At 59.2% G+C, this 70,227-nt stretch overlaps 2 protein-coding genes across 2 annotated transcripts; both read left to right on the top strand.

The window, feature by feature from the left end:
- Positions 1–4,414: 4,414 nt before the first annotated feature.
- Positions 4,415–54,948, top strand: LOC311166163 (uncharacterized protein; the record flags this gene model as incomplete). Its single annotated transcript, XM_084227632.1, is given in 9 exon segments — positions 4,415–4,549; positions 52,041–52,118; positions 52,122–52,209; positions 52,450–52,655; positions 52,921–53,107; positions 54,111–54,194; positions 54,562–54,583; positions 54,674–54,753; positions 54,839–54,948. Coding segments are annotated over 9 exon segments (990 nt in total).
- A 4,643-nt stretch (positions 54,949–59,591) lies between these two features.
- On the top strand, positions 59,592–61,966 carry LOC311166164 (Fc receptor-like protein 2; the record flags this gene model as incomplete). Its single annotated transcript, XM_084227633.1, has 5 exons — positions 59,592–59,796; positions 59,897–60,175; positions 60,733–61,002; positions 61,091–61,365; positions 61,937–61,966. The coding sequence occupies 5 exons, from the start codon at positions 59,592–59,594 to the stop codon at positions 61,964–61,966; spliced, it is 1,059 nt and encodes a 352-aa protein (XP_084083759.1).
- Between the last annotated feature and the right edge of the window lie 8,261 nt (positions 61,967–70,227).

Here is a 70,227-nt window from a genome sequence, read left to right on the forward strand (position 1 = left end):
TACACCTGGACAAAGATTTCCTGTCCTGAGTGCACTGTCTGCACCTCTGGAACAACAAAGATCTCCTTTGGGCTATGGACAGTGTCACCTATAATTAAGATGTTAGAAGGACCGCCTTTTGGCCCACGTTTGCCTGTGGGAACACGATAAACATCTTTATTTTTAAAGTCAATGGACAGAGTGGTTACCAGCTGGCGCCTTGTTCCCATCGGTGTCGCTCCGTGTGTTGGACCCTCTTCAGGTGTTCTGGAATCTCCCGGGGCGGTGCGTGGATGGGTCTGGGTGGCCTTTGATTTGTTGTCGTAGCCCGGGGCTCCACCGGGCTCCGAGACCCGTTTCCCGAATATGGCTGGTAGCGTGGCTGGTGCTGGGGCCTTCGGTAGGTGTGGCCAGGGTATCGGGCAGGCAGCCTGTCTGGACAGTCTCTCATAAAATGTGTCAAATCACCACAGTACAGGCAGCGAGTCTGGTCTTTAGAAGTCATAACTGCATATGCACCAGAAACTCCTTCAGCAATACCCTTAGAAACTGCTTCTGCCACTGTATTTTCACTGGACAAATGGCGTGTGCAGCTTTCCAGCATTTGCTCTATGGTAGGTTCTGTGTCCAGGGGTAGAGCCCTCAGAATTGTTTTGCATTTTTCATTAGCATTACTCATGACAAGTTTACACAACAGTTCTTTTCTTGCCTCTGTGCTCTCTATCTGTTTTTCTAGGGCATCTTTAACTCTATCTACAAATTTGATAAAGCTTTCATCTACTCCTTGTTTGATATTAGAAAAATGTTGGGAAGGAATGGAATCATCTGGGGTAAGAAGTAAGGAGGTTTTTGCTGCCATAGCCAGGTCCTGCAATGCTTCCTTAGGTAAGGTGTCAGCCTGATCATTGGGTTTCTGTAAATCCCCTTCACCAGCCAGCTGTTCGACTGTAAGATCTGGCCTTTCTGCATTTTTAGCATATGAATCTGATAATGTTTTCAATTGTTTTTTCCAATGCCTTTCCCATAACATATATTCTGCTGGGGAAAGGAGGCAGTGGGCCATATTCTTAATATCGTGGGGTACCAAGATATGTGCTGAGAACATGGCTTCTAGGAAATTTCTAAAAATATGAGAGCTTCTGCCATGTTCTTTAGCTGTGTTCCTTAGCTGTATGAGTTCCTTATTTGTTAGAGGTTCCCACGTTTTTCGGGTAGTGGCCCCCCCTCTTTTTCCCTTTTTATAATCTACTGGGAAGGCAGAAATTTTCTGTGCCATTTCCCAATCCCCTGCCTTTGCAGCTTCGAGCTTAATTTGGGCCCATGCATCAATATACTGTGTATCAGAATCAGAGTCACTGTCACTGCTGTCCGAGGAGGAGGAGGAGTAACAGCGAGAGCGACCCTTATGCTTTTTATGTTGTGTTGGAGTTGGCTTTGGCAGAGCTTTTTGGGACTGGGATGGATTTGAGGAAGCACACGGCAAGGTTTGGCTACAGGGGGTTTGCTGTGGCGCTGGGATGGCAACAACTCGGGTAGCACCGCACGCACAGGATTGAGGCACATGGGGGGGTGGGGTGGTACCGTGGGGGGTTTCCGAGGTTCCGTGCGAGGGACACTGAGGGTGGGTGGGCGGCTGGGAAGCCGGGGGATGGGGGCAAGGGGGATGCGGGGGGGCATTGGGGTTGGGGGGGGCTGCTGCGGGTACAGCGTGGTTCACAGAGGCTGCGGCAGCCGGGCAGGCAGGGAAACCTCCCACTGCGGCACAGCTGGGGACAGCGATAGACGCAGGGGCGGGGGGGGCAGCAGCAGGGGTGGGGGCTGTGTTTGAGGGTCCGGCAGGGACGGCAGGGGAGATAAGAGCACCCGTGGCAGGGGGGGAGGGAGCACTCTCAGAGGTAGGCAGGGGGGTGCGGTGCACACAGGACGGCGCAGCTTGCACAATACACGGAAAGGGATTCGTGCTTCCCGCGTCCGGAGGGGAAGGTGGGGGGAGGGCGGGCCGCGCGGACCCCGCAGGCGCGGCGGAGGGGGTAGGGAACAGCGCGAGGTTTGTATTGGTATTTGCTGACCGAGGGGTTGGTTGTGCGGTGGAATCAGACGCCGCACTAGGACCCAGGGAAGGAGAGGATGTGACAGCGACCTTATCAGCACAATTTGCATTTGGAGGGTCTGTTGGGACAGATAAGATCGTATCTCTGTTTTTCCCTGAGGTGTTAGTACGAGAAGAACTTTTGTTAACTACTTCTACGGCTTTTGTTATAATATGAAATATAGGTATAAAGCGAGCTACAGATAGATTCTGTTTGGACTGTAAAAGATAGAGTCTAATTCCAACCTGATCCCAAAAAGAATCTAGCGTTATAGAGTTTGTAGTAACATCAGGAAACTGGAGGATTATCCATGTTATAAACTTTTTCAGATTAGATTTTGAAAGATTGCCTTTAGAAAAAGAGAAGTTGTTAGTAGATAGGATTTCTAGGATTAGTAAATAAATTTCTCTCTTTTTATCCTGGGATCTTGTACTAAGTTTAGATCCCATTAATCCCATTCCCTACCAGCAGAAAAAAGAGAAAAAAAAAGGAAAAAAAAAACTAAAAATGGACCCAAGTGAATTTTTTGCGCGCAAGAAAGGCTGATTTTTTAAAACTTACACTTTTTCAGCCAGATGTGGGTCAAAAGGTCTGCTGGTAGGTGGTCTCGCCGTCTCAAGTCTCCTCGGACAGTCGTCCAGCTGTGAAGGTGAGGGTCGACTGAGTCCCTTTGAAGTAGACCTTCTAAAACGGAGGCCTTACTTCTTCTGGGGTTTGACGATCCGAAGGCAGTTACTATTTCAAGAAGAAATGCTGCTCTCCAGGGTTTAGATCCCCTTGTTCGGGCGCCAGTTAATGCCGCTGGCTGGGCTACGGGGTGTACCCAGGAGCTGCATTAAAGCCGGATAGCTCAGCTCTGAGGGGGGCTAACCAGCCCAAGCTCTGGCAGTGCACCCAGCCTATGCCTTAGCTAGCCTTTAGTGATATACAGCTCAGTGATTATCAGCTCATGAGTGATTTCAGCTCTTTAGGCTAGCTAGGCTTGGCTGGGGCACCCAGCAGGCACTCGGGAGACCGGGAAAGAGAGGAGAGCGCTGTATGAGGTTCCAAGACGATGTCTTTATTGGTCTTCTTCGTAGCTCTTCCACGGAGTGTCTCGAAGGGTCTCAGGGACAGCGGCTCCGACGAGCCGGGCAGAAACAGGGGTTTATATAGGGTTAGGGAGGATTGAGAATTGTCCAATGGTAAGGGTTAAAGGAAAGTGACCTATAGCTTTACAGAGAGATAAGCCAGGGTCCGAGAGCGGGAGAGAGGGGCTCCTTTTGTTCAGTCATCCTGACTCAGCATCCTGTTTCTGAACGCCAAGGCAGGTCCACAGGGCCTGTGCCTGCTACACCCCCAGACCTGGGACGCCCCATTCCCATGGCCCCATCGCTGGTGACTCCCCCTCCTCAGCACCCCCATTCCCAGGGACCCCATCCCTGGGATCCCCCAAACCCCTGGACACCCATCCCTGGCTCCCCAAACCCCTGAGCCCCCACTCCTGGGAACCCGTATCACACCGTGTCCCACCCAGCCTTGTCCCCATCCTGTCCCCACCCAGCCCACAGCTTGTGGCCACCCTGCCCCCACCAGGTGCCAGCTACGCACGACGGGAGAGACCTGACCTCGCTTCCTTCCCCTTTGGCCAAAGAGCCACCAACGACGAGACAGTCACCCCCTGCAGCCAGTGACAGCCAGTCCACATGGCTGGGGACACCGGGATGGCCGGGAAGGTGGCACAGCTCCTGTGGGGTGAGTGCCCAGGGCACGGGCCTGACAGCCCGGGAATGGGGAGGGGGCACAGGGGGGCTGCGGGGTCCCCTGAGGTCCCCAAGGCCAGCAGGGCATGGAGCCCAGTGTGACCAGAGTTGTGTGGTGGCCATGGGGACAGGAACAGGGGGACAGGAATGTGGGAACTGGGATGTGGGGACAGGGACAGGGAGATGGAAGTGTGGGGACAAGGATGTGGCAGAAGGAACCTTGGGGCAGGGACAGCTGTGTGGACAGGGACAGGGACACAGGCATGAAAGGACAGGGACAAGGGGACAGGCCCTATGTTGATGGGCCATGAGGACAGGTGCCAACAGAATGGGATCATGGGCACAGGGCCACGGGGATGTGGCTGTGGGGCTGGAAGGGGTGACCTGTGCCAGCACAGTGTCCCCATGCCTGAAGAGGTGTTGGCTGCTATGTCCCTGTCCTCGAGACATCTGTACCACAGCAGTGCCCCCACAGAGACAGTTAGGGACAATCCTGACACCCGGTGTCCCCGTGCTGCTGTCCCTCCAGTGCCGCCCCCACCCAGCCCTGTCCCTTCTCCCTTCCAGCCCAGACCCTCGGCCTTGCTGGTGAGTCCTCAGGGGATGCCGTGGCCCCACCCCGCTGTCCCCAGCCCCACGCTGGCCCTGGCAGGCTGGTGTCCCCTGTCACCCACAGGTGCCCAGACCACCCAGCTCCTCGTGGAGCCCCCCTGGACGCCGCCGGTCCTGTGGGACCGGGTGACACTGACCTGCCAGGGCTCGGGGACCACCGGTGCCACCATCTGGTACAAGGACAGGCAGATCTGGGGGCAGAAGGGACCTGACCACTTCACTGTCACCGAGAGTGGCACCTACACATGTTACAGACCTGGAACTGGGCGCAGCCCCTCCGTGAGAGCCTTAAATGGTGAGGGGATTTTGGGGGTCCCCAGCCTGGCACCCACAGGGATCTCGAGAGCTCTGGGTGGGCTCTTCTCCATGGGTCACCTCCTGTGTGACCAGAGCCTGTCCCCTGGTCTGGGGACATCCCAGAGCATCCCTGTGCATGGAGATTTCTCTCTTACATTGGGTGGCCCCTGGTGCCTCCTGGTGTCACCATGACACTCCTGACGCCCCTGGTGTGACAGGACCCCTCTGTCCCCCAGACCCACTGGTGCTGCAGGTGCCAGCACGGGCACTGCTGGAGGGGGACACGGTGACACTGCACTGCCGGGGCAGAGATAACAAACAGCTCACAGGCGTGTACTTCTACCGTGAAGAGAAGCAGCTGAGTGGGCCCCATGGTGGGACCGAGCTCTCCCTGTCCCCCCTGCAGCTGAGCCACAGTGGCAACTACAGCTGCAAGGGCTGGATGGCGTCACATTGGAGTGAGTCGAAGCCGGTGACAGGGACAGTGCGCAGTGAGTGCAGGGATGGGGACAGGGAAGCCCAGCATCCTCCAAGGCTTTCCCCACCACTGCCTGAATCCTTCCTCCCTCCCTTTACTCCTCCCTGGCTCACCCAGAATTGCCCAAGTCCCTCTTGGTTTCCCCCATGACTGCCCAGTTCCCCCTGCACATCCCTCATCCCTCTCTTTGTCCTCCCCAGCCCTCCCTGGATTCCCCACCCCTTCCAAGGTCCCTGCTCCACCCTCTGGCCTCCCTTCGCTCCCTGGGTCCTCCCTGGGCCCATCTCTAAACCCCAAATCATTCCCTGAGTCTCCTCAGCCTCTTGTCTGGCTCTCCATCCCTGCCTGGGTCTCTCCCCCTTTCCACGGGGTCTCACCAATGTCCCCAGGTCCCACCATGCCTCCCAGGGTCCCCTCCTGCTCACTGGGATCCTCTCTGCTCCCCTCCAGTCCCTCCCTTTCCACTCCCATGTCCCTATGCCCCTTCCTGTGTCCCCAACCCCACCTGGGTCCACAATCTCTCCTGTTTCCCCCTCCAGGGGTCCCACTCTTGGGGGTGTCCCTGTCAGTGCAGCCCCCTGGGGGACAGGTGGCACTCGGGGACAGCCTGGTGCTGAGCTGCGCGGTGGCCACGGGGACAGGTCCTCTGTCCTTCTCCTGGCACTGGGAGGGCTCAGGGGCACTGCTGGGCACCGGCCCCCGCCTGGAGCTGCACCACGTTGGGGACAATGACAGCGGCCAGTACTGGTGCCGGGTCAGCGACGGGGAGAGCGTGGCCGAGAGTGACCCCCTGAAAGTCACCGTGCTGGGTGAGCGGGACCCTCAGGCTGGGGGTGACCCCACCCATGGCACCCCCATCCCACTTCGCCCTGTGTCATCCCCTTCTGTGTCCCCGCAGTGCTCGTGGCCAATGCCACCATCACCCCCGGTCCCCTGTCACACCCGGTGCGTTCAGGTGACAACATGACCCTGCGCTGTTCGGTGCAGGTGGGCTCAGCCCCTGTCACCTTCACCTGGCTGCACAATGGGACAGAGCTGGCCCAGGGTCCCCTCCTGGAGCTTGGGGATATCGATGTGGGACATTCGGGCACCTACCAGTGCGTGGCCACCAACCAGCTGGGACAGGACGGGCTCCGCGTGTTCCGGGCACTCAGCCCTGAGCTGGCTCTGGAGGTGATGCTGCAGGGGCACTGTACCAAAGGTGGGGTGACACAGGGTCACCAGGGAGTGTAGGACCCCTGGGGTGATGGCTAGCCCTTATGTGTCCCCCTCTGTGTCTTGCAGTGGCTGCAGGGGTCGGTGGGGCCCTTTTGTTCCTACTTGCGCTCCTGGCTGTCTTTGTGGTTTGGCACTGGTGGCACCGCCTGGGTGGGTGACAATGGGGGGATGGGCATCCTGGAGAGGGGTGGGAAGGTCCCCAGAGAAGGGGGGCCATAGGGCAGCAACCACAGCCCCTGATTTGGGAGGGGCTGAGCCCCCAGTGACCATGGCTCAGAGCCCTGGCTAGGGTTGGGGGGTTGTGCAGGGATGTTGGGGGTTCTATCACGGGCCCCCCTCCCTGCCAGGCTCGGAGTTCTGGGATCTCAGGGTGTTGGTGTCAGTGGGATTGGTCAGGGATACTGGGAGGGCATCAGGGATACAGGGGGGGCATGAGTGATAAAGGGGGGGGGGGGGGCCTGGGGACAATTGTCTGTCTGTTGGTGGTTCAGCATTCCCAAGGGTAGATGGGGGCCCCTGGATCTCCGAAGTCACCCCTCCAGTTTTCCTTTGCAGATGCCAGGAAGCACCAGAAAAGGTGAGTGCAGGTTCCAGCCATGATCCACCTTGTACCCAAAGCCCCAGGACCTCCCATCCTCTTCTACGCACCCCCTCATTCCCACAGGGCCCCCCCAGATGCCCTGGAACCCCCGGTGGAGGATCCTCAGGCTACGTACATGGAGCTGCAAAGGCAACCGTGGGAACACAGTGACATCTATGACAGCCTACACCAAAAGTTGTGATGCTCTGGGAAGCGGGAGGCGCTGGGTGACACTGGGGGTGCTCCCTCCATGGCTCCTTTGGTAGCCCAATCCTTCCAAGGGAGGTAGGCATGGGTCAGGGGGTGGCTACACAGGGCACCCTGTGCTCCTCATTTCGTCTCCCAGTACCCCCAAGGGCTCCCCCTTCCCTTCCCTCGCACCTGCAGGGGCTCCCCAGCCCCATCCAAGTGCCCAAGAACCCTCAGTGACTGCCCCATTCTCTCCCCACACTGCTGGCAGGACACCCAGGGCTTTTCCATTCCCCCTCCCACTACCCCTGTCCCATCCCGCTGTAAAAGGGGGAGTCGGGGAGGATTCTTTCTGAAAGGTTTCTGGGATTAAAACGAAGGACAAATGGGGCAATATTATATCTGACAACAGTTTATTGACAAGGTAGGGTAAGTGTTTGTATCAAAGCGGGAGAGAAGGGAGTTGAAAGGGAACAGGATAGAGAGAGAAACAGAACACAGGGACAGTGTTACCACAAGAAGCCCGTGTGCTCTGTGGGCATCAGCTCGGCAGATGGAGTGTGTGTGCTGCAAGCCAGGGCGAGCCCACATGGCTTTTGTGATTTGCTGGGTGTGATCTGCAAGGACAGCACCTGTGTGTCTCTGGCACCGGCGAGCGATGGCTGCGGGCTGGCTGCTGCGGGCTGGTGCTGTGGCACGGGTGGCTCTGGGCTGCCTGCTGCAGGCTGGTGCTGTGGCACTGGTGGCTCTGGGCGGGCTGCCGTGGGCTGGTGCTGTGGCACTGGTGGCTCTGGGCTGGCTGCCATGGGCTGGTGCTGTGGCACTGGTGGCTCTGGGCTGGCTGCTGCGGGCTGGTGCTGTGGCACTGGTGGCTCTGGGCTGGTGCTGTGGCACTGGTGGCTCTGGGCTGGCTGCTGCTGTGGGCTGGTGCTGTGGCACTGGTGGCTCTGGGCTGGCTGCCATGGGCTGGTGCTGTGGTGGGCAGGTGCAGCAGGCTCGGTGCTGTGGGCAGCACGGGAAACGCAGTAGAGGAAGGGGGTGGGTGCAGGCAGGATCCGCTCTGTCGGTGAAGCAATGGAGGAGTCCAGGATGAGCAGGAATGAGCTGCATCGGGGAAGCACCAAAGCAGGGAAGAACGGGTGTGGACAGGGAAGAACCACCAGGAGGAAAAGGCGAGGGCGGGGAGTATTGGTGATATTTTTGTCCGACTTCCAAGAATAATGATGCATCTGACTCCATCTTTTCGGAAGGCTAATTAATTATTTCATTGTACTATATTATTCTATATTATATTACATTGCACCTAAACTGAATCTACCAAGCACTCAGCTGCACTCCACTGCACAGAATCTCATGACTGTCACCAACAGTCCCGACACAAACACAACTGGATTCAATTGGTCAGTAAATCAAAACACCCTCACCAGAATCCAATCATTAATTCCCTTCAGGTAAACAATCTTCCACAATGCATTGCACTTGAGAACAACACAGCAGCAGTAAATGAAATAAGAATTGTTTGGATCATTTTTTGCTTCTCTCACTGCTTCTCCCAGGTCCAGAGAATGTGAATCCCACAGGGAAGGAGGGCCAAGCTGACCCTCCGAGCGAGCCCCTGATCCCTCCAAGGAACCCAAAGTCAAATGCTCCTCTTGGGTCACAGTGAGCTGCTTTTATTTGCAAATGCTCCTCCCACAGCCCGATTTCCTGGGCGTTTTTTCCCAGACATTTTTCTCAGGCATCTGTCCCACCAGCCAGTGGGGCTCACTCACAGCCCCATCACAGAAGCTTTCTCTCTCCTGACCATCTGTTTCATGAAGCCTCACTGGGGACAGGGTTCCCAGCACATGTACAACCAAAAGAGCCATTTTTCACCTCATGTGTAGCATATGTTGAGACATAAATCCAAATCAGATTTGTTCCTCTGAACCCCCATGTGCTTAGTGCCTCTGCAATCCCCCTCCCAGTGCTCCCAGTAAGGTGGCTTATTGCTCCTCATCCCAGTTCCAAGGGGGCACAGGACCCGGTTCCCTGCTCCTGGGACAAAAATGCAGCTCTTTGGTTAAACTGGCAGAAATGGTGTTTCTTTGTTCAGCTCTGTCAAGGAAGCTGAACAAGGTGGGAGCCTCCCTTGGAATGGAAAATACAACCCTAACCCTTCTCTCTGAACTATTTTAACTTTGAAATTACGGGGCTTTAAGGCAAAGATGTGGGAACAAGAATAACAATTCTTTTCTGGTATGCATTGTGAAAAACAAGTTAATGGAAGTTGACTTTTGCTGCATATTATATGAATTGATATTACATTAATGACTCTATTGTTGATTAAATATCATGATGTTAGTGTTGGGACAGTGATATGTATTGTGGCGTGGCTGATGTTGTTGGGGTGGCCACCCAAGGGGGGGGCCCAGCCATGGCCCAGCCCCACTGCACAGGGATGGCCATTGCCCAGCCCTGCTCTGCCCAGCCCCAGGTGGCAGCCAGCACCTCAGGGTCCCACCCTGCCCCCTTGCCTTTGTTTCTAGCAGCTTTAGAGCTGCTGCAGAGGTGAGAATTCTGTGGGGGGAAAAGGCCCTGCCTGTGGTTTGCTCAGCACTGCAAGAAGCACAAACCCCAAAGGGATCTCAAGCAGTGGCTCTGTGAGGGCCTTTGATGGTTTTCAGAGCAGGGCTGGCTGGAAACCCCCACTGCAGGGCCAGCTGTGAGGGAACCAGTCTGGAAATGCAGGAATTGATCATTTGTTCCTCTTGGTAAGGGTTTGAGAGAACCAGAAACTGCTGCAACTCCCACAACAATCTGCTCAACATCATGACCTGGACCCTTCTTCTTGAACAAAACCTGCAGCCTTTGGATCCTTCCAGAAAGAATGTTTGGGCTCAGAATGGTGTTATCATATAAGAGAGAAAAGTGTGGAAATATTGAGCAGGGGCTCTGCCCAGCGGCCATGGTGGGGCTATGAGGATTGATCCTGTCTGGATTCCAGGTGTCCCCAGAGCTGCTCCATCCCTGACCCCTCCCCTGAGTGAAAGGCTGAGGGTTTGCAGGAATTGTGGCGTAAAGCCACCAGAGGAGCTGCTGTGGACCCGAGACCTGCCTGGGCTCAGGCGCTGCCTTCCTTCCATCCGGGATCATGGAGAACGATCGCGGGTGTTGCTCAGGGCGTGTGCCTGGCCCCGGGACACTGCTACGCTGCCAGTGGGCACTGGGATCCAACCTGCTGCCTTGGCGGCTCCTGCCCGCTGCCAGTGGTGGTGCCGTGAGCGATTGATGCCCGTGAGTTTGTAAAAGGAGCGATTTCCCCTCCTGCCTCCCGCCCGAGGCCGCCATGGCCCCTGAGGGGATGGAGCTGGACCGGGGCGCCCCCTGCTGGCCGGGAGTGCCCCCTGCAGCGCCCCCTGCTGGCTGGGAGTGCTCCCTGCAGCGCCCCCTGCTGGCTGCAGTTATCACTGCCGTAAACACGAACGGCGCTGAGCGTGAGGGAAAGTTCTGGCTTTGTGTTGTTTGTTCTGTTCTGGTTTATAAATTTGCTAGTAAAGAGCTGTTATGCCTTTTCCTACACTTTGGCCTGGAAGTCCCATCGTCTTTAAAAATAAAAAATGTTTTAGGCCTGGGTCTTCTTTCCATTCCAGGAATATTCTCGCTTTCCTTGGCAGATATTTCTCATTTAAATGAGTTGCCAACTCCTGGGTTTCAGCATGGATAGGACAGACTCCCCAAGAGGAGACAGGGTCAGGGACTTTGCCACCTCATGCTCTGCCTTTTAAGCCAGTTACGCCACCAAAGACCCTCACCCCAGGTGGCATTTCTGGTCACATGGCCTCTCAGGAGCTGTCTTTGGCAGAGTGTCACACTGTCCCCAGCGTGCCATGGCTGACAGACTGATGGACAGATGGGACCCTGTTTCACCAAAAGCAAGGCCTGACCCACCCCTGCCACACACAGCTCTTCCAAAATGTCTCCAGACATCAAATCTTTTCTGTCTTGGACACCCCACCCTGTGTAATGGCCTGAGCCCAGTGCCCTGGCAAAGTGGGAGGCCCCGGAACCCCCACAGGGCTTTTGTGACATGCTGGTGTGGGGAACAGGGCAGAGGAGGGGTTTGAGACAGGAGACAAGAGAATCCTGAGCCTCCTGAAGGCCGCTCTGTGAGGTTTGGGAAATGTCTGGGGTTTGTTCATTTTTGGTGGCTTTTCCTGGAAATCGTTCCTTGTGTGACAAGTTGGACTCTGAACCTTCTTGCTGTTGCCGTTGGTTTTATTCTCTCTCGTTGTGATTGCAGGAAATTGTTTGTCTCTCAGCCCTTTGGGATCTTTGTGCCGTCATGGGAAGGGAGTCGGGTGGTTTTTAATGGCAGCACACACACGAGTGGGTGCCCAAGGGTGGGGACACCCAGTGCTCCCCAGTTCCCCCCAGTGTCACAGCACATTCCCGTAGATGTCACCGGGTTCCCGCGGTCGCCCCTGGGGTCCCCGCAGCTCCGCGTAGGTCACGTGGGGATCCTGGAGGGTGGTGGCACGGGGGGACACTGTGAGAGACACGGACTGTGGGATCTGGGTGGGGTGACACTCGTGGGTGACTTGTGCCTCTGCGTGTGTCCCCCCCATACTCACCCCCTGCCCTCTTGGTTTTCATGACACGGGCGTACAGCACCTCCCCCTCCTCTGGTGGGGCTGGAGGATCCGGGGGGGCCCTGAGGGAATAAAGGGGATGTGGGGGAGGGAATGGGAGATCTTGGGGGTTGGGGTAAAAGGGAAGAGTGCGGTTTCAGCCCCCCACTCACCTTTCCTGATGCTTCATAGCAGCTGCATAAAAAAGGGGGGAGGAGTGACTGTGGGGTCCCAGGGCCTTGACCCCTCTCAGGATTCCTGAACCCCCACGGTACCCTCAATTTCCCACAGGACCCCCAAGCATCCCTGAACCCCCCTGAATTCAGGAACCTCACCCGTGCCCCAACAAACTCAGCCTCAAGAATCCAAAGCCTAGCAGAGAGAGAGACCCACCTAACAGCCCCAAAAACCTTGAAAGAACACCAACACCCGTGCAGGACCATCCAGAGTCTCCCTAAACCTTGCAGGGTCACAGTTGTGGGGGCCTCTAAATCTGCTTGGAACCGCCCGCCCCCCCCCCCCCGCATTGTCACCCACCCAGGCGTTGCCACCAGTGCCAGGCCACAATGACACCCACGAGCAGGAGCAGGAACAAAAGGGCCACACCGACCCCTGTGGCCACTGCAAGACACAGAGGGGGACACATGAGGGTCACCCAACAACCCAGGGGTCCTGAACCACACAGTGACCCCATGTGACCCCCACCTGTATCGATGTGTGTCCTTGTGTCCCGTGGTGTCACCTCCAGTGCCAGCTCAGGGCTGAGTGCCCGGAACACGCGGTGCCCGTCCTGTCCCAGCTGGTTGGTGGCCATGCACTGGTAGGTGCCCGAATGTCCCACATTGGTGTCCCCGAGCTCCAGGAGGGGACCCTGGGCCACCTCTGTCCCGTTGTGCAGCCAGGTGAAGGTGACAGGGGCTGAGCCCACCTGCACCGAGCAGCGCAGGGTCACGTTGTCACCTGTGCGCACCGGGTGTGACAGGGGACCGGGGGTGATGGTGGCATTGGCCACGGGCACTGTGGGGACACAGACAGAGCTGGCACAGGGTGGGGTGTGATAAGGGTGCCATGGGTGAGGTCACCCCCAGCCCGAGCGTCCCGCTCACCCATCACGGTGACATTCAGGGGGTCACTCTCAGCCACACTGTCCCCGTCGCTGACCCGGCACCGGTACTTGCCACTGTCATTGTCCCCAATGTGGCGCAGCTCCAGGCAGGGGTCAGTGTCCAGCAGTGGCCCTGAGACCTCCCGGTGCCAGGAGAAGGACAGGGGACCTGTCCTTGCGGCCACCTTGCAGCTCAGCACCAGGCTGTCCCCAAGTGCCACCTGTCCCCCGGGGGGCTGCACTGACAGGGAGACCCCCGAGAGTGGGAACCCTGCAGGGGAACACAGGAGGGATTGGGGACCCAGGAGGGGCAGGGGGACACTGGAGTGGAAAGAGGAGGATTGGAGGGGGGCAGAGAGGATCCCAGTGAGCAGGAGGGGACCCTAGGAGGCATGGTGGGATCTGGGGACAATGGCGAGACCCCATGGAAAGAGGGAGAGACCCAGGCAGGGATGGGGAACCACAAGGGAGGCTGAGGAGACTCAGGGAATGATTTGGGGTTTAGAGATAAGCCCAGGGAGGACCCAGGGATGTAAGGCAGACCCAGAGGGTGGAGCAGGGACCTTGGAAGGGGTTGGGGAATCCAGGGAGGGCTGGGGAGGACAAAGAGAGGGATGAGGGATGTGCAGGGAGAACTGGGCAGTGATGGGGGAAACCCAGAGGGACTTGGGCATTTCTGGGTGAGCCAGGGAGGAGTAAAGGGAGGGATGAAGGATTCAGGCAGTGGTGGAGAAACCCTCAAAGGATGTCAGGCTTCCCTGTCCCCATCCCTGCACTCACTGCGCACTGTCACTGTCACCGGCTTCGACTTGCTCCACTTTGACACCACATTGCTCACCGAGCCCCCACAGTAGTAGCTGCCACTGAGGCTCAGCTGCACAGGTGACAGGGAGAGCTCGGTCCCATCATAGCTCCACTTCAGATTAGCCTCTTCATGGTAGAAGTACACGTCTGTGAGCCGTCTGTTCTGCCAGCTCCGGCAGCGCAGTGTCACTGTGTCCCCCTCCAGCAGTGCCCGTGCTGGCACCTGCAGCACCACCAGGTCTGGGGGACAGAGGGGACTTGTCACACCAGGGGCGTCAGGAGGGTCATGATGGCGCCAGGAGACACCAGGGGCCACCCATTGTGAGAGAGAAATCTCCTGGCAGTGGAATGCTCTTGGATGTCCCCAGAGCAGGGGACAGGCTCTGGTCACACCTGGTCATGACCCATGGAGTGGAGCCCACCCAGAGCCCTTGGGATCCAGGCAGGTGCCAGGCTGGGGACATGAAAAGCTCCCTCACCATTTGAGACTGTCAGTGGGGGGCTGCGCCCGGTGTCGGGTCTGTCACACTCGTAGGTGCCACTCTCGGTGACATTGATGTGATCGCTTCTCTGCTGCCACCAGCGCTGCCCGTCCTTGTACCAGATGGTGGCACCGGCGGTCCCCAAACCCTGGCAGATCAGTGTCACCTGGTCCCAAAGCACCGCCGGCCTCCAGGGGGGCTGCACGAGGAGCTGGGTGGTCTGGGCACCTGTGGGTGACAGGGGACACCAGCCTGCCAGGGCCAGTGTGGGGCTGGGGACAACAGGGTGGGGCCATGGCATCCCCCGAGGACTCACCAGCGAGGCCGAGGGTCTGGGCTGGAAGGGAGAAGGGACAGGGCTGGCCGGGGGTGGCACTGCAGGGACAGCAGCACGGGGACACGGGGTGTCGGGATTGTCCCTAACTGTCTCTGTGGGGCCACTGCTGTGGCACAGATGTCTCGTGGACAGGGACACAGCAGCCAACTCCTGCTCAGGCATGGGGACACTCTGCTGGCACAGGTCACCCCTGCCGGCCCCACAGCCACATCCCCATGGCCCTGTGCCCATGATCCCATTCTGTTGGCACCTGTCCCCATGGCCCATCAACATAGGGCCTGTCCCCTTGTCCCTGTCCCTGCATCCCTGTGTCCCTGTCCCTGTCCACACAGCTGCCCCAGCCCCAAGGTTCCTTCTGCCACATCCTTGTCCCCACATTTCCATCCCCCTGTCCCTGTCCCCACATCCCCAGTTCCCACATTCCTGTGCCCCTGTTCCTGTCCCCATGGCCACCACACAACTCTGGTCACACTGAGCTCCATGCCCTGCTGGCCATGGGGAGCTCAGGGGACTCCGCAGCCCCCCTGTGCCCCCTCCCCATACCCAGGGTGTCCGGCCCGTGCCCAGGGCACTCACCCCACAGGAGCAGCGCCACCTTCCCAGGCATCCCGGTGTCCCCAACCATGTGGACTGGCTGTCACTGGCTGCAGGGGGTGGCTGTCCCCTCGCTGGTGGCTCTTTGGCCAAATGGGAAGGAAGCGAGGTCAGGTCTCGCCCATTGTGCGTAGCTGGCACTTGGTGGGGGCAGGGTGGCCACAAGCTGTGGGCTGGGTGGGGACAGGATGGGGACAAGGCTGGGTGGGAAACGGTGTGATACGGGTTCCCAGGAGTGGGGGCTCAGAAGTTTGGGGAGCCAGGGATGGGTGTCCAGGGGAATGGGGGAGCTGAGGAGGGGGAGTCACCAGCGATGGGGCCATGGGAATGGGGTTCCCAGGGCTGGAGGACTCAGGGTTGGGAGTCCCAGGGGAATGTGGGCTCCAAGGATTTGGGGTCACGGGATGTGGTCCTCCTGCTAAAGATGAGATGCAGGGGGTATGGGTGTTCCTGGGAGAACCAAGGTTCTGGGGAAAGGAGGATTGCAGGGGATGGAATGAACAGGAGAAGGTTCCTTGGGAATGGGGTGCTGGGCCATGGAGATCCTGGGGAATGTCAGTAATGGGTTGGGGGTTACCGAGAGGGGGGACATAAGGAATGGGGTTCCCATGTTTTGGTTCCCAGGGAAATGAGTGTGGCAGGGATGGGCAGGGGCTGGGTGAGCCCGTGGGTCTCAGCTCCTTCCCTGGGTGCCTCAGATTTTGGGGAGACCCAGAGCCCAGCACAGCCCCCATAAGCTGCCAGCGGCCTTGGGGTCACCCCAGACAGATTCTGAGGGTCTCTGGGTCTGTGTCCCCACACCCCCAGTGTCTTTTCTCTCTCTTCTTTTACATTTCCATCATTTCACCCCTCAATTTCACAAGCCCTCAGTTCGTGCTTTGATGATCCTGGGGGGCACCTGAGCAGGGAAGGGGTTGGGGGAAGCCCAGGGTGGGGGAAGCAGAGGTGAGGGGTCTGCAGGGAGGGCTGGGGAGGCTGTGGGCGATGGGGATGTCCACATTCCCTCTCCAACACTTTCACTTTCTCTCTCCTACAGAAGAAGGAAGAGGCCGTTTGACACCTTGGTCACACAAGGGGGGCAGGTTCTGTCCTGGACGGGCACATCCGGGGGGCTCCTGTCCTGGGGGGATGCTGTCCCATGGGTGACACATGCTGGAAGAGGGGGTCCTGTCCTGGGCCATGGCAGCCTCAGAGACTTCTCCATTCTTACTCGTTCCCTGCAGGATCTGAGCTGGCAAGAGCAGCTGGGGAATGGAGCCCCGGACAGGAAGGAGCTCCCAAACTCCTTGAAGCCAGCGGCCACCCAAGGGTGGGGCCCAGCCATGGCCCAGCCTCACTGCACAGGGATGGCCATTGCCCAGCCCTGCTCTGGCCAGCCCCAGGTGGCAGCCAGCACCTCAGGGTACCCGCTGCCCCCTTGCCTTTGATTCTGGCAGCTTTAGAGCTGCTGCAGAGGTGAGAATTCTGTGGGGGGAAAAGGCCCTGCCTGTGGTTTGCTCAGCCCTGCAAGAAGCACAAACCCCAAAGGGAGCCCAAGCAGTGGCTCTGGGAGGGCCTTTGATGGTTTTCAGAGCAGGGCTAGCTGGAGACCCCCCCCTCGCAGGTGCAGCTGTGGGTGATCAGTGAGGAACTGCAGGAATTGATCATTTTGTCCCTTTGCCCAAGGGACTGAGAGAGCCCCAGAGCTACTGCAAATCCCACAACAATCTGCTCAACAACCTGATCTGGACCCTTCTCCTCCTTCCTGCCTTGCTGTGGATGGACATTGGCCGGATGCCCCTCACTCACCACAGCCACTCTCTCACTGCCCTCCACACTTGGATGGGGAGAGAAAATTGAGCAAAGGGTTCCTGGGTTGAGACACGGACCAGGACAGATCCCTCATCAAATCCTGTCACGGGTAAAACTGCCTCGAATTTAGAGATATGAATTGAATTTATTGCTGACAAAATCAGAGCAGGGTAAGGAGAAGTCAAATAAACCTTTCAATGCACCTTCAAACTGTTATGAATGACTATGCAGTCATTGTTTTTCACTATTATACTGGTTTTTGCAAATTATTTTGGTATACTTCAGTTTGTAATCACTTTTCAACTGCTTTTGATATACTACAATTGTCACCCTTTTTACCCTAGTCCTGTGTAGAATATATATTTTAGTGTGATAAATATATTATAGTTTAGGATCTCCCAAAATATCAAGATAGAGACAATGTGCGGTATATTGCAACATTAACCGTTGCAGAGGTAGCTAATGTCTTTATTTGTGTAACCAAGTGACAATGGTGAGAATAACTCAGATAATTGTGTGAAATAGCTAATGTTGATTTAATGTACTGCTGGAGTATCTCACCTCTATGAGAAGAACACAATAAAAAGTAGGAAGTAAATAAACATCAAAAGAGAGAATGCAAATTGGAATTTACTACTGACCCTTTGGTTATCAAGAGCTGTCAAACCACAGAACAGGGCGGGGCTTGTGAGCCCATAAAATATATAAATTTAATCTGCAGTATGGTTTGTACTTTATGAAAATGAATCTAGGATCAAACCAAGCAAAAGAATTCCAGTAACAGTTCATGTAAACTGGAAAGAATGTTTGAATATGTTTAACCCTCCTGAGTGTGTATTTAAGCAATCCCATGAAAAGATGTGTAGGAAGAATTGTTGAGGTTAATGGTGTGCCTCTGGCAGCTGCCAAGCACCCAGCCCGCTGTTTACTGCCCCTTGTATCCCTTATTAAACACTTAAAAATTTTAAAGAGTGTGCCTTGTTTGTCACAGAGTTTGACCAAAAAACTGAATTTTGGGTACAATAAGATTGAAAAATCTCATGTGAACCCCCAGCACCGGGAGGGGGAATGAGGAGCCCCGTGGGGTGCTGGAAGAGGAAGAAGAGACCCATGACAGGAATTGATGTCCCCCAGTGCCCCCAGTGTCCCCAGTGTCACAGCATGTCATCGTAGTCACGGGGGTCCCGCTGTCCCTCGTAGGGTCCTGACATTTCCACATTGGTCACCTGTGGATCCTGAGATGGGGCAGGCATGGGAACACCTGTGGGGGCCCTGAGAGTGACACTGGTTATGGGGACCTGGGTGGGTAGTGACACCCGTGGGTGAGGTGTCCCTGTTCCCCCCCTCGAATTCTCCCCCTGCCCACTTGGTGCCCATGATGTGTGAATCAAGCATGGCCCCCTCATCCAGGGGGGTCCTGGGGGGATGGGGGAGGTCTAGGTGGTATCTGGGTAAGAGGAAAGGGGAGTCCCAGGCCGAGCCCACCACTTACCTGTCCTGAGGCTTCCTGGTGGCTGCAAGGAAAAGGGTAGGGGGTGACCGAAGGCACTCTGGGACCCCTGAACCTTCCTGGGGCCTCGGTAGCTCCAATCACTCACGGAACCACAAATCCCCACATCAGCCCTGATTCTCGCCGGAACCCTGATCTCTGCCCCCACTATGGGGGCACCCCCTCACTCCAGGACCCCCATCCCCCCCATTGTCACCAACCCTGGCGGTGCCACCAGTGACAGCCCCCGATGACAGCCAGGAGCAGGAGCAGGAACAGGAGGGTCCTGCCAACATTCACAGCCACTGCTGGGGATAGAGGGGAAACCCTGTGGTCACCCTGAACCCTGGGGGCCCTGAACACCCCGGTGACCCCGTGTGACCCCACCTGTGACCCAGGGTGAGGCAGGGGTCTCCAACAGGAACAGCTCAGGGCTGAGTGCCCGGAACACGCGCTGCCCATCCTGTCCCAGCTGGTTGGTGGCCACGCACTGGTAGGTGCCCCAATGTCCCACATCAATGTCCCCGAGCTCCAGGAGAGGACCCTGGGCCACCTCCTGCCCGTTGTGCAGCCAGGTGAAGGTGACAAGGGCTGAGCCCACCTGTACTGAGCAGCACAGGGTCACGTTGTCACCTGCACGCAGCGGGTGTGACAGGGGACCGGGGGTGATGACCACGGGCACTGCAGGGACACAGACGGGGCTGACACCTGGTGAGGTGGGATGGGGGTGTCGTGGGTGGGGTCACAACCAGCCCAAGGGTCCCACTCACCCAGCATGGTGACATTCAGGGAGTCACTCTCAGCCACGCTGTCCCCGTTGCTGACCCGGCACCGGTACTGGCCGCTGTCATTGTCCCCAATGTGGTGCAACTACAGGCGGGGGCCGGTGTCAAGCAGTGGCCCGGAGCCCTCCCGGTGCCAGGAGAAGGACAGGGGACCTGTGCCCGTGGCCACCACGCAGCTCAGCACCAGGCTGTCCCTGAGTGCCACCTGTCCCCCGGGGGGCTGCGCTGACAGGGACACCCCCGAGGGTGGGACCCCTGTAGGGGGATACAGGTGGGATTGGGGACCCAGGAGGGGCAGGGGGACACTGGAGGGGAAAGAGGAAGATTGGACGGGAGCAGAGAGGATCCCAGTAAGCAGGAAGGGACCCTGGGAGGCATGGTGGGACCTGAGGACAATGGCGAGACCCCGTGGAAAGGGGGAGAGATCCAGGCAGGGATGGAGAACCAGGAGGGAGTCTGAGGAGACTCAGGGAATTATTTGGGGTTTAGAGATGGGCCCAGGGAGGACCCAGGGATGGAAGGCAGACCAGAGGGTGGAGCAGAGACCTTGGAAGGGGTGGGGAATCCAGGGAGGGCTGGGGAGGACAAAGAGAGGGATGAGGGATGTGCAGGGGGAACTGGGCAGTGATGGGGGAAACCAAGAGGGACTTGGGCAATTCTGGGTGAGCCAGGGAGGAGTAAAGGGAGGGAGGAAGGATTCAGGCAGTGGTGGGGAAAGCCTTGGAGGATGTTGGGCTTCCCTGTCTCCATCCCTGCACTCACTGTGCACTGTCACTGTCACCGGCTTCGACTCACTCCAATGTGACGCCATCCAGCCCTTGCAGCTGTATTTGCCACTGTGGCTCAGCTTCAGGGGAGACAGGGAGAGCTCGGTCCCACCATGGGGCCCACTCAGCTGCTTCTCTTCACGGTAGAAGTACACGTCCGTGAGCTGTTTGTTATCTCTGCTCCGGCAGCGCAGTGTCACCGTGTCCCCCTCCAGCAGTGCCCGTGCTGGCACCTGCAGCACCAGTGGGTCTGGGGGACAGAGGGGTCCTGTCACACCAGGGGTGTCAGGAGGATCATGGTGACACCAGGAGGCACCAGGGGCCACCCAATGTGAGAGAGAAATCTCCATGCACAGGGATGCTCTTGGATGTCCCCAGACCAGGGGACAGGCTCCAGTCACAGCAGGAGGTGACCCATGGAGTGGAGCCCACCCAGAGCTCTCGAGATCCCTGTGGGTGCCGGGCTGGGGACACCCAAAATCCCCTCACCATTTAAGGCTCTCACAGAGGGGCTGAGCCCAGTGTCAGGTCTGTAACACGTGTAGGTGCCACTCTCGGTGACAGTGAAGTGGTCAGGTCCCTTCTGCCCCCAGATCTGCCTGTCCTTGTACCAGATGATGGCACTGGCGGTCCCCGAGCCCTGGCAGGTCAGTGTCACCCGGTCCCACAGCACTGGCGGCTTCCAGGGGGGCTCCACGAGGAGCTGGGTGGTCTGGGCACCTGTGGGTGACAGGGGACACCCGCCTGCCAGGACCAGAGCAGAGCTGGGGACAGTAGGGTGGGGCCATGGCATCCCCCAAGGACTCACCAGCGAGGCCGAGGGTCTGGGCTGGAAGGGAGAAGGGACAGGGCTGGCTGGGGGTGGCACAGCAGGGACAGCAGCACGGGGACACCGGGTGTCGGGATTGTCCCTAACTGTCTCTGTGGGGGCACTGGTGTGGCACAGATGTCTCGTGGACAGGGACACAGCAGCCAATTCCTGCTCAGGCATGGGGATCCTGTGATGGCAGAGGTCACCCATTCCAGCCCCACAGCCACAGCCCTATGACCCTGTGCCCATGATCTCCTTCTGTTGGCACCTGTCCCCATGGCCCATCAACATAGGGCCTGTCCCCTTGTCCCTGTCCCTGCATCCCTGTGTCCCTGTCTCTGTCCACACAGCTGCCCCAGCCCCAAGATTCCTTCTGCCACAGCCTTGTCCCCACATTTCCATCTCCCTGTCCCTGTCCCCACATCCCAGTTCCCACATTCCTGTGCCCCTGTTCCTGTCCCCATGGCCACCACACAACTCTGGTCACACTGGGCTCCATGCCCTGCTGGCACTGGGGACCTCAGGGTACCCCGCAGCCCCCCTGTGCCCCCTCCCCATCCCCAGGGTGTCAGGCCCAAGCACAGGGCACTCACCCCACAGGAGCAGCGCCACCTTCCCAGCAATGCTGGTGTCCCCAACCATGTGGACTGGCTGTCACTGGCTGCAGGGGGTGGCTGTCCCCTCGTTGGTGGCTCTTTGGCCAAAGGGGAAGGAAGCAAGGTCAGGTCTCGCCCATCGTGCGTAGCTGGCCCTTGGTGGGGGCAGGGTGGCCACAAGCTGTGGGCTGGATGGGGACAGGATGGGGACAAGGCTGGGTGGGACACGGTGTGATACGGGTTCCCAGGAGTGGGGGGCTCAGGGGTTTGGGGAGCCTGGGATGGGTGTCCAGGGAAATGGGGGGTCCCAGGGATGGGGTCCCTGGGAATGGGGGAGCTGAGGAGGGGGAGTCACCAGCGATGGGGCCATGGGAATGGGGTTCCCAGGGCTGGAGGACTCAGGGTTGGGAGTCCCAGGGGAATGTGGGCTCCAAGGATTTGGGGTCACGGGATGTGGTCCTCCTGCTAAAGATGAGATGCAGGGGGTATGGGTGTTCCTGGGAGAACCAAGGTTCTGGGGAAAGGAGGATTGCAGGGGATGGAATGAACAGGAGAAGGTTCTTTGGGAATGGGGTGCTGGGCCATGGAGATCCTGGGGAATGTCAGTACTGGTATGGGGGTTACAGAGAGGGGGGACATAAGGAATGCGGGTTCATGTTTTGGTTCCCAGGGAAATGAGTGTGGCAGGGATGGGCAGGGGCTGGGTGAGCCCGTGGGTCTCAGCTCCTTCCCTGAGTGCCTCAGATTTTGGGGAGACCCAGAGCCCAGCACAGCCTCCATAAGGTGCCGGTGGGCTGGGGGTCACCCCAGACAGATTCCGAGAGTCTCCGGGTCTGTGTCCCCACAGCCCCTGTGACTTTTCCCTCCCTTTATTTCCATTTTCATAATTTCATCCCTCAATTTCACAACCACCCCAGTTTGTGCCTTGATGATCCTGGGGGGCACCTGAGCAGGTAAGGGGTTGGGGGAAGCCCAGGGTGGGGGAAGCAGGGGTGAGGGGTCTGCAGGGAGGGCTGGGGAGGCTGTGGGGGATGGGGATGTCCACTTTCCCACACCAACACTTTCACTTTCTCTCTCCTGCAGCAGAAGGAAGAGGCCGTTTGACACCTTGGTCACACGAAGGGGGCAGGTTCTGTCCTGGGCAGGCACATCTGGGGGCTCCTGTGCTGGGGGGATGCTGTCCCAGGGGTGACACATGCTGGAAGAGGGGGTCCTGTCCTGGGCCATGGCAGCCCCAGGGGGGTCCAGACTTCTCCATTCTTGCTCGTTCCCTGCAGGATCTGAGCTGGAAAGAGCAGCTGGGGAATGGAGCCCCAGGCAGGAAGGAGCTCCCAAACTCCTGCTCCTTGAAGCCAGTGGCCACCCAAGGGTGGGGCCCCGCCATGGCCCAGCCCCACTGCACAGGGATGGCCATTGCCCAGCCCTTCTCTGGCCAGCCCCAGGTGGCAGCCAGCACCTCAGGTTCCCCCTGCCCCCTTGCCTTTGATTCTGGCAGCTTTAGAGCTGCTGCAGAGATGAGAATTCTGTGGGAAGAAAGGCCTGCCTGTGGTTTGCTCAGCCCTGCAAGAAGCACAAAACCCAAAGGGAGCCCAAGCAGTGGCTCTGGGAGGGCCTTTGATGGTTTTCAGATCAGGGCTGGCTGGAAATGCCCCTGCAGGGACAGCTGTGAGGGAACCAGTGCGGAAATGCAAGAATTGATCATTTGTTCCTCTTGGTAAGGGTTTGAGAGAACCAGAAACTGCTGCAAATCCCACAACAATCTCCTCAACAACATAACCTGGACCCTTCTTCTTGAACAGAACCTGCAGCCTTTGGAAACTTTCAGAAAGAATGTTTGGGTTTAGAATGGGGCTATCAGATTAGAGGGAAAAGTGTGGAAATATCGATCAGGGGCTCTGCCTGTGGCCATGTTGGGGCTGTGGGGATTGAGCCTGTCTGGGTTCTAGGTGTCCCCAGAGCTGCTCCATCCCTGCCCTCCTCCCCTGAGTGAAAGGCTGAGGGTTTGCAGGAATTGTGGTGTAAAGCCACCAGAGGAGCTGCTGTGGACCCGAGACCTGCCTGGGCTCAGGCGCTGCCTTCCTTCCATCTGGGATCATGGAGAGCGGTCACTGGTGTTGTTCAGGGTGTGTGCCTGGCCCCGGGACACAGCTACGCTGCCAGTGGGCACTGGGATCCAACCTGCTGCCTTGGCGGCTCCTGCCCGCTGCCGGTGGTGGTGCCGGGAGCGATTGGTGCCCGTGAGTTTGCAAAAGGAGCGATTTCCCCTCCTGCCTCCCGCCCGAGGCCGCCATGGCCCCTGAGGGGATGGAGCTGGACTGGGGCGCCCCCTGCTGGCCGGGAGTGCACCCTGCAGCGCCCCCTGCTGGCCGGGAGTGCTCCCTGCAGCGCCCCCTGCTGGCCGGGAGGGCTCCCTGCAGCGCCCCCTGCTGGCCGCGGTTATCACTGCCACAAACACCAACAACGCTGAGCGGGAGGGAAAGTTCTGGGTTTGTGTTGTTTGCTCTGTTCTGGTTTATAAATCTCCTGATAAAGAGCTGCTATTCCTTTTTCTACACTTTGGTCTGGAAGCCCCTTCTTTGAAATTAAAAAAAATTTAAGACATTGGTCTTTTTTCCATTCCAGGAATATTTTTATTTTCCTTGGCAGATATTTCTCCTTTAAATGAGGTTCCAACTCTTGGGTTCCAGCATGGATGGGACAGACACCCCAAGAGGAGACAGGGTCAGGAAGTTGGTCACCTCATGCTCTGCCTTTTAAGCCAGTTGGGCCACCAAGGGCCCTCTCTCCTCGTGGCACTTCAGGTCACATGGCCACTCAGCAGCTGCTTTGGCAGAGTGTCACACTGTACCCAGTGTGCCATGGCTGACAGACTGATGGACAGACGGGGCCCTGTCTCACCAAAAGCAAGGCCTGACCCACCCCTGCCACACACAGCTCTTCCAAAATGTCTCCAGACATTAAACCTTTCCTGTCTCTGACACCCCACCCTTTGCCATGGCCTGAGCCCACTGCCCTGGGAAAGGGGGAGACTCCGGAACCCCCACAGGGCCTTTGTGACATGCTGGTGTGGGGAACAGGGCAGAGGAGGGGTTTGGGACAGGGGACAAGAGAATCCAGAGCCTCCTGAAGGCCGCTTTGGCCATCAGAGCAAGGAAGGTCCAGGGCCCTGGCAGGTTTGTCTGGTGGAGGAAACGTGCTGTGGGAAATGTCTGGGGGTTGCTCCTTGTTGTGGCTTTCCCTGAAAATCATTCCTTGTGTGACAATTTGGACTCTGAACCTTGTTGCTGTTGCTGTTGCTTTTATTCTCTCTCGTTGTGATTGCAGGAAATTATTCTTCTCTCAGCCCTTTGGGATCTTTGTGCTTAAAGAGGGAGGAGCAGTTTTTAGTGGCAGCACACACAGGAGTGGGTGCCCATGGGTGGGGACCCCCAGTGCCCCCCAGTTCCCCCCAGTGTCACAGCACATTCCTGTAGATGTCACCCAGTTCCCGCGGTCGCCCCTGGAGTCCCCGCAGCTCCGCATAGGTCACCTGGGGATCCTGGAGGTTGGTGGCACGGGGGGACACTGCCGTGGGATCTGGGTGGGGTGACACTCGTGGGTGACGTGTCCCTCTGCATGTGTCCCCCCCATACTCACCCCCTGCCCTCTTGGTTTTATTGACGCAGTCGTACAGCACCTCCCCCTCCTCTGGTGAGGCCGGGGGATCTGGGGGAGCCCTGAGGGAATAAAGGGGATGTGGGGAAGGAATGGGAGGTATTGGGGGTTGGGGTAAAAGGGAAGAGTGTGGTTTGAGCCCCCCACTCACCTTTCCTGGTTCTTCCTGGATGCTGCTGAGGAAAGAGGGGAGGGGTGACTGTGGGGTCCCAAGGCCCTGACCCTCTCAGGGTTCCTGAACCCCCATGGTACCCTCAGTTCCTCAAAGGACCCCCAAGCCTCCCTGAAGCCCCCTAGAATTCAGGAACCTTCCCATTGCCTCTGATCAACTCAGCCTCAAGAACCCAAAGCCCACCAGGGACAGAGACCCCCCTGGCATAACTCCCAAAGTCCCTGCAGGACCCTCCGGCACCTCCCCAAAGGCTACCGGACCCACAGCCAAGGTCACAATTCTGGGGCTGTGGGTGCCACCCAATCGCTCCTCAACTCTGGGGGCCTCTCCAGGTCCCTGGGACCCACATCCCCCCTTTGTCACCCACCCAGGCAGTGCCACCGGAGCCAGGCCACAATGACACCCACGAGCAGGAGCAGGAACAAAAGGGCCGCACTGACCCCAGCGGCCACTGCAAGGAACAGAGGGGGATACATCAGGGTCACCCATCACCCCAGGGGTCCTAAACTCCCTGGTGACCCTGTGTGACTCCACCTTTGTCCATGTGTGTCCCTGTGTCCCGCTGTGTCACCTCCAGTGCCAGCTCAGGGCTGGTTGCCTGGAACACGCGGTGCCCGTCCTGTCCCAGCTGGTTGGTGGCCACACACTGGTAGGTGCTCAAATGTCCCACATCAATGTCCCGGAGCTCCAGGGGGGGGACCCTGGGCCAGCTCCTGCCCGTTGCGCAGCCAGGTGAAGGTGACAGGGGCTGAGCCCACCTGCGCCGAGCAGCGCACGGTCACATTGTCACATGCATGCACCGGGTGTGACAGGGGACCGGGGGTGATGGTGGCATTGGCCACGGGCACTGCAGGGACACAGACGAGGCTGAGGGCACAGGGAGGGGCTGGCAGCTGGTGTGAGGGGATAGGGATGGAGGGGGGATGAGTGTGATGGGATGTAGGGTCACACCATAGAGGGGTGAGTGGACAAGGGGAGTCGTGGGGGGACCTAAGAAAGGTGTCTGGGGGTCATGAGAGATCTCCAACCAGGGGACCTGATGAGTCTCTGGGGGCTCCCCGGACCATTCCCGCACTCACTGTGCACCATGACGTGGAGCTCTGCGCTGCTCTTCTGCACGGCCCCGTCCTTGGAGCGCACCAGGTAGCTGTAATACCCTGAGTGGGAGACCCCCACGGCGGGCACCAGCAGCTGCCGGGACCCCTGCGGGCTGCCCACCACCTGCCCGTCCCGGTAGAACATGTACAGGAGGGGGGCTGGGGGCTGCAGGTGGCTTGGGGTGCTGAGGCAGCTGAGTTTCATTGGGGACCCCTCAGTGGGCTCGGGGGGACCCTTCAGCACCGGCACCGAGAAGAGCTCTGGGAAGGAGAGGGGAGGTGAGGACTGTGACTCTGAGTGTGCTGGGAAGGGGCTTTGGGGGTGTCAGGGGATTGGAGTTCCAGCCTTGGGGGTGCTCACCGTGCACTGTCACTGTCACTGGCGCCGACTGTGCCCACAGTGACACTGCAGACCCCACCAAGCCACCGCAGCGGTAGCAGCTGCTGTGGTGCAGCTGCAGAGGGGACAGGGACAGCTCGGTCCCATTGAGGGACCTCCCCACCTCCTGGTTCTCCATGGTAAAATCGCACATTGGTGACCGGGCTGTTCCACCGGGCCCGGCAGCGCAGTGTCACCGTGTCCCCCTCCAGCAGCTCCCGCACTGGCACCTGCAACTCTAACCGGGCTGCGGGACATGGGGATCGTGTCACACCGGGGGTCCCATTTCCATGCGGATTCCCCCATTGGGTCACCCCCCGATCACCAGGGATTCCCAATTCCAAAATGGGCTCCCCCACACTGGGATGCTCTGGGGTGCTCACCGTGCACTGTCACCGTCACTGGTGCTGACTCCTCCTGTACCCAGGACCTTACCCAGCGCTTGCAGCGGTAGCTGCCCCTGTGGTTCAGCTGCAGAGGGGACAGGGACAGCTCAGTCCCACCGCAAACCCCCCCCAATTCCTTCCCATCTCAGTAGAAGGACACTGAGGTGACCGTTCGGTGCAACCAGCCCCAGCAGAGCAGTGTCACCATGTCCACCTCCAGCAGTGCTCGCGCTGGCACCTGCAGCACCAACCAGTCTGGGGAACAGAGGGATCCTGTCACACCCGATGGCACCGGGACCCCCCATTGGGTCACACTCAGTGCAAAAGGGTTCCCCAGGTCCAACACGGGGGTCCCCCAACACTGGGATGCTCTGGGATGTCCCCAGAGCAGGGGACAGGCTCTGGTCAGAGAGGAGCTGACCCATGGAGGGGAGCCCACCCTGAGCCCTCGGGGTGCCCAGGCGTGCCAGGCTGGGGACACCCAAACCCCCCTCACCATTTAAGACTCTCACGGAGGGGCTGAGCCCAGTGTCAGGTCTGTCACACTCGTAGGTGCCACTCTCGGTGACAGTGACGTGGTTGGGTCCCTGATGCCACCAGTGCCGCCCGTCCCTGTACCAGGTGGTGGCACCGGCGGTCCCTGAGCCCTGGCAGGTCAGTGTCACACGGTCCCGCAGCATCGCCGGTCTCCAGGACGTCTGAATGAGGCGCTGGGTGGTCTGGGCACCTGCGGGTGACAGGGGACACCATTCTGCCAGGGCCAGAGCAGGGCTGGGGACAGCAGGGTGGGGCCATGGCATCCCCCGAGAACTCATCAGCGAGGCCAAGGGTCTGGGCTGGAAAAGGGAAGGGACAGGGCTGGGTGAGGGTGGCACTGCAGGGACAGTGGCACCTGGGGCAAGGGGTGTGGGGACTGTCCCTAATTGTCCCCATGGGAACAGTAGTTCTTGTGGGAAACTGTGGGGGGGGTGGTCCCTAAAAGATTTGGAGACTTCAGGGGACAGGTCAGTGTCACAGCCACCTGTGCAGCACATCCCTGTGGCACAGACACCGTGGGAACAGGGACACCGAGGCCACCCTGGGCTGAGGCAGAACATGGGGACACTGTGGACACCCCAGGCACGAGGACACCACGGACACAGCCCAGGCTGGCCCAGGTCACCCCCACCAGCTCATGCTGCCATCCCCATGATCCCATCCCCATGGCCACATCCTCACCGTTCTTGTCCCCTTCTGTCCCTGCATCCCAGGTCCCTTGTCCCTATCCCCAGAGCTACGTGAGCCCAAAGGTGCCAGTCCCCACATTCCTGTCCCCGCTGCCCCATCCCCAAATTCCTGCCCCCTGTTCCTGTCCCCAAAGCCACCCCACATCCCCAGTCCCACCAGGGTCCACTGTGGGTAACAGGGACTGGCACTGCTGGCCTTGGGGACCTTAGGGCACCCCACAGCCCCCCTGTGCTCCCTCCCCTCCCCATCCCTAGGGTGTCAGGCCCGTGCCCAGGGCACTCACCCCACAGGAGCAGCGCCACCTTCCCGGCCATCCCACTTTCCCCAGCCATGTGGACTGGCTGTCACTGGCTGCTGTGGCCACCGCTCCCCTGGCTGGCGGCTCTTCGGATGAAGGGGAAGGAAGCGAGGTCAGGTCTTGTCCCCATGTGTGGGTGGCCCTTGATGGGGGCAGGGTGGCCATAAACAGGGGACAGCATGGGGACAAGGCTCGGTGGGACAAGGTGGGAGGTGTGGTTCAAAGGTGGGGGGGGTTCAGTGAGTTTGGGGAGCCCGGGATGGGTGTCCAGGGAAATGGGGGGTCCCAGGGATTGGGTCCATGGGAAATGGGGGTCCTGAAGAACGGGAGTCACAGAGAGTGGGAGCCCATGGGAATGGGGGTGCCCAGAGTTTGTTTGTGGCTAACACAGAGTGTGGAATCTCCCTGAGTGTCCAACATCTCCATGGGATTGTTCCCTGCCTGCTGGGCACCAACCCAGCCCTAAGGAAGCCTTTTCTTGGGTCACGTTTAGGAACTCTTCCCATTTTTCTCATTCCCAACGTGAATCTTGATTGACTTCCCATGGAAAAAGAGGAGAAGCTCTGTCCATCCTTGGGACAGTGCACAGGAATCTGTGGAAATGTCGTTGTGCTCCTCAGGGTCCGCTTCCCTGGTAAATCCAACCCAGCCTGCCCTGAATTCCCCTGCCTGGACACTCCCTGCTCCTGCTGTGACACCCCTGTTCCCCAGCCCCACGTGTGCTCAATATTTCCACACTTTTCCCTCTCTTCTTCTGTGCACATCCTGAGACCAAACATTCTTTCTTGGAGATTCCAAAGGGCTGCAGATTTTTTTAAAGAAGGAGGGTCCAGGTCAGGTCGGTTGTTGAGCAGATTGTTGCTGTCTTTGCAGGAGTTTTGTGGTTTTCTCAGTCCCCTGGGCAAAGGGACAAAATGATCAATTCCTGCATTTCTGGATTGGTTCCTTCACAGCTGCCCCTGCAGGGGTGGTTTCCAGCCAGCCCTGCACTGAAAACCATCAAAGGCCCTCCCAGAGCCACTGCCTGGGCTCCCTTTGGGGTTTGTGCTTCTTGCAGGGCTGAGCAAACCACAGGCAGGCCTTTTACCCCACAGAATTCTCACCTCTGCAGCAGCTCTAAAGCTGCCAGAATCAAAGGCAAGGGGGCAGGGGGGACCCTGAGGTGCTGGCTGCCACCTGGGGCTGGGCAGAGCAGGGCTGGGCAATGGCCATCCCTGTGCAGTGGGGCTGGGCCATGGCTGGGCCCCACCCTTGGGTGGCCACCCCAACAACATCAGCCATGCCACAATACATATCACTGTCCCAACACTAACATCACAATGTTTAATCAACAATAGAATCATTAATGTAATATCAATTCATATAATATCCAGCGAAAGTCAACTTCCATTAACTTGTTTCTCACAATGCACACCAGTAAAGAACTGTTATTCCTGTTCCTACATCTTTGCCTAAAAGCCCTGTAATTTCAAAGTTATAATAGTTCAGAGAGAAGGGTTAGGGTCGTATTTTCCATTCCAAGGGAGGCTCCCACCTTGTTCAGCTTCCTTGACAGAGCTCAACAAAGAAACACCATTTCTGCCAGTTTAACCAAAGAGCTGCATTTTTGTCCCAGGAGCAGGGAACCGGGTCCTGTGCCCCCTTGGAAATGGGATGGGGAACAGTAAGCCACCTTACTGGGAGCACTGGGAGGGGGATTGCAGAGGCACTAAGCACATGGGGGTTCAGAGGAACAAACCTGATTTGGATTTGTGTCTCAACATATGCTACACATGAGGTGAAAAATGACTCTGTGGGTTGTACATGTGCTGGGAACCCTGTCCCCGGTCAGGCTTCATGAAACAGATGATCAGGGGAGAGAAAGCTTCCATGATGGGGCTGTGAGTGAGCCCCGCTGGCTGGTGGGACAGATGCCCGAGAAAAATGTGTGTGAAAAAACGCCCATGAAAATCGGGCTGTGGGAGGAGCCTTTACAAATAAAAGCAGCTAACTGTGACCCAAGAGGAGCACTTGACTTTGAGTTCCTTGGAGGGATCATGGGCTCACTCGGAGGGTCAGCTTGGCCCTCCTTCCCTGTGGGATTCACATTCTCTGGACCTGGGAGAAGCAGTGAGAGAAGCAAAAAATGATCCAAACAGTTCTTATCTCATTTACTGCTGCTGTGTCGTTCTCAAGTGGAATGCCTTGTGTACGATTGTTTAACTGAAGGGAATTGATGATTGGATTCTGGTGTGAATGTTTTGATTCCCTGACCAATTGAATCCAGGTGTGTTTGTGTCGGGACTGTCGGTGACAGTCATGAGATTGTGTTCAGTGGAGTGCTTGGCAGATTCAGTTTAGGTGTAATGAAATATAATATAGACTAATATAGTACAATAAAGTAATTAATTAGCCTTCTGAAAAAATGGCGGTAGATGCATCATTCCTCCTGGAAGTCGGACAAAATATCACCGATGCTCCCCGCCCTCTCCTTTTCCTCCTGGTGGTTCTTCTTCCCTGTCCACACCCGTTCCTCCCTGCTTCCCTGCTTCCATAGGGCAGCTCATTCCTGCTCATCCTGGACTCCTTCATTGCTTCACCGACAGCCGATGCTGCCTGCACCCACCCCCTTCCTATGCTGCGTTTCCCGTGCTGCCCACAGCACCGAGCGTGCTGCACCTGCCCACCGCAGCACCAGCCCATGGCAGCCAGCCCAGAGCCATCAGTGCCATAGCAGCGGCGCGTAGCAGCCAGCCCAGAGCCACCAGTGCCACAGCACCAGCCCGCAGCAGCCAGCCCAGAGCCACCAGTGCCACAGCACCAGCCCGCAGCAGCCAGCCCAGAGCCACCAGTGCCGCAGCACTGGCCCACAGCCATTGCTCACCGGTGCCAGAGACACGAAGGTGCCGTCCTTGGAGATCACACACAGCCAAGCAGAAAAGCCATGTGGGCTCGCCCTGGCTCGCAGCACACACATTCCATCTGCTGAGCTGATGCCCACAGAGCGCCCGGGCTTCTTGTGGTAACTCTGCCCCTGTCCTCTGCTTCTCTCTCTATCCTGTTCCCTTTCTACTCCCTTCTCTCCCCCTTCGGTACAAACACTTACCCTACTTTGTCAATAAACATTTCTGAGATATAACATTGCCCCATTTGTCCTTCGTTTTAATCCGAGAAACCTTTCAGGAAGAATCCTCCCCGACTCCCCCTTTTACAGCGGGATGGGACAGGGGTAGTGGGAGGGGGAATGGGGAAGCCCTGGGTGTCCTGCCAGCAGTGTGGGGAGAGAATGGGGCAGTCACTGAGGGTTCTTGGGCACTTGGATGGGGCTGGGGAGCCCCTGCAGGTGCAAGGGAAGGGAAGGGGGAACCCTTAGGGGTACTGGGAGACGAAATGAGGAGCACAGGGTGCCCTGTGTAGCTGCCCCCTGACCCATGACCACCTCCCTTGGAAGGATGAGCGACCAAAGGAGCCATGGAGGGAGCACCACCAGTGTCACCCAGTGCCTCCCGCTTCCCAGAGCATCACAACTTTGGGTGTAGGCTCTCATAGATGTCACTGGGTTCCCACGGTTGCCTTTGCAGCTCCATGTACGTCGCCTGAGGATACTCCACCGGGGGTGCCAGGGGGTCTGGGGGGGCCCTGTGGGAATGAGGGGGTGCGTGGACGGGGATGGGAGGTCCTGGGGCATTGGGTGAAAGGTGGATCATGGCTGGAACCTGCACTCACCTTTCCTGGTGCTTCCTGGCATCTGCAAAGGAAAACTGGAGGGGTGACTTTGGAGATCCAGGGGCCCCCATCCACCCTTGGGAATTCTGAACCACCACCAGACACACAAATCTCCACAGCCCCGCCCAACCCCCCCCCATATCCCTGATGCCCTCCCCAGTATCCCTGGTGCCCCCTCCTCCATATCCCTGACCCACCCTACTCACACCAACACCCTGAGCCCCAAGAACTCTGAGCCTGGCAGGGAGGGGGACCCCTGATAGAACCCCCAACATCCCTGCACAACCCCCAAACCCTAGCCTGGGCTCTGAGCCATGGTCACTGGGGGCTCAGCCCCTCCAAGCCAAGGGCTGTGGGTGCTGCCCTATGGCCCCCCTTCTCTGGGGGCCTTCCCACCCCTCTTCAAGACGCCCATCCCCCCATTGTCACCCACCCAGGCGGTGCCACCAGTGCCAGGCAACAAAGACAGCCAGGAGTGCGAGCAGGAACAAAAGGGCCACACCGACCCCTGTGGCCACTGCAAGACACAGAGGGGGACACATCAGGGCTAGCCATCACCCCAGGAGTCCTGAACTCCCTGGTGACCTCGTGTGACCCCACCTTTGTTGCAGTGCCCCTGCAGCATCACCTCCAGGGCCAGCTCAGGGCTGAGTGCCCGGAACACGCGGAGCCCGTCCTGTCCCAGCTGGTTGGTGGCCATGCACTGGTAGGTGCCCCAATGTCCCACATCGATGTCCCTGAGCTCCAGGAGGGGACCCCGGGCCACCTCCTGCCCATTGTGCAGCCAGGTGAAGCTGACAGGGGCTGAGCCCACCTGCACCGAGCAGCGCAGGGTCACGTTGTCACCTGCACGCAGCGGGTGTGACAGGGGACCGGGGGTGATGGTGGCATTGGCCACGGGCACTGTAGGGACACAGACGGGGATGACACAGGGCGAGGTGGGATGGGGGTGCCATGGGTGGGGTCACCCCCAGCCTGAGGGTCCCGCTCACCCAGCACGGTGACATTCAGGGGGTCACTCTCAGCCACGCTGTCCCCGTCGCTGACCCGGCACTGGTACTGGCCGCTGTCATTGTCCCCAACGTGGTGCAGCTCCAGGCGGGGGCTGGTGCCCAGCAGTTCCCCCGAGCCCTCCCGGTGCCAGGAGAAGGACAGAGGACCTGTCCCCGTGGCGACCGTGCAGCTCAGCACCAGGCTGTCTCTGAGTGCCACCTGTCCCCCGGGGGGCTGCACTGACAGGGACACCCCTGAGAGTGGGACCCCTGTAGGGGGACATAGGAGAAATTGGGGACCCAGGTGGGATTGGGGACACAGGAAGGGGCAGATGGACATGGAAGTGGAAAGGGAGGGACTGGAGGGGAGCAGAGAGTATCCCAGTGAGCAGGAGGGGACCCTGGGAGGCATGGTGGGACCTGGGGACAATGCCAAGACCCCGTGGAAAGGGGGAGAGACCCAGGCAGGGATGGAGAGCCAGACGAGAGGCTGAGGAGACTCAGGGAATGATTTGGGGTTTAGAGATGGGCCCAGGGAGGACCCAGGGATGGAAGGCAGACCAGAGGGTGGAGCAGGGACCTTGGAAGGGGTGGGGAATCCAGGGAGGGCCTGGGAGGACAAAGAGAGGGATGAGGGATCTGCAGGGGGAACTGGGCAGTCATGGGGGAAATCAAGAGGGACGTGGGCATATCTGGGTGAGCCAGGGAGGAGTAAAGGGAGGGATGAAGGATTCAGGCAATGGTGGGGAAAGCCTTGGGGGATGTTGGGCTTCCCTGTCTCCATCCCTGCACTCACTGTGCACTGTCACTGTCACCGGCTTCGACTCACTCCAATGTGACGCCATCCAGCCCTTGCAGCTGTATTTGCCACTGTGGCTCAGCTTCAGGGGGGACATGGAGAGCTCGGTCCCACCATGGGGCCCACTCAGCTGCTTCTCTTCATGGTAGAAGTACACGTCCGTGAGCCGTTTGTTATCTCTGCCCCGGCAGCGCAGTATCACCGTGTCCCCCTCCAGCAGTGCCCGTGCTGGCACCTGCAGCACCAGTGGGTCTGGGGGACAGAAGGGTCCTGTCACACCAGGGGCGTCAGGAGGGTCATGATGGCGCCAGGAGACACCAGGGGCCACCCATTGTGAGAGAGAAATCTCCTGGCAGTGGAATGCTCTTGGATGTCCCCAGAGCAGGGGACAGGCTCTGGTCACACCTGGTCATGACCCATGGAGTGGAGCCCACCCAGAGCCCTTGGGATCCGGGCAGGTGCCAGGCTGGGAACACCCAAAATCCCCTCACCATTTAAGGCTCTCACGGAGGGGCTGAGCCCAGTGTCAGGTCTGTAACACGTGTAGGTGCCACTCTCGGTGACAGTGAAGTGGTCAGGTCCCTTCTGCCCCCAGATCTGCCTGTCCTTGTACCAGATGATGGCACTGGCAATCCCCGAGCCCTGGCAGGTCAGTGTCACACGGTCCCACAGCACCGGCGGCATCCAGGGGGGCTCCACGAGGAGCTGGGTGGTCTGGGCACCTGCGGGTGACAGGGAACACCAGCCTGCCAGGGCCAGCGTGGGGCTGGGGACAGCAGGGTGGGGCCATGGCATCCCCCGAGGACTCACCAGCAAGGCCGAGGGTCTGGGCTGGAAGGGAGAAGGGACAGGGCTGGGTGGGGGTGGCACTACAGGGACAGCAGCACGGGGACATGGGGTGTCGGGATTTTCCCTAACTGTCTCTGTGGGGGCACTGGTGTGGCACAGATGTCTCGAGGACAGGGACACAGCAGCCAACCCGTCCTCAAGCATGGGGACACTCTGCTGGCACAGGTCATCCCTGACAGCCTCACAGCCACATCCCCATGGCCCTGTACCCATGATCCCATTCTGTTGGCACCTGTCCTCATGCCCCATCAACATAGGGCCTGTCCCCTTGTCCCTGTCCCTGCATCCCTGTGTCCCTGTCCCTGTCCACACAGCTGGCCCTGCCCCAAGGTTCCTTCTGCCACATCCTTGTCCCCACATTCCATCCCCCAGTCCTTGTCCCCACATCCCAGTTCCCACATTCCTGTGCCCCTGTTCCTGTCCCCATGGCCACCACACAACTCTGGTCACACTGGGCTCCATGCCCTGCTGGCCATGGGGAGCTCAGGGGACCCCGCAGCCCCCCTGTGCCCCCTCCACATTCCCGGGCTGTCAGGCCCGTGCACAGGGCACTCACCCCACAGGAGCAGCGCCACCTTCCCAGGCATCCCGGTGTCCCCAGCCATGTGGACTGGCTGTCACTGGCTGCAGGGGGTGGCTGTCCCCTCGTTGGTGGCTCTTTGGCCAAAGGGGAAGGAAGCGAGGTCAGGTCTCGCCCATCTTGCGTAGCTGGCACTTGGTGGGGGCAGGGTGGCCACAGGCTGTGGGCTGGGTGGGGACAGGATGGGGACAAGGCTGGGTGGGACACGGTGTCATACGGGCACCCAGGAGTGGGGGCCTCAGGGGTTTGGGGAGCCAGGGATGGGTGTCAAGGGGAATGGGGGGTCCCAATGATGGGGTCCCTGGGAATGGGGGTGCTAAGGAGGGGGAATCACCAGAGATGGGGCCATGGGAATGGGGTTCCCAAGGGCTGAGGGGGACTGAGGGTTGGGAGTCGCAGGGGAATGTGGACTCCAAGGATTTGGGGTCACGGGATGTGGTCCTCCTGCTAATGATGAGATGCAGGGGGTATGGGTGTTCCTGGGAGAACCAAGGTTCTGCGGAAAGGAGGATTGCAGGGGATGGAATGAACAGGAGAGGGTTCCTTGGGAATGGCGTGCTGGGCCATGGAGATCCTGGGGAATTTCAATACTGGGATGGGGGTTACAGAGCGAGGGTGACATCAGGAATGGGGGTCCCATGTTTTGGTTCCCAGGGAAATGAGTGTGGCAGGGATGGGCAGGGGCTGGGTGAGCCTGTGGGTATCAGCTCCTTCCCTGGGTGCCTCATATTTTGGGGAGACCCAGAGCCCAGCACAGGCCCCATAAAGTGCCGGTGGCCTTGGGGTCACCCCAGACAGATTCTGAGGGTCTCTGGGTCTGTGTCCCCACACCCCCAGTGTCTTTTCCCTCTCTTCTTTTACATTTCCATCATTTCACCCCTCAATTTCACAACCCCCCAGTTCGTGCTTTGATGATCCTGGGGGGCACCGGAGCAGGGAAGGGGTTGGGGAAGCCCAGGGTGGGGGAAGCAGGGCTGAGGGGTCTGCAGGGAGGGCTGGGGAGGCTGTGGGCGATGGGGATGTCCACTTTCCCTCCCCAACACTTTCACTTTCTCTTTCCTATAGAAGAAGGAAGAGGCCGTTTGACACCTTGGTCACACGAGGGGGGCAGGTTCTGTCCTGGGCGGGCACATCTGGGGGGCTCCTGTCCTGGGGGGATGCTGTCCCAGGGGTGACACATGCTGGACAAGGGGGTCCTGTCCTGGGCCATGGCAGCTCCAGGGGGGACCAGACTTCTCCATTCTTTCTCGTTCCCTGCAGGATCTGAGCTTGCAAGAGCAGCAGGGGAATGGAGCCCCGGGCAGGAAGGCGCTCCCAAACTCCTGCTCCTTGAAGCCATCAGCCACCCAAAGGTGGGGCCCAGGCATGGCCCAGCCCCACTGCACAGGGATGGCCATTGCCCAGCCCTGCTCTGGCCAGCCCCAGGTGGCAGCCAGCACCTCAGGGTCCCCCCTGCCCCCTTGCCTTTGATTCTGGCAGCTTTAGAGCTGCTGCAGAGGTGAGAATTCTGTGGGGGGAAAAGGCCTGCATGTGGTTTGCTCAGCCCTGCAAGAAGCACAAACCCCAAAGGGAGCCCAAGCAGTGGCTCTGGGAGGGCCTTTGATGGTTTTCAGAGAAGGGCTGGCTGGAAACCACCCCTGCAGGGGCAGCTGTGAGGGAACCAGTGTGGAAATGCAGGAATTGATCATTTTGTCCCTTTGCCCAAGGGACTCAGAAAACCACAAAACTCCTGCAAATACAACAGCAATCTGCTCCACAACCTGACCTGGACCCTCCTTCTTGAACAAAACCTGCAGCCTTCTGGAACCTCCAAGAAAGAATGTTTGGTCTCAGGATGTGCACAGCAGAAGAGAGGGAAAAGTGTGGAAATATTGAGCACACGTCGGGCTGGGGAACAGGGGTGTCACAGCAGGAGCAGGGAGTGCCCAGGCAGGGGAATTCAGGGCAGGCTGGGTTGGATTTACCAGGGAAGCAGACCCTGAGGAGCACAAGGATATTTCCACAGATTCCTGTGCACTGTCCCAAGGATGGACAGAGCTTCTCCCCTTCCTCCATGGGAAGTCAATCAAATTTCAGGGTGGGAATGAGAAAAATGGGAAGAGTTCCTAAACGTGACCCAAGAAAAAGTTTTATTAGGGCTGGGTTGCCACCCAGCAGGCAGGGAACAATCCCATGGAGCTGTTGGACACTCAGGGAGATTCCACACTCTGTGTTAGCCACAAGCAAACGCTGGGCACCCCCATTCCCATGGGCCCCGCGATTCCCAAAGACTCCCCTTCTTCAGAACCCCATTTTCCATGGACCCAATCCCTGGGACCCCCCATTTCCCTGAACACCCATCCCGGGCTCCCCAAACTCACTGAACCCCCCCCCACCTTTGAACCACACATCCCACCTTGTCCCACCGAGCCTTGTCCCCATGCTGTCCCCAGCTTGTGGCCACACTGCCCCCATCAAGGGCCACCCACACATGGGGACAAGGCGTGACCTCGCTTCCTTCCCCTCCATCCGAAGAGCCGCCAGCCAGGGGAGCGGTGGCCACAGCAGCCAGTGACAGCCAGTACGCATGGCTGGGGACACCGGGATGGCCGGGAAGGTGGCGCTGCTCCTGTGGGGTGAGTGCTCTGGGCATGGGCCTGACACCCTGGGGATGGGGAGGGGAGAGGGCAAAAGGGGCTTTGGGGTCCCCTGAGGTCCCCAAGGCCAGCAGTGCCTGTCCCTGTTACCCACAGTGGACCTTGGTGGGACTGGGGATGTGGAGTGGCTTTAGGGACAGGAACAGGGAGCAGGAATTTGGGGATGGGGCTGTGGGGACAGGAATGTGGGGACTGGCACCTTTGGACTCAGGTAGCTCTGAGGACAGGGACAAGGGACCTGGGATGCAGGGACAGAAGGGGACAAGAATGGTGAGGATGTGGCCATGGGGATGGGATCATGGGGATGGCAGCATGAGCTGGTGGGGGTGACCTGGGCCAGCCTGGGCTGTGTCCGTGGTGTCCTCGTGCCTGGGGTGTCCACAGTGTCCCCATGTTCTGCCTCAGCCCAGGGTGGCCTCGGTGTCCCTGTTCCCACGGTGTTTGTGCCACAGGGAGGTGGTGCACGGGTGGCTGTGACACAGACATGTCCCCATGGCTCTTCAAATCTTTTGGGAATCACCCCCATGCATATTCCTACAAGAACTGCTCTCCCCATGGGGACAATTGGGGACAGCCACCACACCCTGTACCCTGTCTGGTGCTGTCCCCACGGTGCGACCCCCACCCAGCCCTGTCCCTTTCTCCCTTCCAGCCCAGACCCTCGGCCTCACTGGTGAGTCCTCGGGGGATGCCATGGCCCCACCCTGCTGTCCCCAGCCCTGCTCTGGCCCTGACAGGCTGGCGTCCCCTGTCACCCGCAGGTGCCCAGACCACCCAGCTCCTTGTGCAGCCCCCCTGGACGCCGGCGGTGCTGTGGGACCAGGTGACACTGACCTGCCAGGGCTCAGGGACAGCCGGTGCCACCACCTGGTACAGGGACGGGCGGCGCTGTTGCCATCAGAGAAGCGATCACTTCACTGTCACCGAGAGTGGCACCTACAAGTGCGACAGACCTGGAACCAGGCGCAGCCCCCCGGTGACAGTCTTAAATGGTGAGGGGGGTTTGGATGTCCCCAGCCTGGCACCTGCAGGGATGCCAAGGGCTCTGGGTGGGCTCCACTCCATGGGTCATGACCAGGTGTGACCAGAGCCGGTCCCCTGCTCTGGGGACATCCCAGAGCATCCCTGTGCATGGTGACTTCTCTCTCACATTGGGTGGCCCCTGGTGCCTCCTGGTGCCATCATGGCCCTCCTGATGGCCCTGCTGTGATAGGACCCCTCTGTCCCCCAGACTGGCTGGTGCTGCAGGTGCCAGCACGGGCACTGCTGGAGGGGGACACGGTGACACTGAGCTGCCGGAGCAGGGACAACAAACAGCTCACAGATGTGTGCTTCTACCATGAGGAGAAGCCTCTGAAGGGGCCCCATGATGGGACCGAGCTGTCCCTGTCCCCTCTGAGGCTGCAACACAGCGGCCGCTACCACTGCAAGGGGTGGGTGGCATCACACTGGAGAGAATCGAAGCGGGTGACAGTGACAGTGCACAGTGAGTGCAGGGATGGGGACAGGAAAGCCCGACATCGTCCGAGGGTTTCACCACCACCGCCTGAATCCTTCATCCCTCCCTTTACTCCTCCCGGGATCACCCAGAATTGCCCAAGTCCCTCTTGGTTTCCCCCATCACTGCCCAGTTCCCCCTGCACATCCCTCATCCCTCTCTTTGTCTTCCCCAGCCCTCCCTGCATTCCCCACCCCTTCCAAGGTCCCTGCTCCACCCTCTGGTCTGCCTTCCGTCCCTGCATCCTCCCTGGGCCCATCTCTAAACCCCAAATCATTCCCTGAGTCTCCTCAGCCTCCCTCGTGGTTCCCCATCCCTGCCTGGGTCTCTGCCCCTTTCCACGGGGTCTTGGCATTGTCCCCAGGTCCCACCATGCCTCCCAGGGTCCCCTTCTGCTCACTGGCATCCTCTCTGCTCCCCTCCAATCCTCCTCTTTCCCCTCCAGTGTCCCCCTGCCCTTCCTGGATCCCCAATCCATTCTGTGTCCCCCTGCAGGGGTCCCACCCTCGGGGGTGTCCCTGTCAGCGCAGCCCCCTGGGGGACAGGTGGCACTCGGGGACAGCCTGGTGCTGAGCTGCACGGTGGCCAAGGGGACAGGTCCCCTGTCCTTCTCCTGGCACCGGGAGGGCTCCGGGGCACTGCTGGGCACCGGCCCCCGCCTGGAGCTGCACCAGACCGGGGACCTTGACAGCAGCAAGTACCGGTGCCGGGTCAGCGACGGGGACAGCATGGCTGAGAGTGACCCCCTGAATGTCACCGTGCTGGGTGAGCGGGACCCTCGGGCTGGGGTGACCCCACCCACGGCACCCCCATCCCACCTCGCCCTGTGTCATCCCCGTCTGTGTCCCCGCAGTGCCCGTGGCCAATGCCACCATCACCCCTGGTCCCCTGTCACACCAGGTGCGTGCAGGTGACAACGTGACCCTGCGCTGCTCGGTGCAGGTAGGCTCAGCCCCTGTCACCTTCACCTGGCTCACAATGGGCAGGAGGTGGCCCGGGGTCCCCTCCTGGAGCTCGGGGACATCGATGTGGGACATTCGGGCACCTACCAGTGCGTGGCCACCAACCAGCTGGGACAGGACGGGCACCGCGTGTCCTGGGCACTCAGCCCTGAGCTGACACTGGAGGTGACACCTGGCTCACCCTGGGTCACAGGTAGGGTCACACAGGGTCACCAGGGAGTGTAGGACCCCTGGGGTGATGGGTGACCCTGATGTGTCCCCCTCTGTTGTCTTGCAGTGGTCGCAGGGGTCGGTGGGGCCCTTTTGTTCCTGCTCTTGCTTGTGGGTGTCATTGTGGCCTGGCACTGGTGGCACCGTGTGAGTGTGTGACAATGGGGGGACAGGCGTCCCAGGGAGCCGTAGAGGCCCCCAGAACTCTGACCCTGTAGGGGTTGGGGAAGTGCTGGAGGGTCCTGCAGTGATGTTGGGTGTTGTTTCAGGGGCTCTGGAGGTGTTTGGGGGGTCTCTGTCCCTGGTGGGCTTTGGGTTCTTCAGACTGAGTTGGTCGAGGCACTGGGGAGGTTCCTGAATTCTGGGGGGTTTCAGGGATGCTTGGGGGTCTTGTGGGAAATGGAGGGTTCTGTGGGAGTTCAGGAATCCTGAGAGGGGTCAGGGCCCTGGGACCCCACAGTCACCCCTCCCCTCTTTCCTCTGCAGCTGCTGTGAAGCACCAGGAAAGGTCAGTGGGGGGCTCAAACCACAATCCCCTCGTTTTACCCCAACCCCCAAGACCTCCCGTTCTCTCCCCACATCCCATTTATTCCCTCAGGGCCCCCCCGGATACCCCAGCCCCACCAGAGGAGGGGGAGGTGCTGTACGCCCGTGTCATGAAAACCAAGAGGGCCGGGGGTGAGTACGGGGGGGACACAAACAGAGGGACATGTCACCCACGTGTGTCACCCCACCCAGATCCCACAGGCCGTGTCTCTCGCAGTGTCCCCCCGTGCCACCACCCTCCAGGATCCCCAGGTGACCTACGCGGAGCTGCGGGGACCCCAGGGGCGACCGCGGGAACCCGGTGACATCTACGGAAATGTGCTGTGACATTGGCGGGAACTGGGGGGCACTGGGGGTCCCCACCATGGGCACCCACTTGTGTGTGCTGCTACAAAAAACTGCCCCTCCCTCTTTGGGCACAAAGATCCCAAAGGGGTGAGAGAAGAACAATTTCCTGAAAGAGCAACAAGCGAGAATAAAAGCAACAGCAACAGCAACAAGGTTGAGTCCAAATTGTCACACAAGGAACGATTTCCAGGGAAAGGCACAACAAGGAGCAACCCCCAGACATTTCCCCTAGCTCGTTTCCTCCACCTGACCTTCCTTGCTCTGATGGCCAAAGTGGCCTTCAGGAGGCTCTGGATTCGCTTGTTCCCTGTCCCAAACCCCCCCTCTGCCCTGTTCCCCACACCAGCATGTCACAAAGGCCCTGTGGGGGTTCCAGAGCCTCCCCCTTTCCCAGGGCAGTGGGGATCAGGCCATAGCACAGGGTGGGGTGTCAGAGACAGGAAAAGTTTGATGTCTGGAGACATTTTGGAAGAGCTGTGTGTATGCAGGGGTGGGTCAGGCCTTGCATTTGGTGAGACAGGGCCCCGTCTGTCCGTCAGTCTGTCAGCCATGGCACACTGGGGACAGTGTGACAGTCTGCCAAAGCCAGTTCCTGAGTGGCCACGTGACCAGAAGTGCCACCTGGGGAGAGAGCCCTTGGTGGCCAAACTGGCTAAAAAGGAAGAGCATGAGGTGGCCAAGTTGCTGACCCTGTCTCCTCTTGGGATGTCTTTCCCATCCATGCTGGAACCCAGGATTTGGCAACTCATTTAAATCAGAGATATCTGCCAAGGAAAGTGGGAAAATTCCTGGAATGGAAAGAAGACATATTTCTAAAACTTTTTTTAAATTTAAAAATGACGGGACTTCCAGGCCAATGTGTAGGAAAAGGAATAACAGATCTTTACTTGCAAATTTATAAACCAGAACAGAACAAACAACACAAAGCCAGAACTTTCCCTCCTGCTCAGCGCTGTTTTTGTGGCAGTGATAACCGCGGCCAGCAGGGGGCGCTGCAGGGAGCACTCCCGGCCAGCAGGGGGCGCTGCAGGGAGCCCTCCCGGCCAGCAGGGGGCGCTGCAGGGAGCACTCCCGGCCAGCAGGGGGCGCTGCAGGGAGCACTCCCGGCCAGCAGGGGGCGCCCCGGTCCAGCTCCATCCCCTCAGGGGCCATGGCGGCCTCGGGCAGGACGCAGGAGGGGAAATCGCTCCTTTTGCAAACTCACGGGCACCAATCGCTCCCGGCACCACCACCGGCAGCGGGCAGGAGCCGCCAGGGCAGCAGGTTGGATCCCAGTGCCCACTGGCAGCGTAGCAGTGTCCCAGGGCCAGGCACACACCCTGAGCAACACCCACGACCGCTCTCCATGATCCCAGATGGAAGGAAGGCAGCGCCTGAGCCCAGGCAGGTCTCGGGTCCACAGCAGCACCTCTGGTGGCTTTACATCACAATTCCTGCAAACCCTCAGCCTTTCACTCAGGTGAGGAGGGCAGGGATGGAGCAGTTCTGGGGACACCTGGAATCCAGACAGGGTCACTGCCCACAGCCCCACCATGGCTGCTGGGCAGAGCCACTGCTCAATATTTCCACACTTTTCTCTCTTATATGATAGGCCCATTCTGAGCCAAAACATTCTTTCTGGAAGGTTCCAAAGGCTGCAGGTTTTGTTCAAGAAGAAGGGTCCAGGTCATGTTGTTGAGCTGATTGTTGTGGGATTTGCAGCAGTTTCTGGTTCTCTCAAACCCTTACCAAGAGGAACAAATGATCAATTCTTGTATTTCTGCACTGGATCCCTCACAGCTGCCCCTGCAGGGGCAGTTTCCAGCCAGCCCAGCTCTGAAAACCATCAAAAGCCCTCACAGAGCCACTGCTTGGGCTCCCTTTGCGGTTTGTGCTTCTTGCAGAGCTGAGCAAACCACAGGCAGGGCCTTTTCCCCCCACAGAATTCTCACCTCTGCAGCAGCTCTAAAGCTGCCAGAATCAAAGGCAAGGGGGCAGGGGGGACGCTGCGGTGCTGGCTGCCACCTGGGGCTGGCCAGAGCAGGACTGGGCAATGGCCATCCCTGTGCAGTGGGGCTGGGCCATGCCTGGGCCCCACCCTTGGGTGGCCGCTGGCTTCAAGGAGCAGGAGTTTGGGAGCTCCTTCCTGCCCGGGGCTCCATTCCCCTGCTGCTCTTGCCAGCTCAGATCCTGCAGGGAATGAGCAAGGATGGAGAAGTCTGGACCCCCCTGGAGCTGCCATGGCCCAGGACAGGACCCCCTTGTCCAGCATGTGTCACCCCTGGGACAGCATCCCCCCAGGACAGGAGCCCCCCAGATGTGCCCGCCCAGGACAGAACCTGCCCCCCTCGTGTGACCAAGGTGTCAAACGGCCTCTTCCTTCTTCTCCAGGAGGGGGAAATTGAAAGTGTTTAAGTGGGAAAGTGGACATCCCCATCGCCCACAGCCTCCCCAGCCCTCCCTGCAGACCCCTCACCCCTGCTTCCCCCACCCTGGGCTTCCCCCAACCCCTTCCCTGCTCAGGCGCTCTCCAGGATCATCAAGGCACAAACTGGGGGGGTTGTGAAATTGAGGGATGAAATGATGGAAATGGAAAAAAAGAGTGGGAAAAGTCACATGGCCTGTGGGGACACAGACCCGGAGACTCTTGGAATCTGTCTGGGGTGACCCCAAGGTCACCGGCAGCGGATGGGGGCTGTGCTGGGCTCTGGGTCTCCCCAAAATCTGAGGCACTGTGGGATAGAGCTGAGACCCCCGGTCTCAAACAGCCCCTGCCCATCCCTGGCACTCTCATTTCCCTGGGAACCAAAACATGGGAACCCCATTCCTGATGTCACCCTCGCTCTGTAACCCCTAACCCAGTACTGACATTCCCAAGGATCTCCATGGCCCAGCACCCCATTCCCAAGGAACCCTCTCCTGTTCATTCCAGCCCCTGCAATCCTCCTTTCCCCAGAAACTTGGTTCTCCCAGGAACACCCATACCCCCTACACCCCAACCTTATCAGGATGACCACATCCCGTGACCCTGAATCCCTGGATCCCACGTTCCCCTGGGACTCCCAACCCTCAGTCCCCCCAGCCCTGGGAACCCCCATTCCCATGGCCCCATTGCTGGTGACTCCCCCTCCTCAGCACCCCCATTCCTCGAGACCCCATCCCTGGGACCCCCAATTCCCCTGGACACCCATCCCTGGCTCCCCAAACCCCTGAGGCCCCCACTCCTGGGAACCCGTATCACACCGTGTCCCACCCAGCCTTGTCCCCATCCTGTCCCCACCCAGCCCACAGCCTGTGGCCACCCTGCCCCCACCAAGTGCCAGCTACGCACGACGGGCGAGACCTGACCTCGCTTCCTTCCCCTTTGGCCAAAGAGCCACCAGCGAGGGGACAGCCACCCCCTGCAGCCAGTGACAGCCAGTCCACATGGCTGGGGACACCAGGATGGCCGGGAAGGTGGCGCTGCTCCTGTGGGGTGAGTGCCCAGGGTACAGGCCTGACACCCGGGGGATGGGGATGGAGAGGGGGCACAGGGGGGCTGCGGGGTCCCCTGAGCTCCCCATGGCCAGCAGGGCATGGAGCCCAGTGTGACCAGAGTTGTGTGGTGGCCATGGGGACAGGAACAGGAGGACAGGAATGTGGGAACTGGGATGTGGGGACAGGAACAGGGGGATGGAAATATGGGGACAAGGATGTGGCAGAAGGAACCTTGGGGCTGGGGCAGCTGTGTGGACAGGGACACAGGGATGCAGGGACAGGGACAAGGGGACAGGCCCTGTGTTGATGGGCCATGGGGAAAGGTGCCAACAGAATGGGATCATGGGCACTGGGCCACGGGGCTGTTGCTGTGGGGCTGGCAGGGGTGACCTGTGCCAGCAGAGTGTCCCCATGCCTGAGGAGGGCTGCTGTGTCCTTGTCCATGAGACATCTGTGCCACACCAGTGCCCCCACAGAGACAGTAAGGGACAATCCCGACACCCCGTGCCCCCCTGCTGCTGTCCCTGCAGTGCCACCCCCACCCAGCCCTGTCCCTTCTCCCTTCCAGCCCAGACCCGCGGCCTCACTGGTGAGTCCTCAGGGAATGCCATGTCCCCACCCTCCTGTCCCCAGCCCTGCTCCTGTCCTGACAGGTGTCCCCTGTCACCCACAGGTGCCCAGACCACCCAGCTCCTCGTGCAGGCCCCCTGGAGGCCAGCGGTGCTGTGGGACCGGGTGACACTGACCTGCCAGGGCTCGGGGACCGCCGGTGCCACCATCTGGTACAAGGATGGCTGGCACTGGTGGCAACAGAGAAGCAATCACCTCACTGTCACCAAGAGTGGCACCTACGAGTGTGACAGACCCGACACGGGGTGCAGCCCCCCATTGACAGTCTCAAATGGTGAGGCAGGTTTTCATGTCCCCAGCCTGGCACCTGCCCGCATCCCAAGGGCTCAGGGTGGGCTCCACTCCATGGGTCACCTCCTGGTGTGACCAGAGCCTGTCCCCTGCTCTGGGGACATCCAAGAGCATTCCACTGCCAGGAGATTTCTCACTCACAATGGGTGGCCCCTGGTGTCTCCTGGCGCCATCATGACCCTCCTGACGCCCCTGGTGTGACAGGACCCTTCTGTCCCCCAGACCTGGTGGTGCTGCAGGTGCCAGCACGGGCACTGCTGGAGGGGGACACGGTGACACTGCGCTGCCGGAGCTGGCAGAACAAACGGCTCACAGACATGTCCTTCTGCCAAGAAGAGACTAATCTGAAGTGGAGCTATGATGGGACCGAGCTGCCCCTGTTGCCTGTGCAGCTGAGCCTCAGTGGCAACTACTGCTGTGGGGGCTCTGTGAGCGATGTGGTGTCGAAGTGGAGCAAGTCGAAGCAGGTGACAGTGACAGTGCACAGTGAGTGCAGGGATGGGGACAGGGATGCCCAACATACTCCAAGGCTTTCTCCACCACTGCCTGAATCCTTCATCCCTCCCTTTACTCCTCCCTGGCTCACCCAGAATTGCCCAAGTCCCTCTTGGTTTCCCCCATGACTGCCCAGTTCCCCCTGCACATCCCTCATCCCTCTCTTTATCCTCCCCAGCCCTCTCTGGATTCCCAAACCCTTCCAAGGTCCCTGCTCCACCCTCTGGTCTCCCTTCCTTCCCAGGGCCCATCTCTAAACCCCAAATCCTTCCCTGAGTCTCCTCAGTCTGGTTCTCCATCCCTGCCTGGATCTCTCCCACTTGCCACGGGGTCCTGCCTTTGTCCCCAGGTGTCACCATGACTCCCAGGGTCCCCTCCTACTCGTTAGAATCTTCTCCACTCATCTCCAATCGTTCTCTTTCTCCTCCAGAGTCCCCCTGCCCCTCGTGGGTCCCCAATCCCTCCTGTATCCCCCTGCAGGGGTCCCACTCTCGGGGGTGTCCCTGTCAGTGCAGCCCCCTGGGGGACAGGTGGCACTCGGGGACAGCCTGGTGCTGATCTGCGTGGTGGCCGCGGGGACAGGTCCCCTGTCCTTCTCCTGGCACCGGGAGGGCTTGGGGGCACTGCTGGGCACCAGCCCCCACCTGGAGCTACGCCACGTTGGGGACAAGGACAGCGGCAAGTACCAGTGCCGGGTCAGCAACAGGGACAGCGTGGCTGAGAGTGACCCCCTGAATGTCACCGTGCTGGGTGAGCGGGACCCTCGGGCTGGGGATGACCCCACCCACGGCACCCCCATCCCACCTCGCCTAGTGCCAGCCCTGTCTGTGTCCCTGCAGTGCCCGTGGCCAATGCCACCATCACCCCCGGTCCCCTGTCACACCAGGTGCACACAGGTGACAACGTGACCCTGCACTGCTCGGTGCAGGTGGGCTCAGCCCCTGTCACCTTCACCTGGCTGCACAACGGGCAGGAGGTAGCCCGGCGTCCCCTCCTGGAGCTTGGGACCATCGATGTGTGACATTTGGGCACCTACCAGTGCGTGGCCACCAACCAGCTGGGACAGGACGGGCGCCACGTGTTCCGGGCACTCAGCCCTGAGCTGGCACTGGAGGTGATACCTGGCACACCCTGGATCACAGGTGGGGACACGCGGGGTCACCAGGGTGTTCAGGGCCCCCAGGGTTCAGGGTGACCTCAGTGTGTCCCCTCTGTCCCCAGCAGTGGCTGTGAATGTCAGCAGGACCCTCCTGTTCCTGCTCCTGCTCCTGGCTGTCATCGGGGGCTGTTACTGGTGGCACCTCCGTGGTGGGTGACCATGGCGGGGGATGGGGGTCCTGGAGTGAGGGGGAGCCCCCAGAGTGGGGGCAGAGATCAGGATTCTGGCGAGAATCAGGGCTGAAGTGGGGATTTGTGGTTCCGTGGGTGATTAGAGATGCCGAGGCCCCAGGAAGGTTCAGGGGTCCCAGAGTCCCCTCGCTCACCCCCTCTCCTTTTCCTTGCAGCCACCAGGAAGCCCCAGGACAGGTGAGTGGTGGGCTCGGGCTGGGACTCCCCTTTCCTCTTCCCCAGGTACCAGCTAGACCTCCCCCATCCCCCCACGACCCCCCTGGATGAGGGGGCCATGCTGGATCCACACATCATGGGCACGGAGTGGGCAGTGGGAGAATTTGGGGGGGACAGGGACACCTCACCCACGGGTGTCACCCCCCACCCAGGTCCCCATAACCAGTGTCACTCTCAGGGCTCCCACAGGTGTCCCCCTGCCTGCCCCATCTCAGGATCCACAGGTGACCAATGTGGAACTGTCAGGACCCTACGAGGGACAGCGGGACCCCCGTGACTACGATGACGTGCTGTGACACTGGGGACACTGGGGGCACTGGGGGACATCGATACCCGTCATGGGTCTCTTCTTCCTCTTCCAGCACCCCACGGGGCTCCTCATTTCCCCTCCCAGTGCTGGGGGTTCACATGAGGTTTTTCCCTCTTATTGTACCCAAAATTCAGTTTTTTGGTCAAACTCTGTGACAAACAAGGCTCACTCTTGAAAATTTTTAAATGTTTAATAACAAATAAAAGGGTCAGTAAACAGCGGGTTGGGTGCTTGGCAGCTGCCAGAGGCACACAGTTAACTACAATTCTTCCTACACATCTTTTCATTGTATTGGTTAAATACACACTCAGGAGGGTTATGCATATTCAAACATTCTTTCCTGTCTAAATATTCTGGGAATTCCTTTACTGTATTTGACCCTTGATTCATTTTCATAAAGTGCACACCATCCTGCAGAATAAATTTATATATTTTATGTGCTCACAAGCTGCGCCCTGTTCTGTGGTTTGACAGCTCTTGATAACCAAAGGGTCAGTGGCAAATCCCACTTTTCAGTATTTCTTTTGCTGTTTATTTACTTGCTACATTTCAATGTGTTCTTCTCATACAGGTGAGATACTCCACCAGTACATTAAATCAACATTAGCTACTTCACACAATTATCTGAGTTATTTTCACCATTGTCCCTTAGTTACACAAATAAAGGCATTAGATATTTCTGCAACAGTTAATGTTGTAATACACAGCACATTGCCTGTATCTTGATATTTTGGGAGAGCCTAAACTATAATATATTTATCACACTGAAATATATATTCTACACAGGTATTAGGGTAAAAAGGCTGACAAATTGTAGTATATCAAAAGCAGTTGAGAAATGATTACAAACTGTATTATACCAAAATAATTTGCAAAACCCAATAGTGAAAGCCAAAGGCTGCGTAGTCATTCATAACAGTGTGAAGGTGTATTGAAGGGTTTATTTGACTTCTCCTTCCCCTGCTCTGATTTTGCCAGCAATAAATTCAATTCATATCTCTAAATTCGAGGCAGTTTTACCCGTGACAGGATTTGATGAGGGATCTCTCCTGGTCCGTGTCTCAACCCAGGAACCCTTTGCTCAATTTTCTCTCCCCATCCAGGTGTGGAGGGCACTGAGAGAGTGGCTGTGGTGAGTGAGGCGCATCCGGCCAATGTCCATCCACAGCAAGGCAGGGAGGAGGAGAAGGGTCCAGGTCAGGCTGTTGAGGAGATAAGTGTGGGATTTGCAGTAGCTCTGGGGCTCTCTCAGTCCCTTGGGCAAAGGGACAAAATGATCAATTCCTGCATTTCCACACTGGTTCCCTCACAGCTGCCCCTGCAGTGGGGGTCTCCAGCCAGCCCTGCTCTGAAAACCATCAAAGGCCCTCCCAGAGCCACTGCTTGGGCTCCCTTTGGGGTTTGTGCTTCTTGCAGAGCTGAGCAAACCACAGGCAGGCCTTTTTCCGCCCACAGAATTCTCACCTCTGCAGCAGCTCTAAAGCTGCCAGAATCAAAGGCAAGGGGGCAGGGGGGACCCTGAGGTGCTGGCTGCCACCTGGGGTTGGCCAGAGCAGGGCTGGGCAATGGCCATCCCTGTGCAGTGGGGCTGGGCTATGGCTGGGTCCCACCCTTGCATTGACAGGAATCCCCAGGATGTGCCACCCCGGGGACAGGATCCTCCCAGGAGAGAACCCCCCTGGGATGTGCCCACCAGGACAAAAGTTCCCCCTATTCCCATCTGACTCTCAGCACAAATGGCCTCTTCCTTCTTGTCCAGGAAAAGGAAAGTGAAAGTGTTGAGGGGGCACAGCCCAACACCTCCATCCCCCACAGCCTCCACACCCTTCCCTGCACCCCCACACCTCATTCTCCCCTACCCCTGAGTCCCCCCAACCCCTTCCCTGCTCAGGTGCTCCCCGCAATTGCTGCAGGAAAAGAGGGAGAGGGGACATGGCAGGAAAGTGAGGAAAATAAGAAACAAAGAGAAATGAAGAGAGGAAAACTTTAAGGGGGGCAGGGGAGGGCACAGAAGCAGAGCCATCCAGGACCCCCATGTGATGCCTGCACAGCAAACGAGCGCCCCAAACAAAGTGTGCTGGGCCCTAGGTCACCCCAAAATCTGAAGCACCCCAGGAAGGAGCTGCAATCCCCATGCCCACTCAGCCACTCCCCACCACTGGCACCCCCATTCCCCTGGCACCCCAACCATGGCACCCCCATGGCCTTGGTGTCTCCTCCCTGGGGACCCCCATCCCAGGGCTGCCATTGCCCAGCACCACCATTGCCTTGATCCCATCCCATCGGCTGCTTCTTCCCCCAGAACCCCGATTCCCGAGGGTCCCCTTTTTCCCCCTGCACCCCCAACACAGGCACCCACATGTCATGACACCAAATCCCTGGGGACCATCTTCCCACAGCACCCCCATCCCTGAATCCCCCCAGGCATGGAGACCCCAATTCCCCATGACCCACAATTCTTCTGGACGCCCATCCTTGGTTCCGCACATCCCCTGAGCACCCACTCTAGGCAACAAAATCCCCCACCATGTCCCCAGATCATCCCATCATGTCCCCAGCCTGTCCCCAGCTTGTGGCCACACTGCCCCCATCAAGGGCCACCTACACATGAGGACAGATGTGGCCTCGCTTCCTTCCCCTTCATCCGAAGAGCCGCCAGCCAGGGGAGCGGTGGCCACAGCAGCCAGTGACAGCCAGTCCACATGGCTGGGGACACTGGGATGGCTGGGAAGGTGGCACTGCTCCTGTGGGGTGAGTGCTCTGGGTACGGGCCTGACACCCTGGGGATGGGGAGGGGACAGGGGCACAGGGGGACTGCGGGGTCCCCTGAGGTCCCTAATGCCAGCAGTGCCAGTCCCTGTTACCCAGAGTGGACCTCGGTGTGACTGGGGATGTAGGGTGGCCTTGGGGACAGGAACATGGGGCAGGAATTTGGGGATGGGGCAGTGGGGACAGGAATGTGGGGACTGGCACCTTTGGGCTCAGGTAGCTCTGGGGATAGGGACAAGGGACCTGGGATGCAGGGACAGAAGGGGACAAGAACGGTAAAAGATGTAGCCATGGGGATGGGATCATGGGGATGGCTCCATGAGCTGGTGGGGGTGACCTGGGCCAGCATGGGCTGTGTCTGTGGTGTCGTCGTGCCCGGGGTGTCCACAGTGTCCCCATGCTCTGCCTCAGCCCAGGGTGGCCTCAGTGTCCCTGTTCCCAAGGTGTCTGTGTCATAGGGATGGGGCGCATGGGCGGCTGTGACACAGACATGTCCCCTTGCCTCACCAAATCGTTTGGGGACCACCCAGAAAGACTTTCTCTTAAGAACTGCTATCCCCATGAGGGCAATTTCGAGACAGCCCCCACACCCCGTGCCCCCCCGCTGCTGTCCCCGCAGGTGCCACCCCCACCCAGCCCTGTCCCTTCTCCCTTCCAGCCCAGACCCTCGGCCTCACTGGTGAGTCCTCGGGGGATGCCATGGCCCCACCCCGCTTTCCCCAGCCCTGCTCTGGCCCTGGCAGGCGGGTGTCCCCTGTCGCCCGCAGGTGCCCAAACCACCCAGCTCCTTGTGCAGCCCTTCTAGAGGCTGCCGGTACTGTGGGACCGAGTGACACTGACCTGCCAGGGCTCGGGGACCGCCGGTGCCACCACCTGGTACAAGGACGGGTGGCGTTGGGTGCAGAAGTGACCTCACAACCTCACTGTCACTGAGAGTGGCACCTACGAGTGTGACAGACCTGGAACCGGGCTCAGCCCCCCCGTGAGAGTCTTTAATGGTGAGGGGGGTTTGGGTGTCCCAGCCTGGCACCTGCGGGGACCCCGAGGGCTCAGGCTGGGCTCCCCTCCATGGGTCACCTCCTGTGTGACCAGAGCCTGTCCCCTGCTCTTGGGACATCCCAGAGCATCCCAGTGATGGGGGACCCCGGCATTTGACCTGGGGAACCCTGTTGCACTGAGTGTGACCCAATGGGGGGTCCTGGTGCCATCGGGTGTGACAGGATCCCTCTGTCCCCCAGACTGGCTGGTGCTGCAGGTGCCGGCACGGGTGCTGCTGGAGGTGGACACAGTGACACTGCGCTGCCGGGGCTGGTTGCACCGAATGGTCACCTTGGTGTCCTTCCACCAAAATGGGAAGGAATTGGGGGGGGGCCGCGGTGGGACCGAGCTGTCCCTGTCCCCTCTGCAGCTGAACCACAGTGGCAGCTACCGCTGCAAGCGCTGGGTAAGGTCCTGGGTACAGGAGGAGTCAGCACCGGTGATGGTGACAGTGCACAGTGAGCACCCCAGAGCATCCCAGTATGGGGGAGCCCGTGTTAGAATTGGGAATCCCTGGTGATTAGGGGGTGACCCAGTGGGGGGATCCACATGGAAACGGGACCCCCAGTGTGACACGATCCCCATGTCCCGCAGCCCGGTTAGAGTTGCAGGTGTCGGTGCAGGAGCTGCTGGAGGGGGACACGGTGACACTGTGCTGCCAGCGCTGACAGAACAACCCGCTCACCGAGGTGCGATTCTACCATGGGGACCAGGAGGTGGGGAGGTCCCTCAGATGGACCGAGCTGTCCCTGTTCCCCTTGCAGCTGCACCACAGCGGCCACTACAGCTGCGAGGGCCGGGTGGGCTCTGCAGTGTCACTATGGGCACAGTCGGCGCCAGTGACAGTGACAGTGCACGGTGAGAACCCCTACGGCTGGAACTCCAATCTCCTGACACCCCCAAAGCCCCTTCCCAGCACACTCAGAGTCACAGTCCTCACCTCCCCTCTCCTTCCCAGAGCTCTTCTCGGTGCCGGTGCTGGAGGGTCCCACCGAGCCCACTGAGGGGTCCCCCATGAATCTCAGCTGCCTCAGCACCCCCAGCCCCCTGCGGCCCCCAGCCCCCCTCCTGCACGTGTTCTACCGAGACGGGCAGGTGGTGGGGGACCCGCAGGGGTCCCCGAAGCTGCTGGTGCCCGCCGTGGAGGTCTCCCACTCAGGGTACCACAGATGCCTGGTGCGCTCCAAGGACGGGGCCGTACATAAGAGCAGTGCAGAGCTCCACGTCACAGTGCACAGTGAGTGCAGGGATGGCCCGGGGAGCCCCCAGAGACTCATCAGGTCCCCTGGTTGGAGATCTCTCATGACCCCCAGACACCTTTCTTAGGTCCCCCCACGACTCCCCTTGTCCCCTCACCCCTCTGTGGTGTGACCCCATATCCCATCACACTCATCCCCCCATCCAGATCTCCTCACACCAGCTGCCAGCCCCTCTTTGTGCCCTCAGCCTCGTCTGTGTCCCCGCAGTGCCCGTGGCCAATGCCACCATCACCCCCGGTCCCCTGTCACACCCGGTGCACGCAGGTGACATCGTGATCCTGCGCCGCTTGGTGCAGGTGGGCTCAGCCCCTGTCACCTTCACCTGGCAGCACAACAGGCAGGAGGTGTCCCGGGGTCCCCTCCTGGAGCTCGGGGACATTGATGTGGGACATTTGAGCACCTACCAGTGCGTGGCCACCAACCAGCTGGGACAGGACGGGCACCGTGTGTTCCGGGCACTCAGCCCTGAGCTGGCTCTGGAGGTGACACAGCGGGACACAGGGACACACAGGGACACAGGTGGAGTCACACAGGGTCACCAGGGAGTGTAGGACCCCTGGGGTGATGGGTGACCCTGATGTGTCCCCCTCTGTTTCTTGCAGTGGCCGCAGGGGTCGGTGGGGCCCTTTTGTTCCTGCTCCTGCTCGTGGGTGTCATTGTGGCCTGGCACCGGTGGCACCGCCAGGGTGGGTGACAAAGGGGGGATGTGGGTCCCAGGGACCTCTAGAGGCCCCCAGAGTTGAGGAGCGATTGGGTGGCTCCCACAGCCCCAGAATTGTGACCTTGGCTGTGGGTCCGGTAGCCTTTGGGGAGGTATTGGAGGGTCCTGCAGGGATGTTGGGAGTTATTCCAGGGGGGTCTCTGTCCCTGGTGGGCTTTGGGATCTTGAGGCTGAGTTGATCAGAGGCAACGGGAAGGTTCCTGAACTCTATGGGACTTCAGGGATGCTTGGGGGTCCTTTGAGTAACTGAGGGTCCCATGGGGGTTCAGGAACCCTGGGAGGGGTCAGGGTCCTGGGACCCTGCAGTCACCCCTCCACTCTTTCCTCAGCAGCATTTAGGAAGCACCAGGAAAGGTGAGTGGGGGCCTCAAACCACACTCTTCCCTTTTACCCCAACCATCAAGATCTCCAAATCCCTCCCCCACATCCCCTTTATTTCCTCAGGGCCCCCCTGGATTCCCTAGCCCCACCAGAGGAGGGGGAGGTGCTGTACACCCATGTCGTGGTCACTAAGAGGGCAGGGGGTGAGTACGGGGGGGACACACACAGAGGGACACGTCATCCACAAGTGTCACCCCACCCAGATCCAACAGCCCATGTCTCTCGCAGTGTCCCCCCATGCCACCACCCTCCAGGATCCCCAGGTGACCTACGCGGAGCTGCGGGGACCCCAGGGGCAACCACAGGAACCCGGTGATATCTACGGGAATGTGCTGTGACACTGGGGGGAACTGGGGGGCACTGGGGGTCCCCACCCATGGGCACCCACTCCTCTGTGTGCTGCCACTAAAAACTGCCCCTCCCTCTTTAAGCTCAAAGATCCCAAAGGGCTGTGAGAAGAACAATATCTTGAAACAGCAATGAGAGGGAATAAAACCAACAGCAACAGCAACGAGGTTCAGAGTCCAATTTTTTCACACAAGGAACGATTTCCAGGGAAAGCCACAACAAGGAACAAACCCCAGACATTTCGCCCAGCACGTTTCCTCCACCAGAGGAACCTGCCAGGGCCCTGGACCTTCCTTGCTCTGATGGCCAAGCGGCCTTCAGGAGGCTCTGGATTCTCTTCTCCCCTGTCCCAAACCCCTCCTCTGCCCTCTTCCCCACACCAGGATGTCACAAACGCCCTGTGGGGGTTCCAGAGCCTCCCCCTTTCCCAGGGCTGTGGGGATCAGGCCATGGCACAGGGTGGGGTGTCAGAGACATGAAATGTTTGATGTCTGGAGACATTTTGGAACAGCTGTGTGTGCAGGGGTGGGTCAGGCCTTGCTTTTGGTGAGACAGGGCCCCATCTGTCCATCAGTCTGTCAGCCATGGCACACCAGGGACAGTGTGACACTCTGCCAAAGCCAGCTCTTGATTGGCTGAGAGACCAGAAGTGCCAACTGGGGAAAGGGCCCTTGGTGGCCAAACTGGCTTAAAAGGCTGAGCATGAGGTGGCCAAGTTGCTGACCCTGTCTCCTCTTGGGGTGTCTGTCCCATCAACACTGGAACCCAGAAGTTGGTAACTCATTTAAATGAGAAATATCTGCCAAGGAAAGCGGGAACATGGCTGGAATGGAAAGAAGACCAATGTCTTAAAATTTTTTTAATATTAAAGATGATGGGACTTTCTGGCCAAGTGTAGGAAAGGGATAACAGCTCTTTACTGGGAAATTTATAAACCAGAACAGAACAAACAACACAAACCTAGAACTTTCCCTCCCCCTCAGTGCTGTTGGTGTTTTTGGCAGTGATAACCGCGGCCAGCAGGGGGCGCTGCAGGGAGCATTCCCAGCCAGCAGAGGGCGCTGCAGGGAGAACTCCTGGCCAGCAGGGGGTGCTGCAGGGAGCACTCCCGGCCAGCAGGGGGCGGCCCGGTCCAGCTCCATCCCCTCAGGGGCCATGGCGGCCTCGGGCGGGAGGCAGGAGGGGAAATCGCTCCTTTTGCAAACTCACGGGCACCAATCGCTCCCGGCACCACCACCGGCAGCGGGCAGGAGCCGCCAAGGCAGCAGGTTGGATCCCAGTGCCCACTGGCAGCGTAGCAGTGTCCCGGGGCCAGGCACACACCCTGAGCAACACCCGTGACCGCTCTCCATGATCCCGGATGGAAGGAAGGCAGCGCCTGAGCCCAGGAAGGTCTCGGGTCCACAGCAGCACCTCTGGTGGCTTTACACCACAGTTCCTGCAAACCCTCAGCCTTTCACTCAGGTGAGGAGGGCAGGGATGGAGCAGCTCTGGGGACACCTGGAACCCAGCCATGGTCAATCCCCACAGCCCCACCACAGCTGCCAGCAGAGCCCCTGCTCGATATTTCCACACTTCTCCCTTCACACTTATCTGGTGACCACAGCCTGAAACCGAACACATTCTTTCCATGAGGTTCTAGAAGGCTGCAGGTTTTGTTCAAGAAGAAGTGTCCTAGGCATGTTTTTGAGCAGATTGCTGTGGGATTTGCAGGAGATTTGTGGTTCTCTCAGACCCTTATCAAGAGGGACAAAATGATCAATTCCTACATTTCTGGACTGGTTCGCTCACAGCTGCCCCTGCAGGGGGGGTCTCCAGCCAGCCCTGCTCTGAAAACCATCAAAGGCCCTCCCAGAGCCACTGCTTGGGCTCCCTTTGGGGTTTGTGCTTCTTGCAGGGCTGAGCAAACCACAGGCAGGGCCTTTTCCCCCACAGAATTCTCACCTCTGCAGCAGCTCTAAAGCTGCAGAATCAAAGGCAAGGGGGCAGGGGGGACCCTGAGGTGCTGGCTGCCACCTGGGGCTGGGCAGAGCAGGGCTGGGCAATGGCCATCCCTGTGCAGTGGGGCTGGGCCATGGCTGGGCCCCACCCTTGGGTGGCCACTGGCTTCAAGGAGCAGGAGTTTGGGAGCTCCTTCCTGCCCGGGGCTCCATTCCCCAGCTGCTCTTTCCAGCTCAGATCCTGCAGGGAACGAGGAAGAATGGAGAAGTCTGGACCATCCTGGAGCTGCCATGGCCCAGGACAGGACCCCCTTGTCCAGCATGTGTCACCCCTGGGACAGCATCCCCCCAGGACAGGATCACCCCTGATGTGTCTGCCCAGGACAGAACCAGCCCCCCTTGTGTGACCAAGGTGTCAAACGGCCTCTTCCTTCTTCTGTAGGAGAGAGAAAGTGAAAGTGTTGGGGAGGGAAAGTGGACATCCTCATCGTCCACAGCCTCCCCAGCCCTCCCTGCAGACCCCTCAGCCCTGCTTCCCCCACCCTGGGCTTCCCCAACCCCTTCCCTGCTCCGGTGCCCCTCAGGATCATCAAAGCACGAACTGGGGGTTGTGAAATTGAGGGGTAAAATGATGGAAATGTAAAAGAAGAGAGGAAAAAGACACTGGGGGTGTGGGGACACAGACCCAGAGACCCTCAGAATCTGTCTGGGGTGACCCCAAGGCCGCCGGCACCTTATGGGGGCTGTGCTGTGCTCTGGGTCTCCCCAAAATCTGAGGCACCCAGGGAAGGAGCTGATACCCACGAGCTCACCCAGTGCCTGCCCATCCCTGGCACTCTCATTTCCCTGGGAACCAAAACATGGGACCCCCATTCCTGATGTCACCCCCTCTCTGTAACCCCCAACCCAGTACTGACATTCTCCAGGATCTCCATGGCACAGAACCCCATTCCCAAGGAACCCTCCCCTGTTCATTCCATCCCCTGCAATCCTCCTTTCCCCAGAATCCTGATTCTGCCAGGAACACCCATACCCCCTGCACCCCATCCTGAGCAGGATGACCACATCCCGTGGCCCCAAATCCTTGGAGCCCACGTTCCCCTGGGACTCCCAACCCTGAGTCCCCCCAGCCCTTGGGAACCCCATTCCCATGGCCCCATCGCTGGTGACTCCTCTTCCTCAGCACCCCATTCCCAGGGACCCCATCCCTGGGACCCCCCATTCCCCTGGACACCCATCCCAGGCTCCCCAAACCCCTGAGCCCCCCACTCCTTGGAACTCGTTTCCCACCGTGTCCCACCCAGCCTTGTCCCCATCCTGTCCCCACCCAGCCCACAGCTTGTGGCCACCCTGCCCCCACCAAGGGCCAACTACGCACGATGGGCGAGACCTGACCTCACTTCCTTCCCCTTTGGCCAAAGAGCCACCAGCGAGGGGACAGCCACCCCCTGCAGCCAGTGACAGCCAGTCCACATGGCTGGGGACACCAGGATGGCTGGGAAGGTGGCGCTGCTCCTGTGGGGTGAGTGCCCAGGGCACGGGCCTGACAGCCCGGGAATGGGGAGGGGGCACAGGGGGGCTGCAGGGTGCCCTGAGGTCCCCATGGCCAGCAGGGCATGGAGCTCAGTGTGACCAGAGTTGTGTGGTGGCCATGGGGACAGGAACAGGGGCACAGGAATGTTGGAACTGGGATGTGGGGACAGGGACAGGGGGATGGAAATGTGGGGACAAGGGTGTGGCAGAAGGAACCTTGGGGCTGGGGCAGCTGTGTGGACAGAGACAGGGACACAGGGATGCAGGGACAGGGACAAGCGGACAGGCCCTATGTTGATGGGCCATGGGGACAGGTGCCAATAGAATGGGATCATGGGCACAGGGCCATGGGGCTGTGGCTGTGGGGCTGGAAGAGGTGACCTGTGCCAGCAGAGTGTCCCCATGCCTGAGCAGGAGTTGGCTGCTCTATCCCTATCAACGAGACATCTGTGCCACACCAGTGCCCCCACAGAGACAGTTAGGGACAATCCCAACACCCCATGCTCCCATGCTGCTGTCCCTGCAGTGGCATCTCCACCCAGCCCTGTCCCTTCTCCCTTCTAGCCCAGACCCTCGGCCTCGCTGGTGAGTCCTCGGGGGATGCCATGTCCCCACCCTGTTGTCCCCAGCTCTGCTCTGGCCCTGGCAGGCTGGTGTCCCCTGTCACCCACAGGTGCCCAGACCACCCAGCTCCTTGTGGTCCCCCATCGACCCCAGCAGTGCTTTGGGTCCGGGTGACACTGACCTGACAGTGCTCGGGGACCGCCGGTGCCACCACCTGGTACAAGGATGGGCAGCAATGGGGGCAGCAGCGACGGGATCGCCTCACTGTCACCGAGAGTGGCACCTACACATGTGACAGGCCTGGCAGTGGGCGCACCCCCCTATGACTGTCTCAGATGGTGAGGGGAGATCTTAAGCGATCAGTCTGGCCCACGACGGGTCTGGGTGGGCTCCACTCCATGGGTAGCCTCACACCCCTGAAGTGGTGAGAGCCTGTGCCCTGCGCACAGGGACATCTCAGTGCACCCAATTGTCCCCAGCATCATGGGCACCCAACTCGGAGCTGTCTCGAGCCCCTCAGTGAGATGGGACCCTCCTGTCCCACAGACCAGCTGGTGCTGCAGGTGCCAGCACGGGCACTGCTGGAGGGGGACAGGATGAAACTGCGCGGCCGGGGCCGGCAGGACCAGCCGGTCACCAGGGTGCGATTCTACCAGGACAAGAAGGATCTGGGGGGGTCCCTTAGATGGACCGAGCTGTCCCTGCCCCCTCTGCAGCTGCACCACTGCGGCCACTACAGCTGCGAGGGCTGGGTGGGGTCCTTAATGCCATGGTCAGCAGCAGTGACAGTGACAGTGCACAGTGAGCACCCCCACGGCAGAAACTCCAATCTCCTGACACCCCCAAAGCCCCTTCCCAGCACACTCAGAGTCACAGTCCTCACCTCCCCTCTCCTTCCCAGAGCTCTTCTCGGTTCCGGTGCTGGAGGGTCTCCCCGAGCCCACCGAGGGGTCCCCCCTGACTCTCAGCTGCCTCAGCATCCCAAGCCCCCTGCGGCCCCCAGCCTCCCTCCTGCACGTGTTCTACCGGGATGGGCAGCTGGCGGGGGGCCCGCAGGTGTCCCCACAGCTGCTGGTGCCCGCTGTGGGGGTCTCCCACTCGGGGAATTACAGGTGCCAGGTGCGCTCCAAGGACGGGACCGTGTGGAAGAGCAGCGCCCAGCTCCGCGTCTCGGTGCACAGTGAGTGCGGGGATGGGACCGGGGTGGCCACAAAGACCCCTCGGGTCTCCCAGCACTGACAGGGGATCCCAAGTCCTTCCTGACACCTGCTCTGGGGCCCCCAACCTTTCCTGGATCCCTCCCTGGTTCCCCCCCGCCTCTTTTCTCAGGTCATTCACTGAGTCCCCCAGCCCTTTATGGGAACCCCCACCCTTCCCTGACACCTTTTCCATGTCCTGCCATCCCTGCCCCGGGTCCCACCTCAAATCCCCCATTCCTGGCCTGTGTCTCTTATCCCTCACTGGGTCTTCTCACCCCTCTCTGCGTCCCCCCACACCTCTCTGAGCTCCCTGTATGTTCCCCAGGTCCCACCATCCCCTCCCTGGGTTCCTGGGTCCCCTTCCTGGTATCACCCCTCTCCCTCCCCAGGTGTCCTCTCCATGAAGTCCCCATCATCCCTTGGGGTTCCTTTCCAATCCCCCCCCAATCTCTGCACCCCTCTCTCTCTCTGGTGTCCCCCTGCCCCTGTCTGACCCCCCAGGTCCCTCACTGTCCCCTGCTGTCCCCTCCTCCCGCAGGGGTCTCACTCTCAGGGGTGTCCCTGTCAGCGCAGCCCCCCGGGGGACAGGTGGCACTCAGGGACAGCCTGGTGCTGAGCTGCAAGGTGGCCACAGGGACAGGTCCCCTGTCCTTCTCCTGGCACCGGGAGGGCTCGGGAGCACTGCTGGGCACTGGCCCCCACCTGGAGCTGTGCCACGTTGGGGACAATGACAGCGGCCAGTACCAGTGCCGGGTCAGCGACAGGGACAGCGTGGCCGAGAGTGACGCCCTGAATGTCACTGTCCTGGGTGAGCGGGACCTCGGGCTGGGGGTGACCCCACCCACGGCACCCCCATCCTACCTTGCCCAATGCCAGCCTCGTCTGTGTCCCCACAGTGCCTGTGGCCAATGCCACCATCACCTCCGGTCCCCTGTCACACCCGCTGCGTGCAGGTGACAACGTGACCCTGGGCTGCTCGGTGCAGGTGGGTTCAGCCCCTGTCACCTTCACCTGGCTGCACAACGGGCAGGAGGTTGCCCAGGGTCCCCTCCTGGAGCTCAGGGACATCGATGTGGGACATTCGGGCACCTACCAGTGCGTGGCCACCAACCAGCTGGGACAGGACGGGCACCGCGTGTTCCGGGCACTCAGCCCTGAGCTGGCCCTGGAGGTGACACCACGGGACACAAGGACACACATGGATACAGGTGGAGATCCCATGGGGTCAGTGTGGTTCAGCACCTCTGGGGTGATGGGTGACCCTGATGTGCCCCTATCTGTTTCTTGCAGTGGCCGCAGGGGTCGGTGTGGCCCTTTTGTTCCTGCTCCTGCTCGTGGGTGTCACTGTGGCCTGGCACCGGTGGCACCGCCACGGTGGGTGAATATGGGGGGGATGGGGTCCTAGGGAACTGTAGAGACCCCCAGATTTGGGGAGTGATAGGGTGGCACCCACAGCCCCAGAATTGTGACCTTGGCTGTGGGTCCGGTAGCCTTTGGGGAGGTGCTGGAGCATCCTGCAAGGATGTTGGGAGTTCTTCCAGGGGGGTCTCTGTCCCTGGTGGTCTTTGGGTTCTTGAGGCTGAGTTGATCAGAGGCAATGGGAAGGTTCCTGAATTCTAGGGGCCTTCAGGGATTCTTGGGGGTCCTGTGGGAAATTGAGGGTCCCATGAGGGTTCAGGAACCCTGAGAGGGGGTCAGGGCCCTGGGACCCCACAGTCACTCCTCCCCTCTTTGCTCTGCAGCTGCCAGGAAGAACCAGGAAAGGTCAGTGAGGGGGCACAAACCACACTCTTCCCTTTTACCCCAACCCCCAACACCTCCCATTCCCTCCCCACATCCCCTTTATTCCCTCAGGGCCCTCCCAGATCTCCCTGCCCCACCAGAGGAGGGGGAGGTGCTGTACACCCACGCCGTGGCCACCAAGAGGGCAGGGGGTGAGTACGGGGAGGACACACGCAGAGGGACACGTCACCCACGAGTGTCACCCCACCCAGATCCCACAGCCCGTTTCTCTCGCAGTGTCCCCCCGTGACACCCCCCTCCAGGATCCCCAGGTGACCTACGCGGAGCTGCGGGGACTCCAGGTGTGACCGCGGGAACCCGGTGACATCTACGGGAATGTGCTGTGACACTGGGGGGAACTGGGGGGCACTGGGGGTCCCCACCCATGGGCACCCACTCCTGTGTGTGCTGCCACTAAAAACCACCCGACTCTCTTCCCGTGAAGGCACAAAAATCCCAAAGGGCTGAGAGAAGAACAATTTCCTGCAATCACAACGAGAGAGAATAAAACCAACAGAAACAGCAACAAGGTTCAGAGTCCAAATTGTCACACAAGGAACGATTTCCAGGGAAAGCCACCAAAAATGAACAAACCCCAGACATTTTCAAAACCTCACAGAGCGACCTTCAGGAGGCTCTGGATTCTCTTGTCCCCTGTCCCAAACCACTCCTCTGCCCTGTTCCCCACACCAGCATGTCACAAAGGCCCTGTGGGAGTTCCAGAGCCTCCCCCTTTCCCAGGGCAGTGGGGATCAGGCCATGGCAAAGGGTGGGGTGTCAGAGACAGGAAAAGTTTAAAGTCTGGAGACATTTTGGAACAGATGTGTGTGGCAGGGGTGGGTCAGGCCTTGCTTTTGGTGAGAAAGGTCCCCGTCTGTCCATCAGTCTGTCAGCCAAGGCACACTGGGGACAGTGTGACACTCTGCCAAAGCCAGCTCCTGAGTAGCCACGTGACCTGAAGTGCCACGAGGAGAGAGGGCCCATGGTGGCCAAACTGGCTTAAAAGGCAAAGCATGAGGTGGCCAAGTTCCTGACCCTGTCTCCTCTTGGGGAGTCTCTCCCATCAATGCTGAAACCCAGGAGTTGGCAACTCATTTAAATGAGAAATATCTGCCAAGGAAAGCGGGAATATTCCTGGAATGGAAAGAAGACCGAGGCTTAAAACTTTTTTCAATTTTAAAGATGATGGGACTTCCAGGCCAAAGTGTAGGAAAAGGAATAAAAGCTCTTTACTTGCAAATTTATAAATCAGAACAGAACAAACAACACAAACCCAGAACTTTCCCTCCCGCTCAGTGCTGTTTGTGTTTGTGGCAGTGATAACCGCGGCCGGCAGGGGGCGCTGCAGGGAGCACTCCAGGCCAGCAGGGGGCGCTGCAGGGAGCACTCCCGGCCAGCAGGGGGCGCTGCAGGGAGCACTCCCGGCCAGCAGGGGGCACCCCGGTTCAGCTCCATCCCCTCAGGGGCCATGGCGGCCTCGGGCGGGAGGCAGGAGGGGAAATCGCTCCTTTTGCAAACTCACGGGCACCAATCGCTCCCGGCACCACCACCGGCAGTGGGCAGGAGCCGCCAGGGCAGCAGGTTGGATCCCAGTGCCCACTGGCAGCGTAGCAGTGTCCCAGGGCCAGGCACACACCCTGAGCAACACCCACGACCGCTCTCCATGATCCCAGATGGAAGGAAGGCAGCGCCTGACCCCAGGCAGGTCTCGGGTCCACAGCAGCACCTCTGGTGGCTTTACACCACAATTCCTGCAAACCCTCAGCCTTTCACTCAGGTGAGGAGGGCAGGGATGGAGCAGCTTTGGGGACACCTGGAACCCAGACATGGTCAATCCCCACAGCCCCACCACGGCTGCCAGCAGAGCCCCTGCTCGGTATTTCCACACTTCTCCCTCTTATCTGGTGAACACAGCCTGAACCCAAACATTCTTTCCATGAGGTTCTAGAAGGCTGCAGGTTTTGTTCAGGAAGTGTCCTAGGCAGGGTGTTGAGCAGATTGCTGTGGGACTTGCAGGAGATTTGTGGTTCTCTCAGACCCTTATCAAGAGGGACAAAATGATCAATTCCTACATTTCTGGACTGGTTCCGTCACAGCTGCCCCTGCAGGGGTGTTTCCAGCCAGCCCTGCTCTGAAAACCATCAAAGGCTCTCACAGAGCCACTGCTTGGGCTCCCTTTGGGGTTTGTGCTTCTTGCAGGGCTGAGCAAACCACAGGCAGGCCTTTTCCCCCACAGAATTCTCACCTCTGCAGCAGCTCTAAAGCTGTCAGAATCAAAGGCAAGGGGACAGGGGGGACCCTGAGGTGCTGGCTGCCACCTGGGGCTGGCCAGAGCAGGGCTGGGCAATGGCCATCCCTGTGCAGTGGGGCTGGGCCCTGGCTGGGCCCCACCCTTGGGTGGCCGCTGGCTTCAAGGCGCAGGAGTTTGGGAGCTCCTTCCTGCCCGGGGCTCCATTCCCCAGCTGCTCTTGCCAGCTCAGATCCTGCAGGGAACGAGCAAGAATAGAGAAGTCTGGACCTCCCTGGAGCTGCCATGGCCCAGGACAGGACCCCCTTGTCCAGCATGTGTCCCCACTGGGGAAGCATCCCCCCAGGACAGGAGCCCCCCAGATGTGCCCGCCCAGGACAGAACCTGCCCCCCTCGTGTGACCAAGGTGTCAAACGGCCTCTTCCTTCTTCTGCAGGAGGGGGAAAGTGAAAGTGTTGGGGTGGGAAAGTGGACATCCCCATCGCCCACAGCCTCCCCAGCCCTCCCTGCAGACCCCTCAGCCCTGCTTCCCCCACCCTGGGCTTCCCCCAACCCCTTCCCTGCTCAGGCGCGCTCCAGGATCATCAAGGCACAAACTGAGGGGATTGTGAAATTGAGGGGTGAAATGATGGAAATTAAAATAAAGAGAGGGAAGAGTCACAGGGGTGTGGGGACACAGACCCAGACTTCTTGGAATTAACCTGCGGTGACCCTCCCAAATCACGAGGACCTTGCGGGGGCTGTGCTCGGTTCTGGGTGTCACCAAAATCTGGGGCACCCAGGGAAGGAGCTGAGACCCACGGGCTCACCCAGCCACTGCCCATCCCAGGCACCCCCACTCCCCTGGGAACCAAACCATGGCACCCCCATTCCTTATGTCCCACCTTTCCTGTGACCCCCAACCCAGTACTGACATTCCCCAGGATCTCCATGGCCCAGGACCCCATTCCCAAGGAACCCTCTCCTGTTCATTCCATCCCCTGAAATCCTCCTTCCCCCAGGACCTTGGTTCTCGCAGGAATCCCCATTCCCTTGGCACCCTACTCCTGACAACTGGCATCCCATGACCCCAAATCCCTGGGACTCCCATCACTGAGCCCCCCACACCTGGAGACCCACATTCCCATGGACACCATCCCTGGAACACCCCATTCCCATGGCACCCCCATTCCCATTGATTCCCCCTCTTCAGGACCCACATTCCCCAGCAACCCCATCCTTAGGATCCCCCATTCCCCTGGACACTCAGCCCTGGCTCCCCAAACCCACTGAGCCCCCACTCCTGGGACCCCTATGTCCCACTTTGTCCCACCCAGCCTTGTCCCCATGCGGTCCCCAGCTTCTGGCCACCCTGCCCCCACCAAGGGCCACCCACACATGAGGACAAGACGTGACCTCGCTTCCTTCCCCTTGATCCGAAGAGCCGCCAGCCAGGGGAGCGGTGGCCACAGCAGCCAGTGACAGCCAGTCCACATGGCTGGGGACACCGGGATGGCCGGGAAGGTGGCGCTGCTCCTGTGGGGTGAGTGCATCGAGCACGGGCCTGAAACCCCAGGGATGGGGAGGGGATGGGGGCACAGGGGGGCTGTGGGTTGCCCTGTGGTCCCCAGTGCCAGCAGAGCCAGTCCCTGTTACCCACAGTGGACCCTGCTGGGACTGGGGATGTAGGGTGGCTTTGGGGACAGGAACAGGGGGCAGGAATTTGGGGATGGGGCTGTGGGGACAGGAATGTGGGGACTGGCACATTTGGGCTCAGGTAGCTTTGGGGATGGGGACAAGGGAACCGGGATGCAGGGACAGAAGGGGACAAGAAGGGTGAGGATGTGACCATGGGGGGAAACAGGCGGAGCTCTGGAGTCTTGGGGGGAATGAGGGGGTGTGAGGGGGCTTTGATGGGTCTGAGGGGACTTTAGGGAGCTTTGGGGGAAGCTGGGGGGTGTCTGGAGCGTTCTCAGGTGGGTTTACGGGGATTTGAGGGGATTGGGAGGGTCTGAGGGGATTTTGGGGGATTGTGAGAGGAACTGAGGGGTTGTGAGGGGCTCTGGTGGGAATTTGGGGGAGTTTGAGGGGATTTCATAGGGTTTAGGGGAAATTGAGGGGTCTGCGGGGGATTTGGGGCAGTCTGATGGATTTGGGGGGGGTCTCAGGTAGGTCTGGGGTGAATTTTGGGGAGAAAAGAGGGGGTCTGAGGGTCCTGGGAAGGTTTTGGGCGTCTTTGGGAGGGTCTGGGGGGGCCTGAGTGGTCCTGGGCCAACCCAGGTGGGCTCTGGTGGTCCTGGGGGAGATTTGGGGGTCCCCGGGGGTCCCAGGCCCACCCTGAACCGGGGTCTGGGGGTTTGGGGGGAGGGGGCACAGCAGGGGTTCCCCCACCGGAGTTTTGGGGGTCTGCCATGGTGCCCCCTCCCTAAAAAGCTCCGAGGGCCCCCTGAAGTGGCTCCTGTTCCCCTGGCCAGAGCCCCCTGATCCAGGACGGCCCCAGTGAGTCTGGGGGTATTTGCGAGACTTTTTGGTGGCATTTTGGGAGGGTTTTTGGGGATTTGGGGGTGGCTTTTTTGGGCTGTGGGGGATTTTGTTGTTTAGGTGGGAATTATTGGCTTTTTGGGGAGAATTATTGGGTTTTTGGGGAGAATTATTGGGGTTTGGAGGGGGGGTTGTGGATTTCTGGGGTTTTGGATTTTGAGGGATTTTATTGGGGTTTTGCAGCGTTTTTTGGGGGGGGGGAACCAGATTTATTGAAATTTTTTGGAGTTTTTTTTAAGTTTTGGTGGGTTCCACCAGAATTTTGTGGGATTCTCTGGGGTTTTGGTGGCCACAGGGGTGAGCTGCCGGTGCTCTGCTGGGTGTTCAGTCCAGAGCAGGTTTAGGCAGGGCCAAAGAAAAGGGAAAAAGGGGAAAACCCACAGCCCAGGGAACTTCTTTGCCTCAGCTAGCTAAACTAACTAAAGCAAAGGAGAGCTCTGTCCTGCTGTCTGTCTGTCCGCAGACAACACAGTCCATAGCAGGAATGTGGAGGAGTGAGTGCAGTGCCTGAAAACAAACTGCAGCTTCTCCTTTCCCCCTTTCACTCTCTGGAACAAGGCTTAAAGGTGCAAAACTTATTATTCAGCACAAACAGAACAAGGCGATTGGGGATAAAAGCATCATATGGTCAACCTAGGACAGTCAGAAAATCCCAGTAAAACCCCCCAAAACCCAAACCCCCCAAAATCCACAAAACCCCCCAAAATTCCCCAACTCCCCCAACCCCAATCACTCTTTCCAAACCCCAGAAATTGCCCCAAACTCCCACCAGACTCCCCAGCCCCAGCAGCCCCAGATGCCCCAGCCCTGCCCAGCCCTCCCTGGTCCCTCCCAGTCCCGCCCGGGCCCGTCCGGGGCCGCGGCCAAAACTCCCCGGAGCGAGCGCGGAGGGCGCGGAGCGAGCCCGGAGCCCATCCCGGGCTGGGCCTCAGGCTCGGCCCCTCGGGGGCATTTGGGGCCAGCCTGGGTAGGGTCAGGGTGGGCTCCGATCCCTGGCAGGGATTCCCAGCCTTTCCGGGGGCAGTTTAGGCCCCTTTGGCTGATTTTGGGCCGAATCTGGTGGGTTTGAGGGGGGATTTGAGATCCCTTTGGCTGATTTGAAGCCCATATGGGTGAATGTAATCCTGTGTGAGAGATTCTAGGTCCCTTTGTTTGGTGATTGTGAAAAACGCCAATCACTTCTTTTATAAATTTTAAAGGTTTACCAGTAATAAACTGTATTGCTAATTCTATTACTATTAAACAGTAATAGAATTAGCAATACAGTTAGAGTAAAAATAATTTGGACAACTTGAATTAGGACAATATGAGACAACAAAAACAAAGAGTTACGGACATCTGGGTACCTTTTTCTGGGCAGCACAAGCCCGAAAAAGGACACCCGATAACAAAGGATTAAACCTTAAAGACAACAGCCTGTTGCATATTCATACACTTCATACATGAGGCATAAATTCCATTCAAACAAAGGATTCCCTCTGGTCATCCTCAGCTTCTTCCTCCTAATCCTAACAGCTCCTTCCAGGCGGGAAGAAGTTCTGTTTCTTCTGATAACAGGGCAATAAATTATTTTTCTCTGAAAGATTGAGGTGTCCTGTGGCTGCAAGCTCGCTGCAATTCCTTTCTTTAAAAAAAATATCTTACATAGCATAGTTTCTATTTTAACATTTTGTTATAACACAAAACTATGTTTAACAGACTACTTAAGACAATTAATACAGCATTACTTTCTAACACAACACATATAATGTTCATTTTAATATTTGCGAAAAGCCAATCATATAATATGCATTTTTCACAGTAATTTTGGGCCAATTTGAGTAGTTTTTTTTGCTTCTTTGTGTAATTTTAGGTCAAACCAAGTCATTTAGGATGACTTTCGGTTTTCTTCTGTTGCTTGCAGGCTGGTTTGGGTAATTTTAGGTCAATTTAGGTGACTTTTGGCAAAACCAGATAGATTTTAAGGTCCTTTGGGAGATTTTAGCCCAAAGCAGGTACTTTCAGGGTGGATTTGAAGCGCATTGCAGAGATTTAACAGAGATTTTAGGCCATATTGTGGGGTTTAAACCAGTTTGGGCACTTCCAGGCACTTTTGGTTGGATTTTAGACCCATCAGGATACTTTTAATCCTGTTTGGCTGATTTTCGGCCAAACCTGGTGGATTTTGGCTGCATTTGAGGCCCTTTTGGGTGATTTTAAACCAAACCGGGCCCTTTGAGGCCCGCGCGTCCCCTTGGCCCCGCCCCTTTCCCCTCACGGTTCCGCCCTTTCCCCGCCCCCTTTCCCTCACGGTTCCGCCCTTGGCCCCGCCCCTTTCCCCTCACGGTTCCGCTCGTTCCCCGCCCCCTTTCCCCTCACGGTTCCGCCCTTTCTTCGCCCCGTTTCCCCTCACGGTTCCCGCCCTTTCCCCGCCCCCTTTCCCCTCACGGTCCCGCCCTTTCCCCGCCCCCTTTCCCCTCACCGTTCCGCCCTTTCCCCGCCCCTTTCCCCTCACGGTTCCCGCCCTTTCCCCGCCCCCTTTCCCCTCACGGTCCCGCCCTTTCCCCGCCCCCTTTCCCCTCACGGTTCCGCCCTTTCCCCGCCCCTTTCCCCTCACCGTTCCGCCCTTTCCCCACCCCCTTTCCCCTCACGGTTCGGCCTCCGGTAACAGGGGAGGAGGAGGGAGGGAGGGAGGAGGAGGGAGGGAGGGAGGGAGGGAGGAGGAGGGAGGGAGGGAGGGAGGAGGAGGGAGGGAGGGAGGAGGAGGGAGGGAGGGAGGGAGGGAGGAGGAGGAGGGAGGGAGGGAGGAGGAGGGAGGGAGGGAGGGAGGGAGGAGGAGGGAGGGAGGGAGGAGGAGGGAGGGAGGGAGGGAGGAGGAGGGAGGGAGGGAGGAGGAGGGAGGGAGGGAGGGAGGAGGAGGGAGGGAGGGAGGGAGGAGGAGGGAGGGAGGGAGGGAGGAGGAGGGAGGGAGGGAGGGAGGAAGAGGAGGAGCGGCCGCATTAAACAGCTGGAGCAGGGGAGAGGGAGCCCTGGAGTGGCCGCAGCCCCGGGAGCATCGCCCCCATCCCGCAGGTGCCCGGGGAGGGGGAGCTGGGCCCAAATCTGCCGGGGGGGTGCCTGTTTTTCGCGGGCAGCTTCACAGAAACTGGAAAACGTGGGGGTTCCCGGCGGGGGCACCGCTGATCCAGGGCATCGAGGCGCTGCCTGCAATCGTCCATACCCGCCCCTAAGGAGCCTCCAGGGCTTCACCCTCCATGAGCTGCAGCAGACGTGTCGGGAAAGTTGACAAGAGCCCGTGGAATGGTCCTGGTTGCAGGCAGATTAGCCACTTGTAGCTCTTCAGAACTCCCTCCCATGAAAACCGAAAAAATTTAACCATTCCTAAATGTGAATAACACGTTCACTCTTGTGTGAAAATGTAAAAGGTTTAATAAAGGACAATGGGAGACCAGGACCATGGAGCAGAGGTTATTACGGCCGAGTGCACCTTGGCACTCAGCCAGG

Source organism: Fringilla coelebs, assembly GCF_963513975.1.
Source record: "Fringilla coelebs genome assembly, contig: SCAFFOLD_64, whole genome shotgun sequence".
NCBI lineage: Eukaryota > Metazoa > Chordata > Aves > Passeriformes > Fringillidae > Fringilla > Fringilla coelebs.